The sequence below is a fragment of the Orcinus orca genome, chromosome 1 (assembly GCF_937001465.1).
Source record: "Orcinus orca chromosome 1, mOrcOrc1.1, whole genome shotgun sequence".
Classification (NCBI taxonomy): domain Eukaryota; kingdom Metazoa; phylum Chordata; class Mammalia; order Artiodactyla; family Delphinidae; genus Orcinus; species Orcinus orca.
This window is the reverse complement of record NC_064559.1, coordinates 135,361,547-135,433,635: the sequence shown is the minus strand read 5'-3', so window position 1 is coordinate 135,433,635 and position 72,089 is coordinate 135,361,547. Positions and strand designations below refer to the sequence as shown.

The 72,089-nt window shown below is 39.7% G+C and overlaps 1 long non-coding RNA gene across 1 annotated transcript; it reads right to left on the bottom strand.

The window, feature by feature from the left end:
• Nucleotides 1-32,741: 32,741 nt before the first annotated feature.
• Nucleotides 32,742-48,000, bottom strand: LOC125964280 (uncharacterized). The gene is made up of 3 exons (XR_007477158.1): nt 47,685-48,000; nt 41,180-41,276; nt 32,742-32,858 (listed from the first exon to the last, which is right to left on the bottom strand). It is a non-coding gene; the product is annotated as an uncharacterized LOC125964280 (long non-coding RNA).
• Nucleotides 48,001-72,089: the final 24,089 nt, after the last annotated feature.

Here is a 72,089-nt window from a genome sequence, read left to right as displayed (position 1 = left end):
ATACATATATGCATACACACATACACACATACACATACATATATGTACACATATATATGCATACACACATATGCACACACCCATACGTGCATGCACACATATATGTACATACATGTATGCAAACATACACATACACACATGTGCATACACCTATATGTATACACATGCATACACATACATATATGCACACATATACACGTATGCATGCACACATATGCATACACACATACATATATGCATACACACACGCACACATACATATATGCATACACATATACACATATATGCATGCATACACGCACATGCATACATATATGCATACACACATACCCATACACACATATGCACACACATACATATATGCATACACACATACATATATGCATACATACACGCATATGTAAAGTGAGGGTCATAGGGAGGCAGAAAAGGCAGTCAATAAAGAAACATTGTTTTTTTAGGAGGGGCAAAAGAGAATGTGACCAAGAATGAGAATACAGCTCTCTGTATGGTTGTGATAGTTTCCAAAGTTATTTCTCTATTTACTCATTTATCTAGTCACTAAACAATATAGCTCATATGCCATGTATCAGGCACTGTGCTGGGTAGTGGGCATATAAAGATGAATAAGGCACCACCATCCTTGGGTTACCTGGAGCCTAGAGGAATTATTTTCAGGAAAAAATCACTAAAAAGCAGAAAGAAAAAAAAATATATTTTTTAGTGTGGTGTTATTAAAAGAGAAAAGGAGGTCAGCTCTAATTGAAATAAGAAAAATAAAATCTGCTTGAAAGTGTTAGAAGGTGGGAAGGGACATCAACCAAAATGGAAAATGAGTTTAGGGGTACTAAGGAAGGCCGGCTATCACTTCTATAATGTGGAGAAATTATAAATTTCACAAAATCAAATCAGGCTGCAGAAAAGAGAGTGACTCACCTTTCCTGCTTTGCAGCCTGAATGGAGCGAGCAACAGGCGACACGTGCTGCACATGTGGCTTGATTTTCTACTGCTGAACAGAGTCTGGCCTAGTTCAGATGCTCACTACATGCTTGCACACCTGGAGTGTCCACCTGGAACTTGCTTTGCGGGTCAGAGAGAAAAGAGCCATGGAGGGGAGAGGGGTGTTCAGCAGCATTTTCCTGCCGGTCATGAGATTCTCCAGAGAGCCATCTCCCATCAGACACACACTGTGCCCCTGCCCTTTGTGACCACAGCCTGGCAGGTGTGAAAGGGGCAAAAGAGGCTGGTGGAAAGGGGAGGGAAGAGAATGATCTGATTTATATAATCTAATGCCTTTTTCTGATTTCTTTGCTCTCTTCAGACTATTTTTTAAGAGAAGCTCTTAGTTAAATCACAACTTGTTTACAAGATAGTTTATCAATGCCCCTTTATATTCTCCATGTTTGGTATGTTACTCGCCTTTTCAGCCAAGATTACTTTAGAAAATATTATACTTTAGGTTAGAAGAAAAGCTGCAAGGAAGGACAGAGATAGACCATACACTAGATGATCTCAAAAATAGTTGTTAAATTGAAAAGAAACAAGGAAAAGAAACTTAGAGAAAAAAGGTAATATGAATAACATTAAATTCATAATTTAGTTAAGGCAATATATGTTAACACCTCTGCATAGAAAGAAATGGAATCAACCACAAATCAAATAATTTTGAATATTTTCTTAGTGGAATGGCTATAAATTAGTTTACTTTAAACTGTAAATGTGTCTTTCTTTATTCCGGAGATCTGAATGAACACTTTGACACTGAACATTAATAACCGAAAAAAAGGAAAAACAAAACAGATTTTAGAGACTGATCAATACATTTACTTTCTGCTCTTAAGAAGCTCTCCAGCAATGATTTTTCAGTATTCATTGTTTTGGACCTTAAGAAAAAAATTAAGAAAAGGAAAGAAAATTTGCATTCACTTTTCCAGATTTTGGGAAATGCTTTGTCTCTTGGATCCTTCATGCAACACTTTTTTCACCTGCCGAGGTCTCTCTGTGGTGCCCTGCTTCATTGCAGCGCACCAGTCCATCTTCCTAGTGCCATCTTCCTTCATTCTAACAAGATCATCATTGGTGCCAAATTCCATTGATTTATGTGGAAGCATTTTGAAAAGACAGGTTCTATGGGGGCCTAAGTGCAGATCACCACATTATAAAACAAAGCATTTGACTACAAAACCGATTTACAGCAAACAAACTACGGATTACAAACTCCAATGGTCTTCAATCACATCACCACTTAGTCATGCCAAGCTTGGCCAGACACCATTAACCCATTACTGTGAGCTATGGCAGTACTGATTCCCAAACTGTAATGAATGTTCTAGGAATAATTATCTTTATGCCTGTAAGACTCACATTGGATATCAGATTCTAGAAATGTCTAAGGGTCATCATCCATGCTGTGTACTGGAGGATACAGTCAAATTAGAATGAGCTGGAGGGAGTGTGGTGAGAGGGGAGATCACCGCAACCATCCCACAGGGTCTTCTCTGAAAAACAGACAATATTGCCAATGTCTGGATGTCTATTTAGCTATTCCACTCAAGTTCATTCTTAGGGGGATCTTGTCAATAAAGTCAAACCAAGGCTTTTGGTGTGTAACAGGGTTTCTGAGGGTCTTTTTTTGAGAGCTTCATTAAAAGCAGACAGTTTCTATAACCTTTTAGCAGAACCTGTTATCTGATGACATGAATTAAAGTCTCTCAAATGACTAATAATCATATCAGGGCTGCCATGTCAGCTTGTAGATTTGAATAAGAGGGTCTGAAAACATTTGCATGCCTCGATGTGCCAGTGCTAAGAAGCTAATGTGATAGTGCTGTCATAAAGCACTGCAAAGACATGACTTAATGTAATCTGTCATGTCATATGCTAATCTTCAACCATTACTTGAGTGCTGTAAGTAAGTAGAAAGCATTTGGGAGAAATCCTTTCCAATTTCTCTGAGTACCACTTCTACTGCTGGTCAGCTCAAATGGGTTTTGTGCATTTAATGCAGAGCTCAAGTCAAGTTGGTTTAGGTCACACTTAATTAACCAGCACACTGATGGGCTGGGCCGCTACAGCTCTACGGAAAACGGTTATTTCAGAGGCGACCTAACAAGTAAATATTTCATATGCTGAAGGAAAAGGGAAAAGGACACTTTCTCAGCCCTTGATAAAGAATATGTTCTTTTCAGAGAAAACACTATGAATCTTAACAAGACATCATTTTGGTTTCTGCTTGCTGCCTGCTATATTTGAGTTGAGTTTACAGAAAGTAGATAATAAATAATTAAAGACATTCCTCTCACCCTGATAGCAAGAACTCCCCTGTTCACCAGATATGGACTTATCACTCAAACAATAGAGGCTGCTGCAACTCTAAGTCCACAGGAACAGAGGACAAGTGATCAAAGGAAGACATCCACTTGGCACACTCTTTAACGAGATGACAGCATCTTAATATACAGTCATTAAGGAAGGAGACTGGTTCTCTCAGCTAAGTACAGTTTGCGAGACAGACAATGAGGGAGACTAGAGAGACTGAAATTTTTGCCCAATTTTTTTAGGAACGTATGCATGGAATTGTGATTCAAAATATGAAGGTTATTTTTATCAGCCACACTGAGTGAAGTCAAAAACACGCCTAAAAACTCGAAGAACTGCCTTCTGGAATAGGATTTTTGAGGATGCTGAGCAGATGGTATGAGATTGGCCCCAACGATTCTGCCTGAGTTTCCCGACATTCCAACGAGGCCCGCTATTGGTAACCCAAGGGAACTTTCGTTCACGTGGGAACTGGCTTTTTATAGGGTCTAATTAGAAAGCACAGCCAATTCCTACCTACAGCATTTAAAAAAATGCTTCTATAAAATATTTTTTCCTTGACAAATGTGTGTCAAATTCATACAGAAAAATGAATATGAGTCAAAACTGATAGAGAAGTGAGGTTGTATTTTCCTTCTAGCCAAGAACTCTGCTAAAATTTGGGACTATCTCTCAAAAGAAGATAAAAACCTTATCACAGGAATGGTGAGTATCTGTGCTACTTACACGGCTTCCAAAATATCTTGACCATTGATCATGAATCGATGGTTGCCTAGCATAGCTACATCCTCCTTTATGTCCACTTACAAAATTCCAACTGACATTTCAAAGAGGTGAAGAAGCAGTGTGATTCTTGGTGCTGGTGAAATGTGGCTCCTTATCTAGTTTTTTGCTCCTGACACAACCTAAACATCAGGGGACGCTTTGATCTTTTCAGCTCTTATTCAGCTGTGAAAACTCATCAGATGACTTCTTTGGGCTGGATGGAAGCTGGTCTCACTGGCACAGATTCCCAAGGCCAATCATCGTTTGGACCGTCCATTTTGCAGAGCACTTTCAACTCCATCCAGGCATCTTGCATTTGTGTATTGCTAGCACGGGGAAAATTCATTATTATTATTAAGAGAACAAAGTAACACGTTCCTCGGATTTGAGGTCAATGGCTTCACCTTCCAAATGAGGGCAGTAAAATGCTTCTAAGTCCTCCAGGGACTTATCAGCTTGATTTTAACATCACAGAAGCCTGTAGGACTAGGTCCCAGAAAATGATACTCCCTAATAGCATTAAGCCCAAGCAAGCCCTTTTTCCCCTTATATCTTCCTGTTCCTGATAGACTATCCAAATAATCTGTTTGGATTAATCCCTCTTAATTGCCGTAACTTCCTGATAGGCTCTCAAAATTCTGACTCCATCAACTTAAATTATTCTCTACCCCCAGCTCTTTTTATACTCACTTCTCGAATGCTCACAACTTTCTAGGGCTCATAATCACCCTTTCCACACCATCCCTTAACCCTCTCTCTTAAAAAGAAAAAGTGAAAAGTGTTCTACAACCTTCTCTTCCCTATGATTTCTTAGGCCATTAACTTTTGCTTAAGTAATCTCATTCCTTGTGAAGCCTCAAATTATGTCCCCTCCCATCATTAAATTAATATTTTCCCCAATGTATCTGGGAAATATTTTCTGGCTAATCCAGTCAAATATTAATATTACCATTGACTGATTATTTTCAACTATTCCTTCATTCAACACATATGACTGAGTTCCTCTGTTGTGTCAGGTGCTATGCTAACCAGTAGTAATGGTGATCAAGTAAGGAAATGGCTCTCACTCTTGTATTCATTTTGTCTTAAGTCTTATGTAAACAAGTGTAAATTATGTTATCAGAATACTCCTCCATTTGACTTTTTATATTATATTCTCCTTAAGAGTCTTACACAGAGAAGGTTTTTTGACCAGGCCCACTATTTTATATATCAGTGTACTCTCTTGTTCCTTCTCTACCTACTACCTTCTCAAACAGCCTAGGCAGTTTTCAGTTATGCAGAGGTGCTCATTCAGTTCTAAAAAGACTTATAACTCTTTAGGTTTTATTGTGTAAATTACACTGAATAAGGCAGCACAGAAGATAAACATGAATCATGAGGCATTCCCCTGCTGTCAAGTGATTTGAAGTCTTTATTAGAAGGTAATGCTTTATACATTAGACAACTGAATGGCTCAAAGACAACATGAAATAAAGTGCCAAACTTAGCATGATCGGATTGGGTCAATAGTGATGGTGGAGATGAAACATTAATGTAAGGACTAGAGATGGTAGGAGAAAGAAGAAATGAAGATTGGCTGGAGTAACCCATAGGTTTCTGCAAATTTATCATGAATTAAATTTTATCAGAGAATATTAGAGAATCATGGATGTCTAGTATGGATCCTGTTGGGCTAGAGAGAAACAAGAAAAATCAGTAGGAAGATGGGGTCTTTCATGTGAGGGGATCAGAGGCAGGGAGAAAATATGAACTGAAAAGCATGAGACCTGGGAACTCTGAGATAATATCACTCTAAGTACTAGATTTATTAGTGTATCTCCAAAATCAAACTTCTTGCCATCAAAAATGGAAACAGAACTGAGAAGCAAATGGCTGAAAGCACTAAGGTATCTTATGTTTATGGATTTTTAAGTCAGGTCAAGACCACTTTCTTATGTAGTTTTTAAAAATATAGTTTCAGAAATTATTAACTTACCCATTATCTTTCTTATTAAGAATGCTGATTTATGGCAAGGCATAATATAAACTCTTAACCAATATCTGCTCTTCATTCTTAATTAGGGGATTTGGGTTTTGCTGAAGGTTCACTGGTAAAGGCAGCTCATTCATTTCTAAATCAAGTTTTTACTTTTCAGAGGCCATTGTGTCTCTGTAGCCCCTTGTCAGCTTCCTGCTGGGTTTCTGTCCAAGAACTTAATTGTTAATGGCTCCCAGCTGTGCCACAACCATGTTTCTTTAACTCCTTCCTTCCCGGCTGCCAAATGGTATTCTATGCTTGAGAAGTCAAGTCCCCAGTGTGGGCTTTTCATAGAGATGAGGAATAATTGCAAGTAGGAAGGTTCCATTGGAGAGAGCACACATGAATCTTCCCAGATCCAAAGCTTGTCATGTACACCTCTGTTCCCGTCTCTTATGTTGAGGTGAATAAGTAGACTTTTACCTTGAATTTTGGACAACAGGATCAAAGACCTCTTTTCTTTTCTTTTTTTTAATTTTTATTTTTATTTATTTATTTTTTTTTTTTTTAACATCTTTATTGAGGTATAATTGCTTTACAATGGTGTGTTAGTTTAGACCTCTTTTCTTGATCTCATGTATTCTTGATGGATTTTTTAAAAAATTATTTATTTATTTAAGCATCAACTTTCTCCTTAAACTGTTATCTGTAGTCAATCCCTACTGGCAATTCTTCGGCTTCACCTTCCTCATGTTGCTTTGATGAGTTATGATCTTTCATGATCTTCACCTCAAACTCCCAGTGAATCCTGCTGTCAAACCCTATCCACATCAGCACACCAGGCAAGCTCAGTGCATTGCAACACCTGTGAAAGTCATCCAATTTTCTTTTAATTTCTGCACACACTCACTCCTAGTTCATTTTGCAAAGGAACATCTCCAGTAGCCCAGGAGGCACTGGTTTAACCCTTAATTCTGTGCTTTTTTGTCACAAGAAGCTTCTTTCTATCCTTTGGTCTGGTTAGAGATTAAGACTTTCCACTACCTCTATTTTTCTTCTTCAAACTCCCTTAGGAACTTGTTTGTTCTCTTCCTACTTCCAGTTTTCTAAGTTCTGCAGAGCCCCAGCTCTTCCTACTACTTTTGTTCCAAGGCCTCAGTCATCAAGTATCAGCCATCAAGCTCCAGTGCTCCTGGATGCTTCCACACAGCGTATGCCACTTTCACTTGCTCTCCATACCATGTATGTTGTCCCAAACCCTCAGCTCCCCACAGGCTCCCTTCACTTCCCAACCCATTGCCAGAATTGACACTCAGTGATAAGAGTCCATAGGATTGTCTCCTTCAGAAATGGCCATGAACAGCTTATGAGCTGGCTATTGGATAATAATAAATTCCCATATTTTTTCATTCTAACTTTGTCTACTTAACATTTCTTGAACTCTTTTGATGACAGCTTCCCTTGAGGGATTCTCTCAATAATGAAGGAAGGATGGCACTAACATTTTGTGTTTACTATTATTCCAGGCTTTGTATGTGGTTCTTTACAAACTTTATCTCATTCAGTTAACTAATCTTTTCACTCAACCAGTATTTATCACCTATAATAGCTAGCATCTATTATTCTGTGTTGAGCATTGGACTATAACTCTTTACCATAAGATTTCTCATTTTATCTTCACATAACTTTATGAGGGTGAACACCATTAAGATACTCCACTTCATGGAGAATAAGTGAGGCACAGAGAGGAGAAGTAACTTTTCCAAAATTACCCAGGTAGAGGGATTCAAGTGAAGAGAGTGTAACTCCAGAGACCACGCTTTGAGGTAACAGCCATGAAGAAGATAGTCATGATTACTTCCATCTTGGAATTTAAATTCCAGTGGGAGGAGCCCACATTACACAACAGTTATACAAACAATCATTTAATTATATCTCTGGCCTCTAAAGACCAGGAATAGGCTCTTGTGTGGTGACACTTACACTGAGACCTACAGGATGAGAGTGAGTGGGATTGGGGTCGTGATGGTGTGATCATTTCAGGCAGCAGGAACAGCAGTGGGCACAGGCTCTAAAGAACACTATTTGAAGTGCAATGGGAAACTATGGAAGATTTTTAGTAGGAAAGTGATTTAGATTTACAGAATTTGTTCCAGGATCCCCCACGGACACCAAAATCCTTAGATGCTCAACTCCCTTACATAAAATGGCCAGTACAGTTGGCCCTCTGTATCTGTGGGTTCCATGTGGTTGAATTTGATCCATGCTTGGTTGAATGTCCCAATGAAGAACTGTGGATACAGAGGGCAGACTTCACTTTTTAAAACTGGCACTGAAATAGAATAAATTAGAGGCAGTTGGATGCAGGTATGATATATCAATTAGAATGTTTTCTTTGGCCAATGATATTTCATTGTAGTGTCTATTTTACAGATGAAGAAACTAAGGTTCAGAGAGGCTATACCACTTGCCTACGTTGACAGAACTTGTGCCAAAGTCAGGATTTGAATCCAGTTCTCTGTGACAGTCAAGTTCATGTTACTTTCCAGTACATCAGTCTTCCACTTGTGAGCACAACTTATGCCTCTTTATTTGCTAAATGTAACTTGAGGCTAGGGCTTAGGAGACCTCCCCCAGAGCACACACCTGGTAATTAGCACTCTGTGAATTTTAGCTCATGTCTTTGAGGCCACATCTAGTGTTCTTTCCATATTGCGTTGTCTCTTGCTATTAGCCAACAACATGTTTCAAAATGATCCCTCTTTATGATGAAAATGGAAACCATTAAGTCTTAAATGACAGTACAGTCATAAATGCAATGTATGAAAATACCTGCCCAGTATACCTCACAGGATTGTTATGAGGTTGAGATAATATGCATTAAAACACTTCATAAATTGCCAAGTACTTTGCAAAAGTAGGGCATTGGTGATGTTTGTTATACAGGAAACTAGAGTGCCATGGCAACTTGTCCAGGAGGAATGAGACCTCAACCTCGAATTATTTTGATATCAGTTGCCAAAAGAGCTCACAGATTTTAAAGTGTCAGTGCATTTCAAAGATTTTTGCAATTCAGGAACAGGGCCCAAGAGAAACATTTGACATCCGTGTTTCCACCACACTCCATTACGTGGTTATGCCCAGTCAGAGTTCAATTGGATAATCCTCAGTATAATTACTTGTCCTAGAGAAATCTGTGTGTCCCAGAATGCCGCCTGGTGTGCCATTACTTCTATTTTATGAGGCAAAGGCACTTTTTTTTTTAAACACACCTGAAGGTGAGAATTTATCTTTGCAATTTAAATTCTCAAGGAGAATGAAACATGGGTACACAGACCCAAATCAATAGTCATCTTTCTTCCATTAAAGAACTTTTAGAGTCTTTTATAGGATTCCATTTCTGATCATTAGCCCATTCCTACAGATGCTTTTGGTCTGACTTGGTGTTTGTTAAAGGGTAGATCATGACCTACTGGTGGATTGTGAAATCAACTGAATAGTCATAAACAATACTTTAAAAAATGAAATATAAGAAAGAGGAAATATCCCAGTGTGTTGTATATAGTAAGGATATTGTTTTAGGATGATTTTTTTTCCCAGCCATAAATCTATGTACCTGTGTACTGGTTCACAGTAGAAAATGTTTCTCTTACTGTAGGTCACTATCAACAATTGTTTGCAACACACTGGTCTATTGGCTTCAGGAAGAAAGCTGGTATCTTTACATTTGTATAGGCTGGACTTATTCAAGCCTTAGTCCAACTTCGTGATGGAGAGGTACTACCCAGATTCGATGAAGATTATACTTGCTTCAATTTCAGTGTTCCCTACAAGGTTTCTAAAACCTGCACCATGTGGAGAGGGTGATAAATGGGGAACCAGCACTACCCAGCAGCAGTTCCCGAAAGGAATCCTGAACTGAGGGCTCCTCTAAGGGGGTGGGGGGCTGAGGAATTTTTTAAACAACAGCTAAGAATGGATCTTCTTGAATAATACATATAGAGATGGGCTATGTGCTGGGCTCTGCATTTACATGTTTGCTTTATCTATCTACCTTCACTTACGGTACTCACAACGTGCCCAGCCCTGTTCTCAGTGCTCTGCAGACACTAATTCATGTAACCTTTGAGGCAGGCACTATGGTTACCCCCCTTCTAAAGAAGACATTAAGACATGGAGTGGATAAGAAGCAACACAGAAAATAGTCTTCAATGATGTACTCTGCTGGCTTTGGTGCTTCTCCTTGGCTCCCATCATCACGCTCACTAATAAGGGTGTTTTACCATTGATTCTAGTTCAACTCACATCCCTAAGTCAAGGCTGTGTGCCTGTGTATGTGTGCATGTGTATGTGCATGTGCGTGGTGTGTGTGTGTGTGTGTGTGTCCAACATGGATGCATTCACGAGTAGGAGTGTTGGGAAAGATAATGTGAAAGAATCCTACAGACGCAAACCTAGAAGAAAGTCAATTTGTACTAAACTGCCAAAATGCAGCGGCTTCCTATCCTTACTCTGGCACCGTATTCCCTTGACCTACATCCTGGTTAAAGTAATAACAATAAAACGATAACAATTGATGGAGATGATGTTTATAATGTGCGTATAATCAATTTATCCTCTGCATATGAAAGTATTGCACAACGTCCATTAGAAGACGCCTCGGCGTCATTTACAATTACAGGTTAAGGGAAACGGAAAGGCCTCACGTGAGAGAAGACTGAGACTTTTCCTCAGGTAAGAGTGGAGAATAGAAATGTTTGGGTCCTACAGGCAAAGAAAAGGTAGCAGAGTTCCCCAAGTCCCCTCAATGCCATTAAGTAAGTTAGTAAAAGCTGGTTATTGTTTCCACATGTTCGTTAGTGTCTATCTGGGGAATTTTCAATATGACAGCAGCTGAGATCTCAGTCCGGAGTGCAGCAAGTGGGGAGTGTGGGGAGAGCAGGAGGGGATGAGGACCTCTGGTCACCCGTCACTCCAGCAGGACCTAGCAACTGGCTGGGCTTCCAGAAAGCCTTCCACATCATCCTGGCTGGCAGTGCATTCCTCTTTTTCTGACTCCTTTTATGTTTGTTTGTCTCACTGATGTAGTCTTTTTTCACTCAGTATGTGAGTTTATTGGGGAAATTTCTTATCACCCACATTAGAGGGGCAGCTCCTCAAAGCAGGGGCTGTGTTACTCACTTCACAGTATCCACAGCACAGACGTCATGTCCTGCATATACTAAACCCACAATAAATGTTTATTGATCCAATGAGATGCAAGACCTCAGAAAGTTCCAGGCTAGAGGACTTTGCATACCCCTGGAGCTGTCATTTCTGTTGCTATTTCATTTTTATATTGCTTTGAAAGGTCTTCCAAACACTCCTTTTGATCATGTCTCAGTCTTTGGGGATATTGGTAGGAAAGCACCTCTCCACGACCCCAACTCTTGTCCCAAGTTGACTGTGGCCACGGAGCCACAATGGACAATTTAAACACATACAGAAGATGTTTGTCCCAAACCCATACACAGCTACTTGTTGTGTCCATTGAGTCACTTTAATAGGGATTCCTCCCTTGAGCTCAGAAGCCAGCTCCAGATCATTGATCTCTCAAAGGCAGTTGGCCTGTTTCTTTGGAAGTGCAATGCATAGCTTTCCTGATGCTGAGGTCAAACTCTCAGAAGTGTGGTTTCCACAGGCTCCCATGCCCACAGGTTGCCAAGTGTGGAAAGAAACAAGGGTAGCCTAATCAGCTGTCATAATTACGTCATGAATAAAGGCCTTAGACCCTGAAGGTCTCAAGCGATGTGGTATTTCCACACAGGCCACCGTTGTGTGGTTAAGCCAGTGCTGGCTGAAGGCTAACACCAGTACATAACAACTACTTTGTTACTTAGAGGTAACAAGGTGCATGAGAAGAGAGTGCAGGGAAATGTCCTCAGTTCCCCACTTAGTCCTTCTTCATACATACTGTGCTAGTGGGAAGTGTCAGCTTTAGCTTCTACAGGTTATGTGTGTGGATAATTTATGAAGTTATCTGCCTCATAAAGGACAAGTAGGTTCTGCAGCCTCCACTGGTTTGGTGCTACAAACATTAGGATAATGGCGTTAACAGGAAGGAGTGATGGAGAGGCGAAGAAGAGGAAAAGAGAGACAGGAGCCCACATTCCTCCTCCATGCGGCTTTTAAGGATCCTCAGGAATCTCCTCAATCCACTCCTTCTCAGGCAGCTTCTAGATCTGCCAGTTTTCCCCATTTGGATTTTGTAACTGAGAACAACCTGGGACCCAGTGGGTTGGATGTCAGATGCCGTACTTTCCTTACGGAGTGCAGGATGAACATGTTCTCTATGACTTCATGCTTCCTGCCCACCTCACCCCAGTTTTCTTATTGTGTGGCTACCTGCCTATTAGTCTTTTGCATAGTCCTTAATACAAGGTTAGTTTGCTTGTTCTTTCTTCTATCTTTTTTTTTTTTTTTTTTTTTTTTTGCGGTACGCGGGCCTCTCACTGTTGTGGCCTCTTCTGTTGCGGAGCACAGGCCCCGGACGCGCAGGCTCAGCGGCCATGGCTCACGGACCCAGCCGCTCCGCGGCATGTGGGATCTTCCCGGACTGGAGCACGAACCCGTGTCCCCTGCATTGGCAGGCGGACTCCCAACCACTGCGCCACCAGGGAAGCCCTCTTCTATGTTTTTTGATATCTCTTCGAGATAGTGATTTCATTGCCTTTGTATATATACCCAGAAGTGGGATTGTTGGGTCATGCGGTAATTCTATTTTTAATTTTTTGAGGAATCACATATCATTTTCTATAGTGGTTGTGCCAGTTTACATTCCCACCAACAGTTTGCTTGTTTTTTCATTCATTCAACCAACAGTTTGCTTGTTTTTTAACCATTCAACAATTACTTTTTACTGAGTTTCTGTTTTGTAAGCATCTCTGTGTTTTTAGGCACTGATGATGCAAAGATGAACAAAATACATTCTCTGCTCTCAAGATGCCCCCAGGAAGACAGACATATAAGCAAATAATTTCAGTGTTATCTCAGTGTATTTTAGGCCAGGTTGCCATGGGAACACATTGGAGAGGCCCTTACCCCAGTCTGAGGAGGAGGTGGTCATGGGAGGATTCCAGAACAAGTGGTGCTTGGGCGCTGGAAGATGATTAGGAGTTAGCTTGGAAATTGGTGGGAAGAAAGGAAAGGAAGACCAGGAAGGAGGAAACTCCCAGCAGAGGTCAGTTTCTGCAAAGGCTCAGAAGGGAGGGGGAGGAAAAACCAGTCTGAGAAACTGCGAGTAGTTCGAGTAGTTCGATATAGCTGGAGCATCCAGTGTAAGACTGGAGAACTAGACAGAAACCAGATAATGAAGGGCATTTGAAGTCAGAGTAAGGAGTTTGGACTTATCCTGAGGGCTATGGGGAATCAGTGGAGGGTTGACAGATCTGATTTGCATTTTATAAGGATCCCTCCAACAGCAGCATAGGGAACAGACTGCAACCAGACAAAAGACTGGCTAGATGGCCGTCACAGTAATCCAGAGGAGAAAGTCAAGGGCCTGGCTAAAGGTGTAGCAGGGAGATGGTGAGAAATAGTTATACACAATAGGATGTGGTGCTGATTGGACGTGGATGTGAGGGAGGGGAGGGGCCATGGATGACCCTGGGATCTGATGATAGCATCCTGCCAGCTTCCCTGCTGGGTGGGTGAGACATGCAATTATCAGATACAATTTTATCTTTCCTTTTTCTCACATTTTATTATTTTTTTTATTTTATTTATCCTCCTTTTGTAAGAGGAAATAACATTAATTCAACTCTTGGCTGTGATATTCATTCTAAATTTGAAAACCAATAATAGCACATAAAGGTGAGGTGGGCTAGTAGAAAAGTTTGAAAAAAATACTATTAATTTTTTCAGGGGAAAAAAAAAACCTATGCCATATGCAGAAAGTTTCCAATTAGGTTAATGTACCTTAAACTGTATTAGTAATTAAGTGCTTTGGGTATTAACATACTTAATCTAGCTTCAGGCTGTTTTTGATAAATCCTTTGACATTTTCCCAGCTGAGGGGGAGAGACAGAGCAGAGGAGACCTCGACTGGGATTACAGAGTTCTTGGCTTTATTCCCCAGCTTTTAGTGGCTTACTGTGTGACCTTGGTAAGGCTGCTTTAGATCCTCAGCCTTTAGTTACCCTATCTGTAAAATGGCAAAAATAAGAATATGGCAACAGGACTGATCATGTAAATAACTTCTCCTAAAACAAGGTTTGGAACTCAGTGGGACAGAGATTTTGTTGGTGGTAGGGTGGGGTACGGGTGTTAATTTGGGTTTGGTTGCTCTGTTATTTATTCTATTTAGGAATATACTCCTTTGTAAGTAACAGGATATCTGCTATTTCTGATTTCAATTTTGGTTTTTTGTAACATAACAAGAAACTGGCAGATAGGCAATCCAGGACATCCATACAAGATGCAGCTATGGTAACTCAGCCATGGCATCAACGGCCCAAGTTCCTTCTGTCTTTCCACTCCGATGTCCTTAGCATTTCTTATTGCTGGATAGCATAGCAGCTGTACCTACAAGCATCATGTCTACATCCAGCAGGAAAAAAGAAGGGTTGGTGATAGGTTTATTTCTCCCATTTTTCGGGAAGAAAATCACTTTCCCAGAAGCAGTACCATGACTGCCTTGGACTCCCATCAATAGAACTGCACCCATTCCCATCCCTGTCCAGATTCCAGGGAAGCTGGGAATGTGAGTAGGGAAGCACCTTAGAGCTTCGCCTGCTTCCACAGTGAAAGGGGCAAGAAAGGAGGGGGTTGGGAATAGGCGTTGAGTGAGCAAATCAACAGCATCTGTCACACCTGCTAAACAGAGAATCCTCAAAAGCAGGCAAGTGAATCATTTCTCTAGAAGAAAAGCATCGAAGTTTAGGCTGGAGCTGAAACTTTGCGAAGGCAGCCGCCACTTGGGAGTTTGCTTCAAGTATGGTGGAAGCTTTTGAGTAATTTCTTCGGTCCAAATTTGTGAAAATCTGGCCCACCCCAGAAGGTGAGTTATAGAGAAATCTGATTTCTTTAGCTAGCAGGTAGACCTAGTGATGAATAAAAAGCACAAGTAAAGAAGGAGAAAAAGAGAAAGATGCATCCATGAAAGTGGGGTGGGAGCTCATTCCTGAAGAAATATAGTTTAACTCCGGCCCTTCAGACTTTTTTATTGTTGGGTATGATAAGGAGGGACTAAGCCCAGGAAAGAAAAATCAAATTGCTTATTTTTGTGGTGCCTTTGAAAAAATTCTGATCCAGCATTTGGGGACACAGAGTAAAAGGTCAGTACAGTTGAACGTGTTCCTGATTCCTGAATTGGTTGGCCCCTCTGATGTGCACTAATCCTCTACTGCTTCCCTGGAGAGATTCTTCCTCCACTCACAAGAGGGCAGGAAGGGTGCAAGTGTGTTTTCACCAACAAATTTGAATAAGGTCTCAATTTTCCTTTTCAGCTTATCATCTAACAAGGTTTATCATTTATGCTTATATGTCTCAGGCAGCCTATTAGGACATTCGGGCAAAACTGCCCACTGCTTTTTTGTTTTCTTTTAACCTAGAAACAAAAACATGCAGAATTGCAGTTTCTATTCCTAGAGAGGAGGGACAGCTCCCAAGTCTGACCACCCACCTGCACGCCCTTTCCTCCTTGACCTCTGATCCCCGTGTGAATTGTGAGCTTGAACTGTGCTTCGGCTGGAAAGTCTCTCCAACTACAGGCCACCTTCCCTTTGAGACTTCACCATTATGGAAGCCTCCATAGTCCATGAGACTCAAAAAGAGAAAAACTCCTTTTTTAAAAGGTCAGCTTTTTAAGCAAGACTGTCACTTCCCTTTTCTCCTGTAAAACATTTTCTCAGGTAGGGATTGTGTTTGTTTTCAGATGTCCCTGTCTGGCTCAGGATCCCGGGTAGATTCAGCCAGGCAGGGGTGGAGCATGTAATTCTCGCAGCTAGAGTAACGTGGAGCCTCTCCGACGGAGCTCGGTGAGGAGAAGCAGACTCCTTAGCTGGTACTGTATAAGTGAACTGGCAACTCAATTTACGGACACGGGAGGATGACCAGGGAGGCTCTGACTACAGAGCAAAGCCTTGTCTGTGTATTTTTGCATGCATTTGTGCCACTACTAATCTGTCTGCCTGCAATGTAATTGCCCAGTTCCTTTGCTAGAATTGAGTGCATCCACGAGAAAAGACGCAAGCTCACACACCATTAGGACACATTTGTGAACAATACACTAAGTGAAATTAAGGCTGATGAGCCCCGACTATATTTTCACATCACTCGGCTAGCACTTGCTCCAGTGGCCCAAAGCCATGTAGATCATCCTCTGAAAATCCACTTCAGAGACGCTATGATGCCCTTCATGAAGTTTACATATCGATTTTCCAAGTGTTTCATTAACTCATGGCAACACGTTAAAGGCCCCTAGCATCACAACTGCCAAAATCTCTTTAATGGGAAAGGTTCTGTTTCCATCAACCTTCACTTCTAACCAGAGAAGATACTTAAGTACTCCAGAATCAGGGGTAGGACAGGAATTCTGAAGAGATTCTCCTTGTGAATGGAAAATGACACTGGATACTCATCACCCCTCTCCCTGTGATTTCCTAGGTCGGGGTTGAGAAAGGAGGGTGAAGTAGGAGCACAACTGCAGGGTAGTGGGGAGAGCGGGAGTTTCTTATGTAATGAGTTGGTATATTTAGCTTCCCGTCCCACTGAGCCATCCTAATTTGGTCAGAGTAACATGCCTTGATCTCCTCTGAGCACATCACCATCTAAGGGTCTGGGCCACAGCCATTTTGAAAAGGCTCTCAGGCTTGGGAAGCAGCCCCTCTGAATTTATGGTTCAGGGTAAATTGGTACCTTGCTCTGTAGTGAACTGAGGGAGAATTCTCTCTCTCTGGGATTTTTCAAATTTCCCTCAAACTGTTTTGACCTAATAGTGTTGTCTTGGGGATTCCTATACCTCACCCAACACTCTGTCCTCTGACACAGATACAGCCTGAATTAAATGGACATATATTGACCTGAAATATACCCATTTAAAGTTGGGAAAACTGAGGACCGATACAAAAATTTCTATTCCAATCACTGATCAGAGTTAAAAAAGAAAGCTCATGTTATATTTCATACATTTTATTATAGTTGCTCAGTCCATTCTGGTTGAGGAACATCATTCAGAAAGATGCAGTTGACTATAGCACCTTTCCAGATTGATCAGCCACCTTGATTACACTCACTGTTGTACCCGTGCGGCCCCTCCTCAGTTGTCTCTGGGCCCCATGAGAGCCTCTCTGAATTTTTCCATCATCATGCCCAAATGGGCTGTTGACCTGGCCTGTGGAATTTGGGACAGTTGGCGTTAGTTTTAGGGAGAAGAGCTGCTAGGAAGATTTTCTTTCAGGAAAGAATATAAAAATCCTATCTATTTAGGGGCAGTTTTACAGGATGTTTTTTCTGATAGCCATAGCTCCCCCTGCTGTTCAGTTAGGGGCAAGAGAGGCCAAAGGAATCTCTGAAAGGAGACAAAGCAGCGCCTACCTGGAAGTCAAGGTGGCCCCAGGAGCCAGGAACTGAAGGCTGTTAACCTTAGCTCAAAAGTCTAGGGCCTCAAGCATACCCAGAGTGAGGAAAGGCAATGAATGATTCAGAAAGGTAGACTTGGGCCTTTGAGGGTGGGAGGGCAGCAAAGAGGGGGAAAGGCTTTTAAACATGGTACCACTAACTGTTGGTTAAAAATCTGAAATGCAAGGAAAAGAACACTTGGGCTCACGTGCACATGTAATTCCCTGGCGAGTTCTCCAGGCTCCATCACTTGCTCATGCACACATGAAGTTTCTCTTGTTTTCTAACAACAGCTCTCTCAGCTCTTTAGCTGAGAGCAAGCTACATAACCTCTGCCTCAGTTTTCTGGCCTGTAAAAGGGATTTATTTGATGATTCAATGAAAAAAAAAATTGTATGTATTGATCACCATGCCCCATATTTGTGTAGAAGCAGCCAACACATGTTGGCTGTTGTTATTATTTTAGTTAATATTATTATTTTTTAATTGGGTCTCAAACTTGACCGCACATTGGAATCACCTAGAGGATTTTTTAAAATGCCGATGCCTGGGTATCTTTTCTAGAGTTTCTGATTTAATTGCGGGGTGTGGCCTGAGCATTGGGATTTTTTTTAAAGCTTCCAGGGGATTATAATACGCAGGAAAGTCTGAGAACCTTTGCTCTAGAGCTCCTCAGCATCCCTCCTCAAAGACTAATACCTCTCAAGGAGACGGTCCCTTGTGCTGGGTAGAGTGAGGGGCCTTCTGCAGTTTCAGACGAGCTATGGGTCTTGGGGAAACATTCTCTTTGCTCAAGTGTGGCCCCTGGATCGTCAGCATCTGAGTCACTTGGGAGCAGGTTAAGTTCTCATTTTCCACCTCAGCCTTAGGGTTCAGAGTCCCCATTTTAACGAGGTCGCCATGCGATCTGTACACACGTTCAAGTTTGAGAAACCATGCTCTAGCTCACACTTTCTCTCTCTCTCTTTCTTCTCCCTCTTGCTTTGGTTTCTTTTATTCACCATGGAGAATAGTGTTCTGAAATATCCTTTCAAAAAAAGCTCCAGGTCTTTATTTCAATAATCTCCTCAGATTCAAATCTCCTCTGAGTTAATTTTTTTTCAGCTGCCAGATGTAGTTTGAGTTTTTAATACCTGTCTCAACTCACAAGCACCCACTTCATGTCTGCTGATAGATGTGTACTGGGCCTCTTGTGTAGCTTCTAAAAATATTCCTTCTGGGGCTCATGCAAATGCCCTGATCTGTCCAGTTTGGGTCTGTTGTTGAGAAGGGGTTGACATTTGATAGAGGATCTTCAGTACATCACAGCTGTGAGACCAAATTTAGAGGATGATTATTGTTTACTAGAGGTTCAGAAAGGAAATAAAATCCTCCATTAGAACCTAGTCATTAAGGTTAACAGTAAACCATAAAATGAATGGAATGTTGGCCCTATGAACAGGTTCCCAAAAAAGACAATGCTAATGTTTTTAACTAAAACTGGGGAGACAGGACAGGGATTTGGAAGGAAAGGAGGGGAGGAGAGTGAATGATTTAGAAAAGAGAATAAATCTCAACAGGAATTCAGCTGCTATGACATTAGCGCTTCTTTCTCCCTCCTTCCCTCCCTCCTTCCCACCCTCACCCACCCTGTTTCAAAAAAAAAAATATTTAAGCATGAGTTTTAAAAGACTCATACTGAGATAGAAATAACACAAGAATTACTATTGCTGTCTTCACTTTTTTCCCTCTCTTATTCTCCTTCGAGAGACACAATGCCCTCTTTATGATGCTTTTATGTCTATAAACAATTTAGGGAAAGACACTGAAACCAAATCTGTAAACGTGTAAGCCTCCTGGATTGGTGGGGAGGCGGGTAGGGTGAGGGGGAGACACAAATTACAAAGAACAGAATAATCAGATACAGAGGGACTTTGATCTTCTGGAGACCTAAGCTAATAGATGTTAAGTGCAGTTCAGTGGAAGTAATAACCCATGAAGAAAACAAAATCTGCAAAATGATAAAATGCTGCAGTCGACTGATCAAGGAAGACATTGGAAAATTACTATGAAAGCATCCTTAACCCAGCAGATCCAAGGTGAAGAAAGGGCTATGTCTGCCAACCAGCAGCCAGACATTCCAGGCAGACTTAGCCGTCTCCCATTCTGTGGCCAGATTAACACTGTGGAACCTGAGTGCTTTCTCACTGAAAAGGCATGAACTGGCACCATCGCAACCCTGGGCTTCATAATCTCTCCCAGTGACACCATAGTGAATCACCCCAAGGCTGGCCATGTGTTCTGTGGCGGTGTTTCGGGGCCGCTGTTACCGGTAATCAATTAGTTCAAGTAAAGAATTTCTGAATAGTCTCCAAATGAAGTGCTGGTCATTTTCTTTTTTTGACATCAGGACACGGTTAAGACATATTAGACATCCTGCAAGAAATTAAAATCTTACCAAGGAAACTATTTAAGCAGAAATTGGGAAATTATGGACATTTAAATATGATTTAAAAATTCCAGAAACTTTATAAAAGAGAACTCCTTAACACAGTTTATTTAAGTAATATTTTATTATGTGTGTCCATGAATTGAGCGATGATTCATTATACACATTGGGTAAAGTAGGACAGAATTAATTTAATCTGTCTATAGACAGCACTGAAGTTTTATTATCCAAAGAAAATCTAAAACTTGAAGCAGTTAGATAAATTTGGTCTGAACAGATTCTTTATAATGAAAAGATTTTTTTAAAAAAACAACAAAAAATAACAACAAAAATCCACCAGAAAATGTAAGCTAAAATTTAGGAAACTGGGAGAAAATGGAGAATGCATTTTAAAAGCCACACCTTCCTATATTTCATGTAATGGCTAATTAAACATATGGAATACATTATCTGAACCACATATTAATGTATTTGGATAGGGTGGGAGCAAACAAATGAAAATACAGGAAAGCTACACCGTTGTAATCCAAACATGATGTGGACAAGCTCTGCTGGGCAAAAGCATTGGTTCATCTTTGAAAAAATTACATTAGAACATTTAAAAGCAACAGTCTTGCTTAGAGGATTCTTCTTATCAAGAGAAAAATTAAAGCTGGCAAACCTCAGGTAACATTACAGGGAATGGTTCCAGGACCCCCTTCAAATACCAAAATCCTCAGATGCTCAATTCTCTCATATAAAATGGCATAGTATTTACATATAACCCCCACACATCCTCCCGTATACTTTAACTCATCTCTAGATTACTTATAATACCTAATACAATGTAAATGCTATGTAAATAGTTGTAAATACAATGTAAATGCTATGTAAATAGCTAAATAGTTGCCGGTGTACAGCAAATTCAAGTTTTGCTTTATGGAACTCTCTGAAATATTTTTTCAAATATTTTCTATCCACAGTTGGTTGACTCCATGGATATGAAACCCTAAGATATGGAGGACCAACTGTATAGACTAGTGTTGATGCTCAAAAAGAAAAGAAAGGAAAATTCCATCACCAATTTGTTCCAGTACATTGAAGCTCTCCAGACTGTTTCCTCATGCTGAAAAGGACGTTGGTTAGCATTGACATGTGCCCTTAGTAACCACTGTGTTGCCCTCAAGAGAGTTATTTACAGAGACTGGCCTTTTAAAATATATTTTCTCTATGGCGAAAACTGAGACTGGGCCCACAGGATGACAAAGGGACCTAATGGAAAATTAAAACTCCAAGAATACCAAAAATTGTTGGAAAAAAAATTTAATGTAATATATATATTTAGTTCTTAAACAAGTTGAATCCTTGTTTTGAAGTCCTGTGGGATGGGCTCAGCTCCCACTGCAGACTAACCGGGTGGTTAAGATGAAGACTTCCAGCCTCTGAGTTTCCAGTTCATTCCTCAGCCGGCTGTGTCATGCTGCCTCTCTCCAACAACAATCCTTATCTATTATACGCATATAACACAATTTAGACTAAGCATGCTGAGTGGATTAACTAATGATTGCAAACCACTTTGGAAATAGAAAATAGCCCATACGTGCACAGAATTACTAATGATCGGACAATAGACTGTCCGAAATTTCACTTTTCATTCAAATAAACGTTTTCTTGATGATGAAAGTTATGCTGTTTAACAAAAGGCTTTTTTTTGCTAGAGGTTTTCATGGTATTTTCATTTAGGTTGAATTTCTGTTCTGCAGACCCATATTTCTGCCAGTTTCTATCTCGTGTGCTTTCTCTGGCACAACTGAAAGAACAAAGTTAATAACAGAGAAAGGACAAGCTTTAAAAAGTGCTGCATTTCTCGTCTGTTGTAATTCTGCTATTAAATGGTCTTGGCATTTGGGAAATTCTCAATCTTACTTTTCTTCTTAGAGAAAAAACTGAAAACATGGAATTTATACTAAAAATAATCCTCCATCTTTCACTTTCTCAGTCTTTTCCCTCTTGCGTTCAGCATTAGCACTCCTACTTCTGTAGGATAGTACAAGATAAATGCTGAGCCTTCGTTTCCCCTTCACTTTTCTGCAAATAACACACACTCATGCTCTTTCACACACACACACACACACACACACACACACACACACACATACATACACCCTACACATGTGATTTGTGTAGAATTATTTTTCACTCTGATTTCTGCCTGTGGAACAGATTGAAGATTTTACCATCCAAAACCCACAAAGAGAAAACTCCTACTGTGGTCTTCAGAATTTCCATTCAGTTGATTTGCCTGCCAAGTCCAGTGACCAGTACCACCACTCCTGATGGTGGGGAGCATATGGTACTGCTGTGAATAGTTTTGCTCTCACTGCTGTGAAATCCCACGCCCTCCCACAGAATGTGTTTGGAGGAGCCGATGGTAAGTGTCTCTCTTCAGCACAGCTCTGTCTCTGCCTGTGGAACCCATTCCTTTAAACAACAAAATGAAGAGATAGCTGCAGGTCTTCACAGGCCCTGGTTTAGTAAGCAGCTTCAGGATTAATGGTTACCTGTGACTATTCACTGTTCCTTCTCCCGGGGAAGGGGAGATTATCCTTAACACATCCTGGATTTACCAGGATCCATAACGGTAAATCAACCACCCATCATTTTTTGTTTCTTGTTTTTATCTTCCTCTTCCTCCTTCTTCTCCTAAAAAAAAAAAACTCAAAGTGGGATGCGATCTCTAAGTTAAATTGGGGCTCCAAAAAGAGCACTGGACTTGGCATTAGAAAGCCTAGAGTATCAAACATTAAGTAGCCTTGTAACTTGGGGCAAATGTATTCTGTGCCTCTTCTGTGAAACAGGTGTTGTGGGCCCTTCACGCCCCTTCCAGTTCTAAGATTATACGTATTTGTCGAGTTGAACCCCTCCCCACTTCCAACCTCATCTTTAGGAAAGTCTCTTTCTAAGCCACTCAGAATAAATGATTAGCTTTCATTTTATAACACAGCTTTCAGGAACTTACTTGGTTGCTTGTTTCTGGGATTATTCACCTCCAAAGTCAAGTGCTTCAACTGTATGTTTAGCAAAACTCTCTCCTGCTACAATATAAGGCTGCTTTTCTTCACCTTCTGTTTCCTGTGAAAACAGAGAACAGCTCTTTGGAATCTTGCTTATAATAACTTTTCTTATGTGTGCTGACCGTGAGCAAGTCGTTCTTGCATGCCGTGACCCTTAAGATGTGTATTCGAATGTTCTTATTGGCTCTTCTGCTCCTCCTGTGTTCTGATCATCCCTCTCCTGCATTGTCAACAGAGGTGTATGCTGGGTGAGTGGCTGACTTGGGCTGTTTGGAGGCCTAGGAGTGATTCCGTGGGTGCCACATCTGCTGATGTGCAAGGGGAGGGGAGAGGAGAGAGCAGACATTCCTCGGCTGCTGAAGAGGGCTGTGGAAACTTAAGTCATAGACATGCTTCAGCGGAGGATGAGGATTTGCCCAGATGGGAAGCCTCAAGTACAGAGGCACTTATACATCTACTTATCTTGAGTCTCAATGATGCTGTTTATGAGTGAGCTATTCAAATGGAGGGAGAAACCCTCAGAGAAGGAAAAATAACAGGTTGGAGTGATTATTTACAGGAGGAGAGGCCCTTGTAGAAATCCAGTGGGAAAGGAAGAAGGGAATAAAATTAAGAATGATTAATGGCAGATCTCTAATAGTTTCATTGGATCCAAAGGACTGGGGCAATACAGAGTAAGAAACACTTGATATAGGAAAGGGACATAAGTGTGAAGGAAAATACATCATTCTACAGATGTTGACAGGCTCTGAGGCTGGGGGAGAATCCTCCAAAAGCAGAGAGAAGCTGTCCCTGCTTCCCCCCATCTCCAGAGGCACCCTAGCTGGCATGGCATCTTCTCCTGGTATTTCTGGGAAAGTCTCTCCAGCTGCATTCCAGCAGGGCCAAGTAGAATAACTGTGGCAATGAGGGTGAATCCGGAAAAAAGTGGATTTCAGCTTTTAGGAACATTTAATTTAGGGACACAGGCACCTCTCCTGTTGATTGTGTCCTTAAACGTGCCGTAAGGGGTGTGTGTGTGTGTGTATGTGTGTATGTTGCTCAAAGTATCTGCCTGAGAATTAGAACACAGATTAGAGCTTTAGTTGCAGTTGACCCAGCTATACTCTCCCACCAACACAGTTCTTACTACTTCCCACCTCCCTTACATCAAGTTTAGAATTGCAATAAAGCTCCTTATAATGGGAAATAATAATAGCTACCATTTATGAAGTTCTTAATACATGCCAGCATCAGACTCAGCTATTTACATGCATTTTCACATTTAATCCTCACAGCAATATATGAGGTAATCACAGACATTTACATAGTGCTTTTTAAAAGTCAGACAATATTCCAAGTGCTTTACATATATATTCATTTAATTAGGTTCTATGATTATACTTTTTTTGACATATGAGGACACTGAGACACAAAGATATAAATAACCTGTCAACAAAGAGCTAGTGTCAGAGTCAAAATTCAAAACTCGTGTCTGACTTATCTCGTTAGACTGTAAGCTTCATGAAAGTAGTAATTACATGTGGTTTGCTAACTGTCAAATCCTTGATGCCTGGAACACAATAAACCCTCATACCTATGAGCTGAGTGACGGAATACAGAGTCCAAACCATTAACTTCTATGCAATACCAGGGCACTGGGCAAAAAGATTTCACCCAGATCAAGTGAACCAAAACTAGACAAGCAATAACACTAGAAAGAGAGTCATTTATTCATTCAACACATATTTATCAAGCACCTACTATGCGCCAGGCCCTAGCCTAGGTGCAAGTGGTACTTTCTTTTTTGGAAGGGAAATGCCATGACTTGTTTCGATACCTCTCGTACTCAGGAAGATTTGCCTCCAGCTTTTCCTCCCTACCCTTCCTGTCCTCCAGCAGCTAATACAGTGGGCCCAGTAAAATGGGGAGGGCAGTTGTGATCTCACACAAGCAGCTCTAAGTCATATTCTGCTTGCTTCCCATCAGCCTTAGGCTTGAAGGACCCTCTGGGGATAATGGCTCAGTGCTGGAGAGAGCAGGGGGGCTGCACATAGCAAATCTCAGAGGGAGGGATTGCAAATTGGAGGCATTTTATTGTTTTCTCCTTTTTTACTTTGAAAACTTTCCAAACAGAGAGATCTATCTGAGTGGTTTGCAAAATCCATCTTAAGGTCAGCTCTAATTAAGTTGAGACCTGGCAGCTGTATGGTTTCAGTGTTGTTACACAGCTGCCGAAGTCGAGGAAGGTGCCCACCTTCAATGGCAGCGGTGAGTCTTGGACTGCCTGCCTGGCTCCTGTGTCCTCCCAGACCAACTTGGCCTCTATGACATGTAGAATGGGTCAGTGCCAAAGAGAAAATCTGTCTTATACTTGGGTTGAAATAGACTGATGCAGGAGTTTAGAATTTCAGTTTTTGGTAAATTTTAGGAAACTATGGACACCCATTGTATCACATAGTAGGTACTCAAACAATCTTTTATTTCTCTTCATTTCTGTAATCGGAATATGATCTTAGCAACAGAGAACTGGGTCAACACAGTGTCAGGCACATAGCAGGTATCCAATAAATTTGCATACAGTGAAAAAGCTTGTATAAAAAATGAAGAAAATGAGAACTCAAGAGACTCAGATTCTCGTCCCTGGATTTTCTATTAATTAGTAAGATAAAAATATAGAATCGTCTCTCTGGACTGTGGTTGTTTCCCTCTACAAAATAAAGAAATTAGATGAGTTCAAAAATTCCTTCCTGTTCTGAAAATTTACAATTGAAATTTTATATCGAGGCAGCTTCCTATAGCAGAAAGAATAGAAGACAAGGCCCACAGACAGGATTTAATTCCAGACTCGACCTCTGACCATCCATGCAAGGTTAAGCATTTTATTCAAACATCCCCCGGCCTCAATTTCTTCACCTTCATGATAGGGATGTTGAAATGCTTTTTATAGGATTGCAGGAAGGCAAGGAGAAGATAAGTCAGTGCCTGGAATATAGAAAGCTTTAAGTAATAATTAAAAATAAAAATCTATTGAATGTAACATCATTCTTTTTTGTAGAAAAGTGCTATGACCCTTGGGGATAGATTGTGTGAATGGCCCCAGTTCTTCACCACTCCCTGTATCTTTGCTGTTTGACATGTAACTCTGCAGTGCTCTTCCAAGCCTTGATTCAGCTTAGCTAAGTGACTTACCAGTAGGATGTGAGCAGATGTGATGTAAGCAGAAATTTAAAAAGCATTTGAACTCAGTCTTTCATGACTCTGCCATTGCCATGAGAAGGACATGCCTCCACCTATCCACAGGTGCTAAAAAAAGGATAAGCAACACATGCAACAGGGCCACCACTAGCCATGACCAGTCTAGACAAGCCAAATCCCAGTTAATTTGATACTCAGAAGCTAAATAAATGCTTGTTTTAAGCCACTGAAACGTGGAGTGGATTGTTATGTGGTAGTTCTTGACAGCAGCTAGCTGATACACCATTGGTTTAAAACAGAAGACAGGAGTTATAGATTGCTTTATTTTAAAATTGGAGCTAATTAGTGAAATTTGAAAATATATTTACTTTTCCATATTTGGTGGACCTTCAGATACACTTTTGGGTAAAATTTTGAGAGGAAAAGGAAGAAACTTTTGCTAAAATTACCTTTCTAACTCCAGTGACAACTTTAATGGTATCTGAGGCATTTTAAATTGCTGGATTATGAAAGTTTGAAAACTTGCCATTAGGTCTGAGTATTCTAGCTTTAATTTTAGATTTGGGAATTTTAAGCAGGGAGAGACTTAATATGTGTAGGTATAAATCTGATTATAAAGTATGTCTGCATATTGCTTAATATCATTCTATTTTTGTAAAACACAGATATTTTAGTAACAGTTTTATTCAGATTAATGAGCCTTTCAAAATACAGTGTCAAAAGATGGTCCTTGATGGGTCAACAGGACCCTCTGTTTACAAGGTCAGACACATCTCTTAGAAGGAAGGACTCTGGTAGAAACCAAGCACTCCCAAACCAACACAATCACTTCTTAAATAAATCAGTGTGCAAGTCTATAAAACAGAAGCCACATTCTTCTGGGCATTAGGACTGATACTAGTTGGTAAGCTTCTTCAGGGCAGGGACGAGAGTGAATATGCACCACACTGACCATATGATTGCTTGGATAGCGGAAGATGAACGCTATTGTCGAAGAAAAGCAAGTGGAAACCTGCTTCTCATTACTTAGGATCCAGACCAAATGTTGTTCCACCAGGAAGAATGAATTCTTTTCTCATCTGTGTTCTTCTGGGACCTGTCAGCCCATTTCCACATCTGACTCTTCCACTAGGCTGTCAGCCCCTCAAAGACATGAGACACATCATATTGACCTTATGTCCCCTATGCCTAGCAAGATACCTTATACAACCTGTGAGCCTAATAAGCTCTTGTTAAATGAATGAATGCTAGTACTGCCCCAATTTATAAGTGAGGAAGCCAAAACTCAGAGAGATTATAAGTGATTTTCTGGAAATCACACAGCCGGACAGAGTTGGGAAATAAATATGAACTCAGCTCCAGGTGAATCCAGTCTATTTCTACTATACCATGCTTGAATCAGTGTTCTGATGACAATGAACAAAATAGTACAGGTAAAGTACCTAGTACTGTAACAGTTGCTGAATAAATGTTACTTACCTTTTTCATGCCTTATGCTGGTACCAGGGACCCCACCACTGAAGATTTCTTTCTCTTCTCCTGAATTCTTTTTTCTTAGAAGTCATCAACTTATCGTTGATTGACGAAGTTAGAAAACAAACCAAATAACCTAATAGAGTAATGGCTAGTTTATGACATTAACTATCAATTGGACTATTATTCAGTCATTAACAATAACATATATAGGAAGGGCTTAAAATAACATGGAAATGAATTTAACAATGATGTTGGCTTTTTTGGAATGCAGCATCTAATTTCTTTTGTAATATGTATTTGCAGTATTATCACAATGCTTTCAAAACTATATATATATATATATATATATATATATATATATATCAAGAAAAGAATGGAGGGAAATGGTAGAAGCTAGCTGGCAATATTTGTCTTTAGATAATAATAACAAGGATGATTTTTGCCATCTTTCTAATTTCCTGAAATTTGCAAGTTTCAGAAAAATGAGCATATCTTACTTTTATATCTGAAAGGCTTTCACAATGTCCTCTATAATGCATTTTCTGTTTCCTAAACTGTCTTTGGTAGATGGACCACTGACACATTTCGCCCCTACTTTGTCAATGCTTCCACACTTTTCTCATTGTATCTATACCCCTATGTTGAACTTGGTTTTCATATTGACCTCCTCTGTTACCTGACTGTGAGTTTATTAATAGCAGGGATTTTTTGACTCCTCTGCATTTCTCCAATTTTCTCCAGTACGCTGCTAGTACATAGTCCATAGTAAGTTCATAAGTTTTTGTTAAATGAATGCTATTTCTCATGACTACATTCGTAATTGGTGGCATGACCTCCATGAAAAGGCAGAATAGGAAAATGTGTATATTTATATGTGTGTATTTCAGCGGAGTCAGAGCTTGCAAACACTGTACTACATGTTTTCACATGTCTTCCTTCAATTTTGCACATTCACAAATTAGAAAATAAAACTAAAAACGCAGTTGAGTTTTTTTTCTCCCACATTGCCTTTTCTGAATAATGATGACTAGTGCTCAATATGCGTGCTTGTCTAACATGAAGTCTGTAAATTCTCTGAATACAGGCAAAATGTATGGAAATTATATCAAATCTAATTTAAGTGTGTTTTCTTAAAATTAGAATGTATAATATTTAGTTTCATGAGCAGAGCAAATAATACAATTAGTGTTTATTCTTTGACTGCTCTTTTCCTAAACAACTCAGTTAAAACATGCAGGCATCACAAGAACACAGTGCTTCCCAGTCACTGTTCCAAGTTTCATATGTTAAACAAAGACAGACCAACCTTAAACCTTTTGATAAATACGATGCTTGTGGTAACTGCAGCATTCACTTCGTATCCCATTTCTCCAAGTTCCTGTCAGCCAGATGTCACTTGCAATGCAAACACTAGAAAAATATGAAATAATAATTTCATACATCATCTACGTGTGCATGAGCCAGTCAAACATTCAATACAAATTCAAACGGCTACTACACACAGAGCAAATATCATCCAAATAATATTTAAAATGATTGAAAGTCTTTTGATTTGGAAGTGTATTCTCTTAAGCTAAGTGGTCCCCAAGACCATCTAGAAAATTCAATTGTTTCATTTTTAAAATGTTTTCTGCCCAAAATTATATCAAACCCTAATGTCTCAATAGAAACACATGGGATTGGATTGCTGACTGGGCGCCTGATGTCAAAGAAAAATTTAATTTCACAATGGCATTTCCTCATACTGTCTCACCAAAATACAAAATGGATAAAATTTTAATGGATAATTTTCAGAAGCAGAATGTTAACCATTGGGAAAATATGAAGGAAAAGTTAGCATTGTAGCATAAGAGAGGCAAAGTGAAGGAAGGAATTGACTAAGAATACAGATATACAATGCTATATAAAAAGCATTCTTAAAAGCTTTTTCTTATCAAAAACAGAACTTCAACTTTAAAAAGGCCCTTACTATCAAAATATAAGCTTTTTTGTGTCCATTTCTAAGTTTCTCTTCCCAAATCTTTTCTACTTTGTAAAATGATATAGGGAAAGGGAGTCATACCGTAAGCTACACATTAGGCATACATTTGTGCCATGTTGATGTCTATTTTTGATGTTGGCTACAAAAACGGAAACGGGTACCCCAGGCTTCAATTAAGAGATAAGAGAGAATGGTATTTGATTCAGTACTGTTTCTTTTCACCAAGGCCCTAAACATCATCTCTTTCTGCTTGCTGTTTAGTGGTGAATTTCCCTGTCTGTCCGCAGGGGAAAAGGTTCCATTCCCTTTGCTTTTTTTTTTTTTTTTTTTTTTTTTTGCGGTACGCGGGCTTCTCACTGTTGTGGCCTCTCCCGTTGCGGAGCACAGGCTCCAGACGTGCAGGCTCAGCGGCCGTGGCTCACGGGCCCAGCCACTCTGCGGCATGTGGGATCTTCCCGGACCGGGGCAAGAACCCATGTCTCCTGCATTGGCAGGCGGACTCTCAACCACTGTGCCACCAGGGAAGCCCCATTCCCTTTGTTTTAACAAGGGAACTCGATGCTCTACGAAAAGCATGGTTCAGAGCAGGTAGCGCTTCATACTGGCTACGTGACCTTCTGCATGTCCCTTACCTTCTTTGAGCCTCAGTGTTCTGATCTGTAAGGTAGAGATAGCAATTCCTACCTTACTGTTTTCTTGTGATGTTTAGGAATAAAACTTATAAAACATCTGACACAGTGCTTGAGGAAGAACTCCAATATTATTTTGTGATGAGTCTAATTTCTTTGAGTTTCTAATGCTTGCTTTCTTGAAGTCTGCCTTTTTTTTTTAATATCTTTTGGTTATCTTCTTCACATAAGCTGGCAGTATGGGCAGGTTTTAAAGTGCTGATGGAGGGAAGGGGCAGCCTCCACTGGACGGCTTTGCCAGGGTGACCCTGGTATCGGTGAGGTAAGCAATGTGACAGCCAAACCACCGTCAGTCCCTGAAAGTCCCTGTGTAATCTGAAGCCATGGACTCAAGCCACTGGGGACACCATGAGAAGGCAGATGCTGATCTCTTATAAGGAGGAATATTGCTTCTTGGTGACACTGAGGACCCCACCTCCCTACCACCAAGGCTCTCTACAGCGGACCTCAAGGTTTTAAAGCAGAATCAACTATAATGCCAATGTTCCCATTTAAAAACTTGAAACTTACTGGAAACATATTTAGCATTTTCCCCTCTCCCCCGCCTCCCTCTCCTTCTCTCTCTTTCATCTTCTCCACTACGTTATATTTTCCCGTGAGGGCAGGCCCTGGTTCTTAAATTATCCTCATATGCAACTTTTCTTCTCTCCAGCCCTAACATGGGGCTTTGGACTAGGTAGATGATTAATAAATATCTAGTATTTAAGATTGAAGTTAGCTCTTTCCCTTGAGGCAGCTTATTTGGCTGAATAAAAACTGACTCTATTTATTAGCCTGGATGAGGAGACTGTATGATACAGTTGCTGATAGTATAGGATTTTAAATCAAACACAAGTAGATGGTTATCCCAACTCCTCTGCCTTTACCTACCATCTTGGACAAATTTCTTAATGTTGCTGAGTCTTAGTTTCCTCAATTACAGGATGGGAATAATAATTCCTACTTCTTAGGATTCTTCCAAATAGGGTTGCCAATAAAATACAAGACCCCCTCTTAAATATGAATTTCAGCTAGAAAACTGCATCTTAAGTATAAGTATATCCCCAATATTGTATGGGACATACTTATACTGAAAAGTATTTGTTACTTATCTGAAATTCAAATGTAACTGGATGTTAACTAGATTTTAATTTGCTAACTATGGCAACCCTAATTATAAAGACTAAGTGAAACGATACATTTAAAAATGAAGCGACTAGCTTCTGCCCATTGGCCAGTGGGTGCTCATTAAGTGTTATCTCATTATCGTCTTCCCTCCTGGGGCTATTGTGCAATTAAATGCCTGGTACATAATACTAGCTCAATAAAACTGAGTGTGCTTTTCTTCTCAAGGCTCAGCCTACAAAGAATATGCTTTATGCCTTCAACAGAGTCTCGAGGTCTCGTCGGCCTGTAGCCTTTGTCTCCAGGTGACTTGCCTGCTCCTTCCTCCTTCCCAGGGCCTGTTAGCCTCATGGAGTCCAGATGGTGAGACGTGGCCCTGGTACAAGGACAAAACTGAAGGGACAAAGCTGTTGATACAGGTCCCCCTCAACTTAAGGCAACTTGATCTTTGAAAATCTGAGTTTACTGTGGAAGTAGACGTTAGAAATTCTTTAAATTGTGAGCCCTCTGAAGAGTTCCAAAACAAAACTGTAAAGAAGTATTTGATTTCCAGAAACGTAGAAGTAAGATAACCTGTTCAGCGAAAAATCTGCTCCCTAAAGTATGCCATAAAGGTGTCGCTAACAGCTCTATAAAACTCTGCCTTGCTTCCACAGGTACCCCCTCACCCTGCAAGACAGCCCTTCCGGACACTGTTATTCAACAGGACAGAAAAGCTTTCTTCTGTGACTATTGCCAAATGCCCTCCTGGGGCGGCTAGGCATGAACTCGGCTATCCGCAAAAGATATGGGCCAGGGTTTTAAGGACACTTTTTGTTTTCTTTACAAGTTCAGTGTGGTTCCTCTCTGAGAAGCCAGAGATAGTGCATAGGATATGATTCAATGGAAAGTCTTTGTATGAGAAAATGGCTCTTTCAACGTGGTCTATCTGAGGATCAGCACATTTGGAGTCTGTCTGACCCACGTTCCCAGACCTACAGCTGGTTCTGCTGGGCCAGGGGCAGCTGCCAGCATCCTGGGAGAAACTCCTTTCGGCCCCCAGTTTTTTCCCGTGTCTGGAAAATAGCTGGGGCCTAAAACCTTTGAATATTTCTAGTTTACACATCAGATCTTTCCACGGAATCGAGTCCTTGGCTGACAGCAGAAAGCAGGTACTGTCCACTTCCTCCGGCTCACATTCTCATGTAAACAGGCGGCCACCATCCTCAGCACCAGCTGCAGCTTCTGGGTGGTCCCGTAGGAAGTTCCAAGAGGATTGCAGTGCAGTCTCCTAGGCTGGTGGTCACACGGCTCGGCTCAAGCAAGCATCTGTGGGAGAGAGCAAAGGCATGTACGTTCTCCAAGTTCCAGTCTCGGGTGGAAATGTCAAAGTAAAATCTGACTTCCCAGAGAAGGTCTGTTCTTCAAAATTAAAAAAAACAAAGCTGAACTGGACAAAAACAGAGAGGCAAAGAGTGAGTGGATTTTTCTGGCAGGTAATTGTCAATATGAAAATTGGGGGGTTCTGCTTCCCCCTTCCTCTTGGGCATAGGGCAGCAGCGTCTTCATCAGTGCATGTTAATTGATCAGTATGAGTGCATACTAGTGTATGGAATCGTGCGACTTTCCACACCTTTCGTTAGGATGGTAAAATGGGGGATTGCTGGGGTGGAATCCCACGTCCACCACGTATTAGCTGTTTAACAAGTTACTTAACCTCTCTGTGTTGGTGTGAGACATACATACAAAGGTTTCAAACACTGCCTGGCTATAGTAAGCCCTAAAGAAGTAGTAGCTGTTATCAACATAATTAAAATTACTTTAATAACCATGCTGTATGTGTGTATAGTGTTATATAGTTGTAAATTACTTCCCCCTCTCTTTTGGTGGATCTGTAGTGAAGATGAGGTGGAGTGAGATGAGAAATCCCCATCTTTTTGTAATGAGAGAAGGGAGAAGTAGGAGTAATCAGATGGTTCAATGAGGTTGTGCCCGGTAGAAAGGGTGGTATACTTAAGAGGTAGAAGAGGAGAGTTCCACAAAGGAGCCATTGAGATGCTTGCTGGGTTGGAACTGAGAATCCTCAGCAACCCAGGGTGTGGACAGGGAGAGAATAGAAATGGATGGAAATTAACAGAAGTGTTTATAAGGAACTTACAAAGAAAAATCAGGAGTCTAAATATGATTTGGGAGACAACTAATGTTATAAGTAACTCTTTAGCATTTTGAGAAAAACTTTATTCGCCTGGCCCTACACCTTACTGCAAGTCAATTACACATGAAAATGTGGATACCCTTGTTCAAAAAACAGGAAATAAATACCACTTAAATATATGAAATTATAAAACTTTTTTTCTTTCTTTTGTGGTCTCTCCCTCCAATTGTCATGATGTTTTTTATTTTCTATTTAATGTCATTCTAAGTAAATAAAAATTAAGATTCTAAATTATTAGCGTGAATTTTACTGTACATCTTTATATTGTGCAACACCAGTTTTAAATGTAAATACAAAAGCATTTAAATTGTACACAGAATTACTGAAATTGCACAATTTTTATTGTGTAGTTTGTACACACCTATGTATTTCGCTACCAAAAGAGTGGAAGTGGTGCACAAAACTAACTCATCTGTTTTTAGCACACTTCTTTATACATACGCATTCACCAACATGCTGCTTTCAGTTTACTGATGAATAGGGAAGTACTGGAAAAAAAAAGGAACTATGGATTGCCCTATCACTTCCTTTCCTTCTGTGTCATCACTTTCAGCTTAAGTGATTGGCTAACACATGGACATAACACAGGTAAGAAAGGATATCATATGATTCCTTGAGTGTTTGCATTTCTTAGAACTCCATGCCTTCTTTCTGTGTTCTATGTTTGAAGCAAATTCTGAAGGAATGAAAATCCTGGCCTCTAGGGCATATCAGCGTCCCCTCTCCTTTGCTTACAGTCATGGATGCAACACATTGGCCTTGTACTTGCTTTGAGTCTCCCCTAACACCCCCCACCCCCATATTGTAGGTCCACCAGAATTGTATGCTCACAGGGCATTATGAATTCCACGTGTGAATGGGGTGGCGAGGACAGACAGACGTGCATGTTGCACATATAGTCCCTGTTCATGTACCTGTTCCATTCTCCCTTAGGGCTTCACTTACAGAACATATTCAAAGATTAAATTACTAAGAGTTTCAAGGTAGTGACAGCAGAGAATTAAACCAAGTGAGAGGTCCCATGAGATTGCACAGGTCACACATGCGTGAAGCCAGCCACGTCTTTAAGTAAAGTTCTACTGCGTCTCAGTTTCAATTATTGTACTGTCTTTGGAACACCCACAGTGCTACTGTCCAAACAAGTCATATATGGTAGTTTCTATCTTTTAAACCTGTAGTGGTCTCTTTTAGACTCATCATAAGCTCTTGGAAAGAAAGAACTGTGTTTTATAAGACTTTGCAACTTCAGCAGAGTGCTGTGTATAGAGCAGGTGCTTGCTGTGGGTATTGATGGTGGTAAGCACCCCACACAATGTGACTCACTGGATCCTTGAAACTGCGAGTTAGTAATACTTGTTGTTCTATTCCTACTTGCTAAATCTTTTATGACGAACTAACGAAAAAGTTTGGTGCCCTGGCTGTTACTTCTGATGTCCCCTTTTAACCTGTAGCAACTTGAAGAGTCGCCAGAAGTTTACCTTTCTGGTATGGGTAAACATTCTGGTTCTCTCCTAGTCTGTGGATACTAGCAGAAGAAATGGAAGAACTAGAAGCGTGCAGGTCCCCATACTATCTCAGTCCGAAAATTGTAGAGTGTTTCTACCACCTCCAAGTCTAATCCCTGTGAAGACGTAGGATCTTGGACAATGAAATCTTTGTGTGTATAAGATACAAATCCTACACATAAAAATACTTAACTCTCACTAGAAAAATAGAGAAATGATGCAATGACTTTAGAATCCACAGACAAGAGCCAGCTCACAATGGTGGAAAAATAACAGACATTCCAAATTGAGGCAAAAATGTTTGACATATTACTCACCTTTAATCCCCTAAACCTGGGGACTGTAGCAAGCCCTTAACTAACCAGGTAAGATGGTGCTGGAAAAATATTCTGGGGGTATAGGTTAACTATATCTCTAGTATTTTCCCAGAGTGACCCCAAAAGGGGAGAGTCCAAAGGGTTTGCAGTTTGCATTCAAGGACCTAGAATCTATCTAGTAATAAAGGTAAAAGCCGGAGAAGCCAAAATGTCTACCTAGACCAAGAGGGATGAGCACAGAGCCAGACAAAGGAAACCGAACCGAGAAGATTTTGATCAAGATATGTTCTAGACCAGCGGTCCCCAGCCTTTCTGGCACCAGGAACCGGTTTTATGGGAGACAAATTTTCCACGGACGGCATTGGGGCATGGTTCAGACGGTAATGCGAGCGATGGGAAGCGGCAGCTGAAGCTTTGCTCACTCATCCGCTGCTCCCCTCTTGCTGTGCGGCCCGGTTCCTGACAGGCCGTGGACCGGCACCGGTCCGTGGTCTGGGGGTTGGGGACCCCTGTTCTAGACTGCAGCAGACAGTAAAAGAAATGACATAGAGGAGATGGTCTAGAACAGCTGTTTACATTCAGGGAATTTAAAGGCACTGATGCTGGTCACCTAGGGTGGATACACGGCCACGGATATGTCAATATGATCACTGTCTTTTTGCTGAGATAGCACACCTCATGGGATAAGCAGGGTTTATAGAACGGGGGAAAACAAATCAGGAAATGCTATCCCTGTACTTGCTCGCCGTGAGTATCCGAGGAGGAAATCCAGGGCGACTACGCAAAATAATGAGAGTAAATTTGGAAAAAGAAAAAAAGGACTGAGGGAAGAAAGGAACGAAGGGAGGAGGAGAAAGAAAGAAAATGATTACAGTTGACTGGCCCTTTATATCCATGGGTTCCTCGTCTGCAGATTCAACCAACTGTGGACTGAAAATATATGGGAGAAAAATTCCAGGAAGTTTCCAAAAGCAAACTTGAATTTGCTGGGCTGGCAGCTACTTATTACACATGGCATTTACATGGTATTAGGTGTTATAAGTAAACTAGAGATGATTTAAAGTATACAGGAGGATGTGTGTGGGTTATATGGAAATACTCAGCCGTTTTATATAAGGGACTCGAACAACTGCAGGTTTGGTATCTGCGGGGGTACTGGAACCAGTCCCCTGTGGGTACCAAAGGATGACTATACATTTGTGAAAATCCCTGGCCTTGCACGAGGCCTGACACATAGTAGTAATGTTATTTCAAGTCAGTGAAAGATTAGAGAAATTAGAAAGGAAGAAAATAAACTGTGATTTAGTTTAGACTAGTGCAACTTTTCTCTTCAACCCCTGGCTGCTAAAAATGTCACAGTTTACCCCATGATGAGAAACTCAAAAGACAAACACATAATTGAAATCGGTTGATACATTTCCTAAGGGTGCTCATCTTGGGACTGGGAAGAAGGGAAAGAAGGAAAGATGGAGAATGAAGGAGAAGAGAATGCATGGCTCACTAACCTATTTCCAATCAAAAACAGCTTGAGTTGCTCGGAGGGCAGTTTCTGAGGTGTGGTTGCCAAACAAAACAAGAAGTGGACTTGCTATGATCCACAGAGACTCAGCCACGCTGAAAGGCCACCTCACAAAGGTACGAAAGATCTTCTCAGGAAAGCATCTCCGAGGTTTCTGTGTTCATCCAAAATCCCCGAAAATCCAGGAAGTAGGAGGTAGTCAGAATTGATTTAATCCTTTTTACTATAAATCTCATTTATGCAAATGATTAACAGAGGCAGAGACATAAATGGTAAAGTCTCGATCAGGGAAAATGCTGTCAGCGTATCATCTAGATAGATTAGAAAATGAGCGCTCAGGTTTCTGTGAAGGAAGACTAATGACATTAAGTCAAGATGAAATACAAAGGAGCGTCGCACAGGCTCCAAAATCATAAACCATGAGCTTACTCTGACAGAAGACCCTCAGCAACTTTCTGAACTGGAAAATTATCAGGAGTTTGGGCTCAGAGTATGTTCTTAGCCCTCATTTAGCTTCCCTGGCTCATTTGGGTTTGTTCTGAAGTTCTGGGAGTTGCTTCGCCAAGGTTCTGACATTTGTGTTAAAGTAAGATCCTTCTGCCTACAACTTTTGGTGCAATCAATTGCACACTCAGAAACAAGAAAAGGAGGGTTTGGCTCACTACAACAATAAATAAACATTTAAGATACTTCCATACTATGCAACCATCTGATTTTCGAAGTGTCACAATCCTGCTGCCTTTCAGAAAGAAGGCAGAGCTGTTACCCTGAAATCAGTGGTGGCTGAGACCAACATCCTTTGTTTAGGTTAAGATCAAATAGTGAAGCAAGTATATAAATTCCTGCCAAATAAAGCTAAGGCAGGCCTTCTGCTCTGTTTGGTAGTGGGAACAAGCCTGTGCATCTGCTTTACATGTGGTATATCACTTGATTACTTCAAGTGTGTCTCCCCTGAAACACATACACACACACACACACATAAATGCACTCTCACCTCCACTTCTTAGAATAAGCCAGTAGAATAATTCCAAGCCTAAATAGTTTGCTACAATTTCTCTGTGATTTGATAGAATAAATCTTCTGTGTTCTAAGGCAGTCTCTTTAAGTTGACCCATCCTTTTTCAGTGACACACAACGATTAACTGGAAATTGCTCCCATCATCTTAAAAACTGAGAGTCCTTGCAAACTAACTGCAAGTCTTTCTTCGACAGGGAACGTTGGCATCTCTGACATTTGCTGTCCTGTGGCTAGGCCAGGAATGGTCTCCAAGCGTCATAACACACCACTGATTTTTATGAAAAATAGTCCTATTAATCTAAAATTCAAGGTAAAATCTTTATCCAACTTCAGAGTTGGAATGGTTATGTGAAAAGTATTTCCCCATCCTCTACACAAAAACCCCCTTAATATGGCTACACCATTAGAAGATAAAAATATCCTGCTCTTCACCTCAAATTTTCAAAATATGCAATAGATAGATGGGTAGTTAGGTGAGTAGATAGATACTTACTGTTCTATTCTAATGTTTCTGACTTAAAATTTTAAGGTCATTGTCTCCCTTCTGACACCTTTTACTACATCAACATCCCATTATATCATTATAGACTCATGAAGCAATGTACTTTTACATTTTGCAGGATAATGACTCTTTTGTATTTCAGTTTTTATCATAATATAAATCTGGAATTGTAATTTGCATATCTTTTGTTTAGAAAAAGAGACCCCTATTTAAGACTTTGTCATTTTAATACATAGGCTTTAAAGTGGCTTTTTTCTTTTTTTTAAGAAATGCACCAAAATATTCCAATTTATTCTTCAACTGAATAACTGAATCTGATTCAGCCTCTGCTGCTGCATCAATAAATTAGCAAATGTCCTGAACAATACATTTCCAACAATGATGGCTCAACTACTTAGTCCTCTGTGCCGGTAGGTTTTCTGCCAGTTACAAATCCAATCATAAATTTGTAACGGCAATTTGGACTGGACATCAAGCTAATTACACACACACATACACACACACACATGCATCTATATGTATGTGTGTATATATATATGTTTGCTAATTTATTTCATTTGAAGATATGAAGAGTACATAGGCATGTATACATATAACTGTATATGTGTGTATATATATATATATATATATGTATTTGTTTGTTTATTTCATATAAAGAGTATGCTATCTGCTCATCAGCTCTTTTACTTTCTGTCTTTTGCTTTGTTTCTTCCCTGTGGTAGGACCATCCCATTGAAGTGGTCTGGGAAATTTGTCACTGTGACAGAACTTGGGTAGATATGAAAGAGCCTTTAAGAGACAGGGCGTGGGCAGCATCTGGTCCACCTCTGCACAGCGGGAAGGTAGCAGGTAGAGTGCTGAGGTATCTAGCATCCCCAGTGCCTACTGCAGTGCCTAGCACATAGTGAGTGCTTACCAAATATTTGTGGAATAAATGAATGAGTGAAAAGGGCTAGAGGACTTGTTCTTTTCCAACTCTTATCAAATTACTGAATTGCCTCAGTAGCTGCCACTCTCAGGGACTGACAGATACCTGTCCCTTTGTCCTGCCCAGCCCATGGCACTGCTCAATTGGCTTTACTCTGCTCTTACCCATTCATTCCATTCTAGAAGGGTTTGGTGGGGTCAAGGGATAAGACCATTGTGGAAAAGCTACCTTTTTGCAACAAAAGAAGCCTGCCATCTTAAAAGAAAGTTTAACCTAGTACTTTCAAATATCCTGATGACACACCCGAACCAATTGCTTAGGTTAAATGAGCAGCAACTGAGGGCTAAAATAGGAGTCAATGAGGTGTGGACCTCCCAATCGGGACTGGGAAGCCACAGCAAAATGGAGTTGAAATCCTGATTTTTCCATTCACTAACTGTCTTCATTTCAGCAAGTGATTTCATTTCTCTAAGCCTCAACTTCCTCATTTGTAAAGTGGGAATAATAGTACCTGCCTTACAGGACTGCTGTAAAGATTAAATGTGACAGTATACATGAAACGGTTTACGTGGCCCCTATTACGTCTGTAACATGTGTTTACCTCCACTCCTGCCAGCCCCTCTTTCCCTCTTCCCTCCCCGTCACACAATTATTTCAAATTATTTCTCTTTCTTCCTGGAGAGAATGGAACACTCAAATGTGTCTTCAAACATGGCCAGAATGAGGTAGCTGAGCCAGAGGGAAGTGGATCAAAACCGCCAGAGCAGAAAACAAATCTCATGCGCTGAGGGCTTTGTCTCCTTTGAGCCCTTCGGCTCTCCCAGACCTTCCCCTTGGACTAGGACACGTACCCTGGGCACTCCAAGAAATCCACATTTGGCCAACCTGGCTGACAGTGACTCTGTGGGGAGCTCTGCCACCCCCGTAAACATAGGTGATGAAACCCCTAAAAGCTCTTAGGCTTATTGCTCTGTAAATTCACAGTGAATAGTAACCTTAATAAATGTCATAAATCTCACCTCAGAGCCAACAGGAAATTCAAAGTTTTGCATGAGTGGAAGGCAAAATGCTGCTGAAACAAAAGGGAGGTGTGTGGACACGGAGAACACTGTGCTCAGCTCTCCTTTCCCCTGGCAGGGCCAGAGCGCCCCGGGCCTGGGGAAGGCCCTTCATTGTATTTTGTCAGGCAGTTCTCTGGCCTCTGTTTCCCTCCCCTCCTTCACCTGCCTTAACTCTTTCTTGTCCCAGTGGCCCAAGAAGTTATATCCTGTGGACTGAAACAAATGATGGAAATAATGGACGGGGCCAAATTATGGGCAAGTTGCCTTTTTATGTCAATGTTTTAGTCAGAAACAATTTTAGAAACTTAATTAAACCCTAAAACTGAAACTCAGTGCTATATAAAAAAAAAGAATATCAAAGAAGAGAAACCACTGGATATTTTGATCCACACTCTCATTCACAAAAGGGTGTTAGTTTTAATAAACGGTCACAATTTGGGGCTGTTATGAACCATAAGGCACGCTCCTGGCCGTGTTTCCAATTTCCTCTCTTGCATTTACTGCTGTTATATTAAGGTCTGTGGTGAGGCAAATGTTTATTAAAAAAAGGTGAGGAGAGCAATATTCCAGATTAGATTATTTTACCTGTTCTAACTGTGCACCAGCCAATCAGAGATCTTCACTGTGGCTCTAAGCGTGGCAGCGCTCTCGCCTCTGAGGTTGACATAGGGGGAGTTTCAGCCTGTGGTTACAAAATGAATGCAGATTAGGCCATTTTAATTACTGACTTTAACTGAATATGGAATACATCTTCCAGCCGCTGAGAGGAGCAAATAAATGCATCTGGAGCCTCCTCCATCATGGAGATAATTACACTGGGATTGAAAAACATCTTGGGAGTGATGCGCAACGTGGTAGAACAGTCTTCTGAGAAGGCGTCTTTCCTTTCAGGAGGAGTTAAGGTGGAGGGGTCTTTGAGTGACTTCATACAGAGATGAAAATTTTTCTCTTTGAAGACCCAATTCATACAGAACTCTTCTGGAGCCAAATGGGGGAAAAACACTCAGCATGTTGGAAATTACCTAGAACACAGCCCTCAAATAGGAAAATCCCATTAAAACACACGTTTCTTTGATCCTCCTGGGGGTTTCTTCGATTCTCCTGGGGGTTTCTTCAAGACAACAGGCTTTCTTAGAGTGAATCCTTGGGGACTTCCAAATCCTTTAATGTTTCTGAAATTTCTCTAATTGTGGGAGTTGCTGAAAAGTGCTTTTATATATTGAATGAATGCCTTCTATTCCCCAATGTTAACAGTTTCTTTATATCCATTCCTTCCCTTTTTTCATGTTGGTAGATACACGATACTTCTATTCCAAGCCAATAAGTACATGGGATTTTGTTGAATAGTGTTATTAAGGTTTAGGATGAAGCTACTTGACCCATGGCATAGCCAATTCTGCATCATAAGGAGCTGTGTTTTATCACCATTCTATAGAATTTACTTTAGAAATATGGGTTTTGTTTCTGTTTTTGTTTTTGTTTTTTGCGGTATGCGGGCCTCTCACTGTTGTGGCCTCTCCTGTTGTGGAGCAACAGGCTCTGAACACGCAGGCTCAGCAGCCGTGGCTCACGGGCCCAGCCTCTCCACGGCATGTGGGATCCTCCTGGACTGGGGCATGAACCCGTGTCCCCTGCATCGGCAGGCGGACTCTCAACCACTGCGCCACCAGGGAAGCCCAGAAATATGGGTTTTAAAATCCTTAACACAAGTATGCCTCTTATATTGCCCCACATTCAAATACATAGGGCTTTGCTCTTGCAAGCAGTCTCTAGTCCAGTGCTGCCCAATAGAAATATAATGTACATCATAAATGCAAGCCACATAAGTAATTTAAAAATTTATGGTAACCACATTAAAAAAACATAAAAGAAACAGGTGAAATTAATTTAGCATGTTATTTAGCCCAACATATCCACAATATTATTATTTTCACATATAAGCGGTATGAAACATTTATTAACAAGATATTTTACATTCCTTTTCACACTAAGTCTTCAAAATCCATTTTCTTGAAGATGTTTTGTATTTTACATTTACAGCACATCTCAGTTCAGACCAGGCATGTTTCAAATGCTCAAGAGTCACTGAGGCTACTATATTAGTCCGTTCAACTAGACTCAAAAATCTCTAATTTCTTTAAGGAATTTATATGATTCCATCCTTCCATCTATTCCTTTTGGTGTATATCACTACCGTTTTCTTACCACTGCATCTGCTTGAAAACTTCACGTGTCCTGTAAGTTCTGAGTAAACCCAGGTACCTATCATGTAACAACAGACCCTGGTAGTTTCCAGGGAGATTAACTTGATACTTCCCAACGTTTATTCTGAGAACTTAAAGTCCTCATCTTTTAAGATGCCTGTTTTCTTCATGTGTGTTCACACGAGTGCCAGTCCACACATGCCAATCACCACAGAGAAGAGGGACTCTTGAGTATGGAGTCAGAAAGAAAGCTATCCACATTCTCCAGGTGGGGTTTTTACTGAGGCGGGACACCAGATCCCATCCCCACCCACCTTATCTGCTCCTTCAGGGAAACCTCAAACCCCATGGCTCACCCTGCATTGAATCCCTTTTGGGGTTTGTCTTGTCCTTCTGCTATATGTTCAATCTGACAGGCTGTCACCACGAGTAAGTAATTTAACACTGTCTTCACCTTGAGATAATCAAGAACTCAGGGAGCAGCTTTTAAGTACAAACTTATCTTTCCAAAAGCATATGTTTCTTCCTTTCTCTCACCCCCAATCACAAAGAAGACATAAAAAGTACCTTCGTAATTGTTTCCCTAAAAAAGACTTTTTTATAGTCCACTAACATGATCTTTAAAACTCCCCTCAGTGTAAATGAATATGTCCTACCACTTCTTTTTGCGGTACGCGGGCCCCTCACTGCTGTGGCCTCTCCCGTTGCGGAGCACAGGTTCTGTACACGCAGGCTCAGCGGCCATGGCTCACGGTCCCAGCCACTCCGCGGCATGTGGGATCTTCCCAAACCGGGGCACGAACCCTCGTCCCCTGCATCGGCAGGCGGACTCTCAACCACTGCGCTACCAGGGAAGCCCCATGTCCTACCACTTTTATAGAGATAAAGAGCCTGAACGTTTCAGAAGACAAATGATGAAGTAGAAGACCTGTCAGCCAGGGAGCAAGAGGACTTTTGGGCATCTTATTTCCAAATTGCTACCCTCGTTAAAAAAATTTTAAAACTTAAAAAAAAAAATCCTAGATTCAAAACTATTCTGTCATGCCACCGACATGTTATGCTCTCAGTCTCGCTGCTTCAGAAGCCCATTCATCTAAATAGGACCTTTTGATATCACACATCTTGAAGTACTTGATCTGGTCAGCAAAGACCTCAGAATATTAGCTGTTTGTGAAAGTAAGCTCATGTGAAGAAAAGAACCAAAAATAACTAAAGCAGAGGTTGAAAATTTAGGTTTAGTGGAAAAAGTATTCAAAGGTTTTTTTTGTTTGTTTGTTTGTTTTCCATAGAATTTTATAACAGAAGGAGCCAAAGGGATATAGATAAGGGCTATATATATATATATATATATATATATATATATATATATATATATATATATAAAATTTTATCCAACATTTTATTTTCCTTTCAGTTGTTATATAATAATTGATCATTTTTGCTTAATTAAATAATTAGGCTATTTTTGGTTATAGAGAAAACATCAAATATGAGGCTTAATTTTTAATGCATTTTTCCTGGGTCTCAGTCGCTCGTTTCTGGGTACAGGCCATTATAACCAATACAGCTATTGTACAAGATGCCCACACTCACCTGGTTGCAACCACTTAAATTTTCAGGCACTGTGTCAATTAGAAAAGAAAAAGGAAAGCAAAAAGAGGAAAAGAAAGGCCTAGCACTACAAATGTAAACCCGTAAAGCAGCAGCAGATGCCACAAAAAGCAGTCTCCAACCTCCTCTCCTGCCAAGACTGCCGCTGCGTTCTGAGCTGGGTAAACATTGCCAGGTCCGGATAGTGTTTCTTTGTTCAGGACCAGACTCCAGGGGCTCTCCAGGTGAGTAGAAAACTCTTGATGCTGAGACTGCTTGGGCAGCATAGACCCTGTATGTTCCCATCCTGCCTGCTCAACCATAATGCAAATGTCCTGAGGCACTTTGAAGACAGTGAACTAAAAAAGATTTAAGCTTGTCTGAAAGTATATTTTTCAGGTTTTAAAAATAATCTTCTAAACATCAACTAAAGGAATCTTACATGTGAGAAAATCAAGGTTTAGGGAAGCTAAGTGACTTGTGTAAGAGCATACGTTTAGCTAGTTACAGAATTAGGGCTAGAAATTGTAGGGAAATGGGAGTTTGAAAAGAAATTGAAGTATACCGTGTGAGAACCAGCTTGTGGCTCCTGTTTTCTTCCATGATTTAGATCATCCGGTGCCTTCATTTACGTAATGAAAGCCAACTGCTTATTGCTGACTATTAAATGGCTGTGTGGCTGAGAGTGGTTAGATTTTTCTGTCTTTCAATATATGGGAGAAATCTGGATCACAAATATAGGTGCGAACCCTGCTTTTTCTTATCATGCTGAACAGAGAACGTACCTCCTCTAGCGCCATACTCTAGTTCCCAGCGCAGTGTCTGGTCCATTACAGAGTCTCAGTAAACAGGTTTCGAATGAAAGAATGGATAAATAAATGAATGAATAATCGAATGAGCTCTTGGAAGAAAGCTCTTTACAGCAGAGATGTGCCTTGTTTTACATATTTATTACATTCCTGTAAATGTATGTGTGGGCCTGATTTTGGTAACTCACGTGATAGACTCTTTTTGAGATGCGTCCTTTTTGCATCTAGATTATCAGTAGCCATCCTGTTAAGTCATTAATGATTTGAAACCAAACACGTACAACCAGAGGTGGAGCTCTATTTAGAGGAACTTTCCAAAAGTAAACTATTCTTTGTGTGTTTGGAAAGACTGATATCCCCTTACATATATATCTGTTTTGTAAGATTGGATAGGTGCATGTAGCTCTGTTGTTGTTGCTTTAATAGCTGGAGTCATCTGTTCAAAGGAAAAGGAGAACAACCGACAACAAAGAACAAAAAGCGACACCTCTGCATGCTCCGAGGCCCTCCAGGGGTTGCGACTGCGACAAGTGATTAAGAGCAGAACGGGGCTACGCCTCAAGAGCTCTTGCTCTCCACTGCTCCCCTTGAACCCTGGGAGACTCGGTTTGCCATCAATTCTGCACAAAGTGAGGCTGTATTTTTCAGCTGAGAGGCAGTTGTGGGGACAGAGACAAACATCTTGGTATGTCAACCTTGAAGTACCACCTGGAGGGCCAGGGCCTTTCACAATTTAATAGTGGACAGAATGTTATGGTGATGATCTGGGTCAGGTGGTGACTGAAGCAGTCACGGATCCTGAAACAACAGATGTCACAGTGACAGTTGTAATATCTAAGACTTATTTTTCTCCTTCAACAGCACAACCAAATAATGGGGAACAGATCTGATGCTACAGAGGAAGCACCGCCTTGCCTTTATTAGTTTGCTCACTTTGGCTGTACGATATTAACTCCTTACACCATGTGTGCTAAATCTCAAGTAGTCAAATGTGTCCTTAAGACACAAAATAGAGCACATGATGCTAAAGGTAGGCGTTTAAAACCTAATTTTTTATAAAGAATTTTATCTTGGAATTCCTGTCACCAAATTCTCCTTGGGTCCCACTGAGAAAAATGATCTGGCATTTAAAGCCTCCTGGCAAATTGGCATACAATTACTGACAAAGTAGGTCTCTATTGACTGTGAAGTTCAGAATATCATGATTATAAATATACCATAGAATTTCTAAATGGCTCAATATACTGGATAGTCTATATCTATGAGACTATAGATTTCATTGATTTATAAAGTATATGGAGTAGTTTTATAATATTAAACAATGAACAGATAAAACTGTGTTGGTATAATACCTGGTGTAGTAAATACTCAATAAATATTAGACAAATAAATAGTGATCTAGAACTGTTTCTGGAGCTGTAGGTAACTGTATCACGGCTCTTAAGTATTTACGACTTGCCCCCCTCTTTTTCTGCCTTTCTCTATATACACTTGGCTAATTAATACTGTTCTAAATCATACGATACACTTTTTAAAAATTTGTTTATGTTTTAAAATATATGGGGTGCAATAAAAGTCAATTAAATACCACAAGTTAAAAGAACTCTCAAGGAGGAACAAAAGAAAACAACATCCTTTAAACTAGACTTCCAAATGCCTTTCCCATCAGAAAAATGGCTCTGTGTTTTTCAACTGATGTGGAACAGAGTCACCACCCACTGCTGAGTATATCTGTGGTTCCCAGCGTGAGGCTTTTTGACATCTCCTTGGGGCTGATCCACAAGCTCTTCTGGAGTTTGCTGTCACTTTGTCACCTCATTCTCAAATTGCGTGAGGAGGTATACCACAGCGTCTCTCTTCCTGTCACAACCTTGTCTGGAGTAGTAGAGCTCTTTCTGCAACTACTTTCCCTACTGGCCCCAGACAGATTGGCCTAAGGATTTGGAATTATGACTGAGGGTTCCTGTCATCTTAGTTTCCCTGTGGTGGCAGTGAGGAGAAAATTGACAGAGACATGGTTTTATGTCCAGGAGCATCATCCTCATTCATTGAGGACTCCTCTTTGCTGTATCCTGGAGACATAGAAAAGTAGAAAACACCCAATTCCTTCAGAAACTTAGAGATATACTTAGGAAGATAACTGGCAACATAAGATAGTTCAAGAAAACATCCCAAATGGACGATGTGGGCAATAATTGTTGGAGGAAGCCATGTGTGCACTAGGATGGAGTAGTTGAACATATCTGGAAGATATCAGGGAAAAATAAGGAAATCAAGACCAGGATTCTGAACAAACTAAAACGTGAAAGACCAAAAAGGGTTAATTCCATTTCAAACCAAAGTCAAAACCCTGAAAGCAAGAGAAAAGATTTTTATATTCATATCTGGCCTATTCTAAACCAAGAAGTGTGAGGAACTTCACAAGAACAAGTTTGATCGCTTATGATTGACAGAGTAGAAACTTTAAAATAATATTGAAAAAAATACCTGAACTTCTGGGAGTCTCTGACAGCAGCCCCTCCTGCCTATCTGTGGGTGGCCCCGATCTAATCATATGAGCGATTAGAACTGGATGTGGCAGGTCACAGCCTAGGTGAGTCCTAGAAATATAACCAAACATGCAGCGTTAAGAAGACAGAAGGAGAAGGAAAAAAAAAAATCCTCAGTGGGCTGAAACCCAATTTTAAGCCTCTAGAGCATAGAAAAGCCCCACTATTCATTAAGGGAGGTCCCACCAGCTATTTTCTCAGGCAGCTTGTATTCACATTAATGAATGAAAGAGAGAATTTTAACGTGCACCTCTGAGAGAAATAAGACCCCCCAAAAGTTCATTCCCCAGATCCCTCCGGGTTTTTTTTTTCTTTTTCCCTTTTCTAGTGCATAATAATGAGGTTTCATGGCTCTGTCAAGGTGGGGCAGGATACAGGTGGAGCAGGCTAGGCAGGCTCTGCCCTCACAGAGGCTCAGTGCCAGAGAGCGTTCCTCTAACTGTAATCTGACACTTCCTCCAGTGCCTCTCACTCAGACCCAGTCTCAGGCTGCATCCAGAGGGGCAGAGGGAGCTGAAACACAGAGGTCCCTCCATGGGCCAGAGGCAGCCCAGGCTACTCACGAGAACATCCTTATCACTCCTTTGGAATAAATCTCCAAACACGTCCAACCTTGACTCTGGTCTCCCAGTATTTGATCCTGGATTCTTAACCTCCTTTCTTCCCCCCAAATCAAAGAATAAACTTCTGCCAGACACTATAAGAAAGGCTTAATACAAAGAGCCAGAGGTCAAGATGTCGATCTTATTTCCCTGAAATATCCCTGAACTTGTAGAAATTCCTATTTGTTTGCATTATAAACGGACTAAATGAGCTAATTACAGTGATCATAACTCACCATTAAAAACAAACACAGTTAGAAATTTCAAAGGCTTTCGATATCTTTTCTTTAATCATTCACCCAGGCTCAAAATATGCATTTTTTAGATTAAAGCATTTAAGTTGCTAATTATATTCTCAGAACTAACAATTATTTCTTTACCCTTTTACTACCTTCTTCTGGCAACAAAAAATGTCAGCACTGATTTAATTTTTTTGTTATTATAGGATTAAAAGAAGTTTCTAAAAATGCAATTAAATTTGCCCTATAGCTAGAGTAACTTGCCTACCAGCATCCAAAACCTCTTCTCTAAGACAACAGCGTAAAAAAAAATGATTCAGAATTTCATGACTTTTGCAATACATTCCTTCGGTGATTATCTCCAATAACAACTCAACCATTTTAATGAAACTCCCTGCACATCATGTCCTGGTGAAAGGTAGAACATATTAGATTAATAAAGAAAATGAAAGTTAAATTGGCTGTCGGAGTGTGAAGCCCTGCCCGTGTCATGCATGGGTTCTTCACCTTTGGGAGCCTAGTTCAACTTCAGCCCCAGGCCCTAAGTGAAAAGTTCAGTAGTCTTGAGTACATCCCCACTTAATATATCACAAAATCAATTATTTTATGGTGGTACACTTGGTAACCTATGCTCAGACAGAATCAAGTTTTGTTCCCACTGGGGATTCACCAATTATCTATTCAGTGAATTATTTTCAGATAAAGCAGAAACACCTGCTGTCAGCAGAGGGAGTATCTAAGATGGGTATCATTCTGAGCCTGACCTGTTATTGCATTTGTCACGTGCAGGATGGCACTGTGAGACTTTGGATGAATTTATCACATTACCGAGATGCTTGATGGGACATCAGAGCATGATTCAGTGCCCAAAGTTAGAGCTAAAACGCAGTAGCAAAGAGATCCAAAATGAAGCCACAGAAAAATTGGGGAAGGGGTAATCAAGTGTGCAGATACTGCAACTCATCTGTCTTGCCTTATTTCCAATAAGTCAGCACAAATAAAATTTGTGATAATTCAGCACAATTTCCTTTTACTGGCTATTGACCTGGCCCAGACTCAAAGTAGGAACCAAAGAAAGGCTCCACGGACTTTGATTCTGAGACTGGGACAAAGGTCAAGCTTGAGACAGGCATAGTTTATGAGGGCTGCTCTCCCTAACCATCTACTCCGATAGGATTTTCATTCTTTCAGGGTCTATCTTTCAGAAGTCGGTCAACCTCAAAACACCAGTGGCATTTATTTTTTCTCTTTTGCAAAATTAATAATAATAGCTGAAACTGAAACAAAGAACAAACACAACAAACAAACGAGGTATCTCTGCATTTCAAAATCTCAAAGAATTAACGCATGAACTCCAGGACCCACGATGAAGTCCAAAAGCAGGTATGGAACATCAGCTACTGCATGGAAAGTACTTTGCACTGATGAAAGGAATAGGACAGCATTAGGGAGGCCTCAATTGTGTGATACTGAGAGATTACTGGGTACATTTTTATTATTGTTAAGTTCTTCACTGGAATAATTGCCTACCAAAAGTACTATGCAATGAATTATAGGGAAAAGTATCATTTTCTGATTATGAGCACAGTTTCTAGAACCAGACAGATTTGGATTCAAATCCTAGATCTACCCAATTATCACCTATGTTACCTTGGACATTGATTAAATCATGTATTTAAGCCTTAGCTCCCTTAACCTCAGTATGAGAGTAACGGCTCATAACATTATCCTGAGGAGGATTGTTAATAATATATGCAAGGTTTTGCATGATACTTGTCACAGTGCAAATACTCTGGAACTTTTACCTGTTGTTGTGGTGAGATGATTACTCTTACTTTTATTGCGTTGTTGTTATACTATTAATAGAGAAGAATATTAAATGATTCCCAGGACCAATCCATAAAATTCGTAGTTGAAAAAAGCAGTGGAAGAAACTTATAATGAGTTTCTATAAGCTTTAAGCTGAAAGGAAAAGAGGCAGTGAGTTTCGAACAGGAATCAATCTTGCTACACAGGCTCTAAGTCAGCTCTCAATTATCTTTGCTAATAGAGAGGAGAAAAATATTCCAAAACAACAGCTGACTCCACAAGCTAGCATTTTTTTAAATTGAAATCTCATCAGAGATACAACCTGTCAGCTGATGCTTTATGTCCTGGCTCTATTCTTGGTCCCCGTTGCTGGCAGGTGCCTGATACTCAACTGCATCTCTGAGAGAGGACTTTACCTTGTTGGTGACCTGGTACCTGCCACCCTCACAGGGCCCCAAGGGCCCTGACTGTGGAAGAGCTTCACTGGGACTCCACCCTACATGCATCATCAACCACTCCCTACACCAAACCTCCTCTCCATTCCAGCTCCCTGAACTTATTTTCTTAATGCCAGAAGGTCTACTTATCCAAGAATAAGCCCTACTTTGAAATACCTCATCATATCCTAATGGCATAGCCTACATGAAGACAGATGAATTTGCTTCGGAATCTCTGATTTCCAAGCTCTAGCTTTTTCCCGTCTTTCTCCCCACGCCCACCCCACTGCTGTTATTCCGATGTTGTTCTCAGCCCTGGCTAACACCATAAACACAAAGGCACTGTCTCTTGAAGAAGGGGCCAATTTCCCTCTATGACATGGGCAGCTAGAAAAGAGGCAAGTGTTAGGTGAGGATCACGATGGCAAACAATAGGGCACGTTCAAGCTGTTTATTCCTTAGCCTGGAGTCAAGCAGGGTGAAAGTTCAAGAGAAGCATTAGGTAAATTTCAGTCCTGCCAAGCATTCTTTTCAGCTGACCACCAACAATGTTTGCCTCTTCTTTTATTGCAGGACTTAATAGAACAGATAGCTGAACTATAATCGTTTGACAGAAATCCATTCATTATACAAATAGTTATTTGTATAATGAATAATAATCCCTTCATTATAAAAATTATTCAAAAATAACCTATTGATTTATTCTCCTACAAATATTTATGTTAGCAGGTACTGAACTAAGTCTTGTGGGGAAGAGAAGCTAAGATATGTACACAAATACCTAGACCTGTGGTTCTTACACTGGTGCAATTTTGCCCTGAGGGGAGACTTGGCAAAGTCTGGAGACAATTTTGATGGTTACAACTAGAGGGCTCGTGGTACTGGCATCTGGGGAGTAGAGGCCAGAGATGTTGCTAAACATCCTACCATGCAGAGGATAGTCCCTGTAATGAAGGATTTTCCAGCCTCAAACACCATAGTGCTCAGGTTTAGAAACCTGAACTCTACTGGAAGACATTACAACCTAACTCAACATGAAAGATCAAAGGAGGAGACTGTGAAAGAGGGAGAGTAACTTCTGCCCAGAAGTCTAATCCCAGAAAGTCTGAAGAAGAGAGTAGCATTTGTCTGTGCCATGACATTCGGATGAGATTTGAAAGATGGCGATTATGGACTTACAGGAGATGAAGAATAGATTTCCAGCAAAGAGAAGAAAAAGTATGTTTTAAAAATGCGTTAAGATCTAAAGGGAGCTCTAATTGTATAGAACAGCTAGAATCATTTGAAAAGTAGCATGGAAAGGCCAGAAGGAAAAGGTAGCAACAACTCAAGTCCTCAAACATCAGGCCGTTTGAAGCATCCGACCTGGCAAATGTTATATTTTATATTAGACCCTGTTGTGCATGTTGTTCTGTTATTTGAGTCAAATAAATTTAGAGTTGAAAGTGGATTGTAGACATGTTTTGGTCAGATGTCCACATTTGATGGGTAAGGAAGCTGAAGCGCAGGGAGGCCGTGTGAGGAGAGCACACAGCTGTGCCAGAGCTGGGTTACCATTTGCTCTCAGCCTAATTCTCTTTCCCTTACTCTGTGCTGACTCCAGGAGGTGCCACCATACGCATTTTTTGTTGTTGTTTTCTTTTATCTTTTTAAATAAATTTTTAAATTTTATTTTTGGCTGCGTCGGGTCTTCGTTGCTGCACGCAGGCTTTCTCTAGTTGCAGCGAGAGGGGGCTACTCTTCTTGCTGTGCGCGGGCTTCTCATTGCGGTAGCTTCTCTTGTTGCGGAGCACGGGCTCTAGGAGCGCAGGCTTCAGTAGTTGTGGCTCGTGGGCTCTAGAGCGCAGGCTCAGTAGTTGTGGCGCACGGGCTTAGTTGCTCCGCGGCATGTGGGATCTTCCCGGACCAGGGCTCGAACCCGTATCCCCTGCATTGGCAGGTGGGTTCTTAACCACTGCACCACCAGGGAAGCCCACCATATGCATTTTTTTAAGGCTGTAATTTGAGTTGGGCTGCCTGGTTGCAATCAGTGCTCACATACAGGATCCCATGTGATCTGGATGGAGACGGAGGATAGCTGACAACGGTCTGGTGAAGGGCGTACAGTGATTCTCCACTGGGCTCTGAATACTGTGGAGGAGAAGGTAGGGAGCAACCTCCTCCCCGTGCCTAGGGGTAGGTATTTCAGAGTCACTAGAAGGTTTTTTTCAAATTCAATTTATTCCCTTAGAGAGTCTAACATACCAACCGGGGGGATTCTAAATTGTCTACCTTGGAACTTCCGAGAATCATTGCTTTAGAAAATCATTGTCGAGTGGGAGGAAAGGTTGAGAGACTGTATTATAGGTTTTAATAGGGAGCCTAGTCTAATATATCCAACTCTAAAGTGACCTTATAGTTTGACTTACCTGGATTCCTGAATTTCGGGACAGTTTTAATTCTGTATTATTGTTAATGTAATTTCCTGACATGTTCTTCCAGAGTCTTTCAAAATTCTACTTGATATATATATATATATTTTTTAAAAATTTGAATGAAATTAATTTTATTTTGAGCCCTCCCCCCCTTTCCTTTAGTGAGACAGAAGTCAATATCTTTCAAAGCACAGGAATCCGTGGAAGCAAAAGAAGACACAAAGGGGTTCTCAGTGCTGAAAAAGTTGGGAATGGCTGAGTTAAGTGTGTGTCCCATGTTTTTTTCTATTAGGTCATGTTTATCTAACAATCTTTCGTGTGCAAACAATCGCTAGGTTAAGAGCAGACTATATCACTTCCAATCCTGGTTCTAGCACTAATTAGCTGTGTGATCTTGTATCCACCACGCAACTTCTCTGTGCCTTACAGGAATGACAAGATGATGAAGTTAATGAATATATCTAAACTGCCTCCAGGAGTAGCTGGCTCACAGTAAGTGCTATTTAAATGTTAACTATTTTTATTTCACTTAGCAGAATTTTGTGGCACTCCTTGAGACACATTGGTTTTTCTTTATGTGCTACTAGTCTCTGGCTCAAGGGTTTTTCCTTGAAGCCCCCAGCTTTCCCCTTCCTATCCACACCTGCAGTCTTCTCCTTGGCGTCCCTCTAGGAGTCCTGAACAGCTGTAATTGTCACTACAGTTCCAGTACATATGTTCCTAGCCAGGGACTCTGTAGTTCTCAAGATACAGGAGTTTCTTTATTATTTCTCAAATCCTCATGTAGATCATCAACTTACTCATAACAAAGCTACATGTACAGTGCCTGGAACATAGTAGACCGTTGTTAATGAAATGAATAGACTATAACTTCTGGTCTTGTTTGTTTGCTTTTAGATGGTAATTATAACAGGTATGGTTATCCTCCTCTGAAAAGAAGATCAGTTTGTGTAAATGCATATCTCTTGTGAATAAAAATGAGGAAGTAAATTAATCATGTCTTTAAAAATACATATTGTTGAGGAGACTAAATCTTTTTAAATAAGGAGTCCATGTTGGGGGGAGGGGCTTATCAAAGGAATCTTCCCTGGCCAGAAATTGCTGGAGTCTAATGTAGTCCCTGAAATTTCCTCTCTCTCTTTTTTTTTTTTTTTTTTGGCGTTTGATTAAGTATCTCTATGAAATAACAAAAGCATGAATGTCTCCAAAAAGCAGGTCCAGTCGTGGAAAGGGAAGCGCAGTGCCTGGCTGATGCAGGATGCATGGTTGAGATGTAATTTTCTATATGCAAACTTAATGTGTCAGTTTTATTTAGGGAGAGAAAGGCAGGGGGATGCATTAGAGAGAAAGTCCACAGCATAATTAGGAAACAATCAACACGTTTTTCTTGCTGTCCTAATTTTTTCTTCACTTTAAAATGCTCCATTGAGTTTAATTAAACTTGCCCTAGGCTTATAAGCCTAGCAAACTGGGGAACGTTCTTTTCTTTTGAAACTTGCTTTCCTGTCAGAAAGGTTTTCTTCAAACTGGCCCAGTACTGCTGAACTTCAAGGTTTCAGGGGATGTTAAAACAACTGCAACCAAACTAACGTAGATTATCTGTATTTCTTCCTATTGATTTGAGCAGAGGGGAAGGGAAGCTGGGCACTGCCAAATAAATGACTTCTACAAGGTTATTAAGGATGCTTGGTTTGGAAAGCGGAGAGTGGCAAGCTGATTTCAAGTGGTTGTGAAGGAGAGAGAAAGAGAGGGATAAAGGGGCTGTGCCGATGATGAATAATTACTGTTATTTCAGTGCACTGCTATTAGGAATGCCATTTCTTCCCTTCTTTTTGGATGTCAGCATCCTATTCACTTTGGGGAATTACCATTTCCCCAGTCTATGTAGTCCCAGTGAGACTGCCAGCTACTTTGGTCTGCCTGCTACCAGCCCCCACTCTCCCTGGCAAAGGGGCAGATGGGCATGTGACCATTCTGGATCAGTAAGAATCTTGCTCTCTTTCCCTTAGGAATTAGGATCTTAATCAGAGAGACACATACTAAGAAGGAGTTTGATAACAATCATTCTAATTTCAAGGCCATGTAGAGTTTGTCCATGGGCCTGAATGAAATTCTTTATAGTCACTTAGATTCCAGTTTGTTCTGAAGCTTGGTTGCTCAGTTTGGGGTTGGATTTTGTGAGTTCTTCAGTATCTGTATAGCTATATTTCACTAGTTTACGCTAAGATAATGAACAACCCCCAAATCTCAAGTGTTTACAACAACACAAATTTATATCTTACTCATGTTAAATGTTGCCTGCAGTTTGCCTGAAGCTGTGCTCTGAATACCCTTCACTCCAGGTTGAAGGTATATAGCTTCTGTTTGGGAAATTGCCGCTCTGGTAGCAGACGGAAAAGCACAGTGAGGAAACCACAGGATGCCTGCTAAACCTTCTGCTAGGAGTGGCGTGTGTTATTTCCACTCATCCTCACTTGGTCCAGGGAAGCTTAACATCAGAAGGGCTGGAAATAAAATCCTCCTCCAGGGTGGAGCCTAATAGGGGTGGCAGATACTTTTGAAAAATAGTACAATTTGAACTCCGGTTCCACCAAATATTAATTGTGCAAATGTCGGGAAATTACTTGACATCCCTGAGCTTCAGTTTCTACATTTTTAAGTAGTGCTCACCAATATCTAGTCCCCTTTTCCTGGACACGTGGAAAACTCTGCATCCCGACACTCTTTTAGTTGAATGGGACCATGTGACCAGTCCTGGCCAATGCAATGAGCAGAAATGATAAGTGTTACTTCCAGGATAAAACAGGGATAAGCCATGTGAAATTCTCCAGACTGCCTCTTCTCTGTTGTAGCAATTGAGAAGGCCAGAAGTTCCAATGGCACAGATGTAAGAGTCTCTGTCAGCTTGAATCTCTAAGTGACTATGTAAAGCATAGTAAATTCCCTGCTCTTGACCCAAGCTAGACATTGTAGTGAGGGGAAAATGACAATACTTTGGCTATACTCAGCTGTGTGTTTGAGGTTAATTTGTTTCTTCAACGTAACATAACGTTGGTCTTCCTGACTAGGACTGAAATTTGTAGTGATATTATAATCATCATAGTTCTGGTATTAAATTCCTCTTGAAATTCCTAGGGTGGCTTTGGTTTCCTGCACTAATCTGCCTAATACAGGTACTTAATCCAACCAGGAGATGATGGGAGAAACTTCTTGCACAAAGTCCTGCCTAAAGTGTGTCTGAAAGAATGAAGAGAATAAGTGACGGTAAGGAAAAGGGCATTCCAGACAGAATTTATAGCATGAACAAAGGCACAAGGAACAACATGATGGAGATCTATATTCAATTTCCTCTGCTGATATTATAGAAAATGAAGTTGGGAGATAAATAAAACAGTTTGTACTCTGTTAAGGTGATTAGAGAGGGAGGATATTGTGTCTAATATTAAGACCCATGAAGTTACATTACATGATGGCAATGGAGAAAACCATGAAGGTTATTAAAAGGGAAAGAGTAGAGGTGGTCACACATGAATTTTATATAAACCCCTCCATCTGCTACATGGAAGTTAAATTTGGGGGATGAGTTAATGGATAAAATAAAGACTAGGAAGCCATTTAGAAGGCTATTTTGGTAGTCCTGGAGAAAGGCAAGAAGGCCTAAACTAGAGAAGTAGAAGACATCAGATTAGGGGAAAATGTCTGGATTCTGGAAATATTCTGGATACTCAATCAATAGCACTTGCTGAACAATTGATTATGGTAGTGGAAAAAGGGGAGAATTTAAGAACAATTCTCAGGTTTCTAACTTGGATGATTGAGTGGGTAAGATCCCTGAAGCTGAGGATGATATTATTGGAGGAGAAGGTTTAGATAATTAATAATTCAATTTTGTATTTATTGATGGTAAGGCATTAAGGGTGTATCCAAATATATCTGTGAAAAAAAATGAATAGCTAGGATTAAAACTCAGGACAAAGTCTAGACTGAAAATATAGATTTGTAGATTTCAGAATCATCAGCCTATAAGTGGCAGTTGAAAGCATGGAAGTGGGTGAGAACACTCAGGAAGTTTTGGAAGAGTCATAGCCTAGGAGGAAACCAAAAATCAGAAACGAATGCACAGATTAGCTATAAAAGGAACAGGGATGATCAAGGAAAACAAAAAAGAGTATGGGGAACAAAGTGATAATAATAAAAGTGTCAAATGCAGAGGTTTATTAAGTTATGATCTGGAACATTTTCACTGGATTTGACAATAAGGAAGATTACAGTAGGATTTAGGAGGGAATTACGAATCAAGAATAGAAAATCATATATTTATTTCTTAGAAGTATGATGACAAGAGAGGCATGTAATGGGAGAAAATTTTAAACATGTTTATAAGCTACAAGGAAGGAACCCTGAATAAGAAAAGGTAGAAGATACTTTAGGTAAAGGTGAGGAGAGATGGACTAAAGCCTCAAAGGGGAAGTGAGGAGTCAGAGTGTCAAGGAGAAAGGTGAAATCAGAGGAGAAAGGCTTAGAACAGAAGCCAACTATGCAACTGGAAAAAAGGAGAAGGATCAAGTTGTGGAAAGAAAAATACGTTGCTAAGGCTCATGATACAACCTTCTTGCATTTAAAACCTTAGAAATGGCATAGTCCATTCTGAGTGGTCACAAGTTTAGAGAGTGGCCATCTTAAAAGGAGGGTGAAACAAAAGGTGGACAAATGTCTTTAGAGCTGAATGAGACAGGAAGCCAGGGGTTTAGAATTTTTTGCATGGATACTACACGTGAGCTCTTTATGTTACTGAACTTAGTATGGAAAGGACTGCAGGGACTGTTTCAGAGTCTCCAGTGACCCAAAGCTAAGGAAAAGTGAGTTGGTAAAAAGCAGTGAGTCAGTAAAAATGGTCTAACATCATGAATCTCAAAAGACTAGGGAATTTTACTGGAGAATAAAGGAAGTCACAGGACAAATGTGGAGAATGCTGAGGCCATTCTCAGTTTAAGCCAGAAGTATACCCGTCCAATGACACAGTCACTCTAGCTAATGGGGAAATGTATCTTTAAGGAACACCCAGATTTCCTAACAAAGGAAGTAGGGAAAATATTTTGTGCCTAGGTACAGGATGTTGGGGAGAAGATTAATGAGGATATGTTTGCACAAGTAGTTTGAGTCCCTCCATAACTGACCATAAAATGCTGCTCTTCTTTTTTTTGCTCTAGAAATTCTCCTCAGTAGCTTGTTAAGGTATTACCTTTTCACTCTCCTCACCTCAAAAGCCTTGACTAATCTCTTTACCTACATTTCAATCTTTAAAGGCCCAGTTTGAACCTGACTTCTCTTCTGAAATCTTCTCAGATTACAGTAGCTTTTCTAGACTATTCTATGAAAGACTATGCACTTTTTGGATATGTCAATGTGAAGTATATCATTACAGTTGTCCTTCTATATACGTAGGGGATTGACTCAAGGACCCTCACAGATACCAAAATCTGAGGATTCTCAAGTCCCTTATATAAAATGGCCTAATACAGATGATGCTCTGTATCCACAGTTTCTGCATCAGTGGATTCAAACAACAGTAGCCTAGTTGGTTGAATCTGCAAATTCCAAACTCATGGGTACTGAAGGAGGACAGCACATGCTGCTTATGGATCACTGTGTTGGCTAGGTTCCTCAAGTAACTTACAAGTTCTTTGAGTGCATGATTTGCACAGTGTCTGGTTATTGGGTTGTCTTCACTCTAGCACCCTAGCCTTATATTTTTTGAGAAACTGCCTCTTGCCAATTTTAACTGTGTGCTTCCATTGGGGATCAAAATTGCTAGCTAAAATACTCTACCCCATCTCTCCAGTCACAGAAATAGCCAGGTGAGCAAGGTTGGACCATTTATAATACTACATCCTAGTAGTTATAGTGGTTCATCTATAGGGTAACTAATAAGAATTCTTCTTTAGGATTTTCCCAATGGCAGCTAGAAGGAAAAAAAAAGATTTTCTGTCTCTTTGGTATTCAAGCCATTGGAAAGGAATTCCTAGAGGATGGCAGGTATGTTCTGTTATGGTTAATTTTACATGTCAACTTGACTGGGCCACAAGACACCCAGATATTTAGTCAAACATTATTCTGAGTCTTCTGTGAGTGCATTTTTGGATGAGATTAATACTTAAATTTATAGAATGAACAAAGCAGATTGCCCTTCCTAATGTGGGTGGGTCTTATCCAATTAGTTGAAGGCCTGGATATAACAAAAAGGCTGACCCTTCTCTGAGTAAGCGAGAATTCTTCCTGCCTGACTGCCTTCAAACCTGGGCATTGACTTTTTTTCCTGCCTTCAGACTTGAACTGAAGCCTTAGTTCTTCCCGATTTTGAAACTATTGGCTTTTGGACTGGAACTACACCATTTGTCCTCCTGATTCTCAGGAATTTTGAGGCATTTAGAGTGGAACTAAATCATTGGCTCTCCTGGGCCTCCATTTTGCTGACTAACCCAGCAGATCTTGGGACTTGCCAGCCTCCATAATCATGTAAGCCAAGTCCTTATAATAAACCTCCATATGTATACACACACACACACACACACACACATACACATACACACACATATATTTCCATCCTATTGTTTCTGTTTCTGTTTCTCTGGAGAACCCTGTCTACTACATATTTCCTACTATGTGGAGACAGAGAATGAAACTGACATCCAGAGACAAGAGGCAGAGAAAGAGAGACGTGACTTCAAGCCATCAAGTGCTGGGTTTTTATGTCATTTCTGATGTTTCTGGTTCATGGCTATAGCACTGTTTCCTTCAATTCTATGAGTTAACCAGAATCTTCCAATAAATTCCCTTTAGTGCTTTAACTAGCTTGAGTTGTGTTTCTGTGACTTGCAACCCAAAGAACCCTGACCAAAACAGTCTATGTTTTATATGTCTATAGTCTCTATAGCACTCAGGACTGTGCACATGGTTGATTTGATAAAAACTTGTTGAATGGTTGATTCGTCGATTGATATTGGAATTAGATTACTCTTTGCTCAGTTGGTTCCTGCTAAACTCCTGGCCTTCTCAATATTTCCTTCTGAGCCCTATAATGAAGAAAATGATAAGACTCCTAAGAGATAATCCAACTCTGAGAGAACAGGGCCACTAGCAATAAATAGCCTAGATTCACACAGAATAAAACAGATTAGACTAACTAGAAACTTTTAGGCTGAAATCACAAAGATTATATTATTTAGCTAAAGGGAATGTGGTAGATGATTATTTGATCTTGTATCTTGATAGTGCACATAGTAAAGTGCTGGATACAGCATCTCGTGAAATCTTGATAGCCAAATTAATTTAAATTGGATGAATACGTAGATCTTAAATATCTGAATACAGCAAACATGGGATGAATATAATATAGGAAGGTATCAGGTTAGAATGTGCAGACTGGCTGATCAGATAATGGGGGATCCGTTTAACTCTGCTTTATTGGACCATCATCACTAATAGCATCTGAAGGGGTAAACAGCATGTTAATGAAATCTTCAAAGCATTGGTAAGAGCATTAATAAATTAAACAAAGAACTTAAAGAGATATGAGAGATATACCGACAGAATAAACGTTAGAATATCAGAGAGGAAAATATTCCTTAGATCACTTAGATCCCAAATGCTTTAATTAGAAATAAAAAGAAAGAGACTAAGTAAGATAAAATTGTCTGATTTTAAAAAGATGCTAGAGATCAGTGCTTACACTGAAATACAAGGTGACATGAGAGCCCAGAAAGCAAGTATTGTATCTAATGTGCCTGTAGCTTCACAATTTTTTTTTAATAGGGAAAATGTAGATCTAATCTTAGAGTTAGGAATGACTTCTAAAACATGAAATCAAAAGAAGAATCCATAAAGAAGATATTGGTTACCTTAATGACTATATACCATTAAGTATTTATTGTCAAAAACAACAAAATATAACAAAAGGATAATAATAATTATATGTAAAAAGTTTTCCAGATCCCCAAAGAATAAGATAAATAACCCAATAGAAAATTAACAAATTGTATGACAAAGAATACTTATAAGATAAAAAATAAATCATCAATAATAATATGGGCATTTTAATCCTTATTACTAAAAATAACTAAGAAAAAGATATAACATTTTTGACCTTGAGAATCAACAGGTCTAGAAATAAAACACTTTCACTGCTAGTAGAAATAGTATTAAAAGCTAACACTCACAGAGTGCTTAATTCACAAAGTAACTTTTAGGCATGAGAATTTGGAGGGTAGGATAAGAGGAGCATATTTGAATAGTAGAGTAAGCTAGTCTGCAATAACAAAGAGATCTAAGCTTTTAGTGGCTTACGAAAAGGAAGTTTCCTTTTATCATGTAAGAGTCCTGGGCAGGTGTTCAGGTTGGTGAAGCAGCTTTGATCTGGTCATCCAAAACGTTGGCTCCCTGCCATCTCCTTGCTCCACCGTTTCCATGTTCACTGTCATCTTCTGAATCCAGTGGAAAGGAAACTACAGCTGAAGAATGAATGAAAGGTCTTTATAGGCACTCCAGAAAGAGGCACGCAGCATTTCTGTTCACATTCCATTGGAGAAATTGCAGTCATTTGACCACAGTGAGCATAAGGGTGCTTAGGAAATGTAGCCTAGCTGTGTGTTCCAAGAAAAGCACGGTTGGGCAGTCAATTAACAGTCTCTGAGGAATCAAGGTACTGACTGAGCCAAGTGGAATCCATTCACTGTAGCTCGAGGAATGATCAGCTGCAGAAATAAATCAACAAACTCACATCTATTAACTCCTCAGGGGATCTCTCCCAACATTCCCATTTGATCATCATAACATCTCTGCAAGATAAGTATTAATGTTTCCAAAAGGAACACACAGGTCTGAAAGTCTTTAAAAGTATCTTTAAGTCAGATAGCCAGCAAATGGGGGAGTTAAACTCAGGTCTATCTAATTTCACAGAAGACTGCTTTTTTTATTTTATTTTATACCACAATGGGTAGAGTCAGCCGTCAAAGACTAGCTGCTCCATCTTGCTCTGCAATAACCATATATAATTCATCACCAACTGTATTCTCATTCACTTTCAAGTCAACATTTAGTAAGAAGTTACTATTTGTTGGACTCTGAATTAGTCCAATTAGTATGTATGATCACTCAATCCCTTCAAACCACCGCTCTCGAGGAAGACATTTTTATTTTCCACTGTGAGTAAACTTGGCAATAGTCACACAGTGAGTGGGCAGCTGATCCAGATTGCAAAACTTAGACTCCTCACATTAACACCATGCAGATCCACGTGTACCTATACATACTTCCCCAGTAAGACTTCATGGAGACCAACTCAGTATATAGCACTGTGAAATTCTTTGAGAGATGGCTCGGTAAACACCTACTCTCTGCTCTCAACAACTTTACAGATTAGCTGGAGGAGATAATGTACTTATATATTCACATACATACTCACATGCACACACTCACTACACACACATAAAAGGAGCGTTTAAGCTGAAGTGACGGAAAAGGTGCCAACAGTTTGTATTTCACAGAAGGCCAAAATGAATGTATGTTAGAGATGGAAGGAGAAGCTTCTTGGAGTCAGGAGGACTAGAATGAGTGGGTTGAGAGAGACATGGAGACAGGGAGAGGAGACAAGACAGAGACCTTCCAAAGTGGGAGAACAGAAGAGCTTAGCCAGGGAAGCTGATAATAGTTAGAGTTGTCCCATACATACAAGTCCCATGGATCACTGTCTGGTCAATAATGTTGGTTAAAACAAACAAGCAAATATGCCAAAAGCTTTTCAAATACAGATTAATGAGGACTTGGCTCCATTATTTTTTATTCTAGGGTGAATGATCTGAATCCTAATTTAAAGTCTCCTCTGAAGGGCTCCAGTTCTTGGTTTAAAATACCTTCCCCTCCCCACTTTTTATGAATGTGCAAATGTTATAATGCAAAGGTGAACTGAAAAGCTCTTTGTCTTCAGAGGCTGAAATATATTGCCCTAATATTAGTTGGTGATATTGCTCTTGCAACAGCTCAACAGCTGTTTTCCTATTAATATATGTACAGTTTACTTTGTTTAGCTGGGCTGATACCAAGAGATCTTATTGGAAGAGAGAGTAGACACCTCAGGGAGAAGGGAAGAAGAGAGTTCCATGGCTCCAAAAATCTTATTTTAATGTGTGGTCAAATTGCCTTTTGTCCCAGAAATGACATAAATGCATTTTTCAGAAAAACTTTACCAGGCTTTTGGGGGAAGTGTATGGGGGTACCTTTTCTTTACACAAAAATGATCCTAAAAACTCCCCTTGACTGAGAAGAGCATAGCTTTAGGAAGAAATGTCTCATGAGGTAGGTACTGATATTTTTAAGCCATAAGGTAGCCCATTTAAAATGGATACTTACTAGGCACAGGTACTATCCTAAGTACTTACTGCCCAACTCAGCTTTGGTTCCAAAGATCCCAGCTAAGAATTGGAAGAAACCCTTTGCCACTGGTAAGATAAAACTGTCCTCTTCTATTCTATTCCAGGGATTTACTCATTTAATAAATATTTATTTCTCTCCAACCACGAGCCAGACACTTTTCTAGGTATCAGTAACACAGCAGTGATCCAAAAAAGGCAAGGTATTGGGTTGGCCAAAATGTTTTTTCAGGTTTTTCGGTAACATCTTATGAAACACCCAAACAAACTTTTTGGCCAGCCTAATAATAAACAATCTAGAATATGTTACATTCTGAGATGCAAAATAACTCAAAATAAGGGGGTAAAGGCATGGGAGAGGTGCTACTTAGAATGGGCTGGACAGGGAAGTGCTCTATGACAGTGTGAAATTTGAGCAAAAGTGACCTGAATGAAGTAAACAGGCAAGTCCTCTGGATATTTGGGGGAATGACATCTTAGGCAGAGCTACAATATATTCAGATGGCCTGAGGGAGGAACATACTCGGAGTGTTGGAAGAACAAGGAAGGCAATGTGGCTGGCAAAGAGTAACCAAGGAGAAAAAGGCAATAAGTGAATCATAGAAAATGGGCCATCAGGTCAATGTAGGTCAGTTTTACTCTGGATGATGTTGAAAATCTTTAGTGTTTTGAACAGAGAAGTGATTTTATCGAACTTATTTTTTAAAGATAGTTCTAGTTGCTATTTGAGACTAGATTGTGGAAGGGCAAGGGTTGTAGCAGAGAAACCACTTAGGCTGTGACATAATCCAGGAGAGAAAAGATGATGGCTTGACCCAGGGAAAAGCAAATAAGAGTGGGATACAAGTGGCGAAAGAGGTTATTTAATGGATATATTTGACCTTAGAGCTAACAATTTTTTGGTGGATTGGATTTAGGGTATGAGGGAAAAATACAAATCAGGGTGAGTCCAGGTTTTGGGACCTGAGTAATTGAAAAATAGTTTAATGAGCTGAAGAAGGCAGGGGGATGGGTGGGTAATGTTTGGGGCAGAACTCTGTCTTGTTATGTTAAGTCTGAGATGCTGATTAGATATACAAGTGGAGATGAGAAGTGGATGGCTGGATACAGGAATCTGGAGTTCAGGGGACAAGTCAGGGCTGAGATGTAAATATGAGAGTTGTCAGGGTGTAGTATATATTAGAAGCACCTGGCACCTACAGAGTGCATGCAGAATAAAGAAAGAAAAATTCCAAGAAAGGAACTCTAAGGCATTCCATTACCTAGAAGTTGGGTGTATAAAACATCGTTGTGCAAAGGAGACTGAGAAATTGCAGTCAGCAAGATAGGAGGAAAACCAAGACAGAAAGTGTCCTGGAGGGTAAGTCGATATATTATTTCTAGGAGGAAGGAGGATTCAGAGCAGGCAAATAGCAGCCGTCGTTCCAAGAGCCAGCATGAAGAGGCAACTTCCCAAATTTGCAACCCATGATCCGATGACTTGCTCTGGGGTTTGACTGCCTAACAGGGCTTCGACTGAAAGTTACTTGATGTTGGGGGCACATCCCCAGCTTTCTCTCACAGAATGTAGCAGCTCTTGCTGCTGCCTCAAGGTTGACACCTTCTAGTTTCTAATTATTTCCAACTCAAGAAGAATACCAAGCAACCATATAAAAAGAAGTGATGATTATATATTTTCACTCAATTAAGGCTTCTTCCTACATCATCATCATTATTATACAGTCATTGTTGGCTTCTTCATTATCTAATCATTTCTGTAGGGTCTACACGTGCCCCTGAACTAAGATCTTTGCATTCACTTAGTGTTAACTCTGACAACAATCTGAGAGTTAGATGGTTTTGTTTTTATTTTAACACATGAGAAAACTGAGACAGGTGGGTAAAATGGGTGTTTGTAAATGACAGAGCTAGGACCTCAGGGTGTTTAAATCCAGGGTCCATGCTTTTAATCATTCTTCTGTTTCTGATTTAGTGACTATCATGTGTTTGGTTTACTCTCAGTAAAATAAATTTAGCTCATATAAAGAAAAATAAGTACCAGGAACTTACCAAAATTCTGAGGGAAAGTGTTTGTAAATCTTTCACAAACCCTTGTCCCATCCATCTTTCCAAACAGTATTTTGTCAAATTCCAAAATTTTAAAACTCCCTCTTCAGATGTTAGCATACTTTACATGGCTCCACCTCCATTTCCACCATCACTCCCACTCCCAAGAATTTCTCTCCTTAAGGTAAGTAGGAGGTTGTTGTGTTGTTTTTCTGTTTTTGTTGCTGTTGTTGTTGTTATTTAGGCAGAGGTCGGGGATGTGAGATAAGCATGTGTATGGTTTTCACTACACAAGTTAACATACATCACCTCGTTTATATCACTTCTCTGAAGTCAGGCTTTCAATTACTTTTTCCTATGGACTTGGTTTTAAGCTAAAATATATTCATTTTGCAAATATATGAAAGAGAGAGGTTGATTTCTATCTGTTACATTTGCTAGCTTTCAATCTCTAAAGATGTTAGAGTCTATCATTTCTACCACTGTTAAATCATTGTATTTATGGAATACTTATGCATATTGTGTTCTATCTAGACTTTACTGATCATAGGGCAAATACTCCTACTAGAGTATTTTCATCTCATAGATTTGAGATTCAGATAGTTCACCATTTTTGATGGCAGAAATTGAAAAAGTGAGATTTATGCTTCTTCTCAACCAGTGTAACTGGGCTAAACTCCATTTACCTCTTTGCAAGATATCCATTTCACTTCTCAGCTTAACAAAAACCAGAATAATATTTTAGTAGCCATAGAAATTGTATCCCACTATTATTTTTGGTTAATGCATGTTTTTTGTTCTAGTTGTAGGATTTTTATCTCATAATAAAACTTTCATTAATATTCCAATGACTTTTTCAGAATCTGTCCCTCAAAAACCAGTAGGAGCATGTTAATAACTTGAGCTCCACTGAGCTTCTCATCATTTCCAATAGCTCAACAACAGATTCAGAGCTGCCCTCTTAGAATTTCCTTTTCAACATGGCAAATAATTTTAGAAGCTAAACTTTCATTTTAAATTTCACAGTAACATGACAGAAGATCTCCCGGGCTAGATATGCCTGCTTTAAACATCACATGTTAATACCCATGGGCAGATACAGAAAGACATAAACCAGCAACAGCTCTATGAAAGAAGAAGGGAAAGTCTATGAGCTAAAGGTAAGAGCCCAGGGCAGAGACAAGTTCTATTAACTAATCTATGGGCACCTTTTTGGCCTTCTTTCTCACCTTCTTCTTTAAATATCTCATTTTTATTTTTTGCTATCAAAATGATAATCTGACTTTCCAGCCATATTCACCTTCTTTCAGTTTCTTACTCAGCAAGCTAGCTCCTCCTCAACTTTCAGGTTGACACCCAAGAGTCCCTCTGTCTGCAGTGCCTGCCCTGATGCCCAGAGTAGGCACAGCCCTTGTCAAGAGATTTTCTAGCACTTTTTAATTTCTCTATCAGAACACTTGTTAAACTTTTTAATTGGAGCATACATGATTTACAATATTATATTAGCTTCAGGTGTACAACATGGTGATTCAATATTTTTTTATAGATTATATTAAAATTATTACAAAACAATGGCTATGTTTCCAATTACACTTTCCTTTGATTAAATTTCTTCAACATCAGATATGAGGTAAATGAGGGCAAGGACTCACCATTTTATTCAACAGATTGTCTGTTAAATATTATGTACTTCATAACTATGTGTTTAAAGAATGAAATGCAACATTAGAAGAGGTAGATAGAGAAAACACTCTAGTGGTGGTGTGGTGTGGTTTATGAGAGTTCAGCCTAAGACTCTGCACTTCCATTGCAGGGGGCACAGGTTCAACCCTGGTCGGGAAACTAAGATCCTGCATGCCACGCAGCATGGCCGAAAAAAAGAGTTAAGCCTTCCTTCCACTGAGTATTGCATTCAAATCTCAGCTTGGACACCACGAGATTAATTTACTGACCCTGGATAAATTGCCTAATCTATTTGAATTTCAGATCCTTCTTTAAGAAAATGGAGATAAAAATAGATACCTCCTCAGCGATAGTGAATATACAATACAATTACATAGTTCATATAGCACTGTATCTGATACATAACAGTATTAAATGTATATAAATAATTTTTGTTATTTAACTAAACAATATTATGACTAAATGATAAAATATGTTTACTGATCTGGCTATGGATTGCATTTGTAGCACTGGTTATGAGTTTCAGTGGTAAATCCAAAAACCACTAATGGAAAAGTTTTATGGGATAAAGATAAAAATTGTACAATAATGTGTTGAATCGACAACCCCAGACAATTAATGAAGGTTAGAATGTGGTATGACATTGGCCAAGCTGCTAAATTCTCTGTTAGGCACCAAGGACAACAAATGTTATCCCTTTGTGTTTATCTTTGAGAATTAAAAAAATCCAGATTGAATTATGTATGTCATAAAGTAAAAGGCAACCATTAGTAGAATTAAAAATAGAATGTCTATCTTCCAAATAAGTATATAAGTTAAAAAAAATCAAAATATAGCCTATTCAGTGAAACATAGAAAACTAAGGAAACAGCAGTGCAGAAAAAATGAAACCAAACAAACAAATAAAAAACAAGATTCATAAAACATGGCAAAAGCAAGGCTAAATCCATTAGTTATAAAAATATATAAATATATTGTGCAACCTATTAAAAAAACAAGGCCTCTCAGACTGATATTTTAAAAATTCAAAATAATTCTCTAAGAACAAAATAACTTTATAAGTCTTAAAATGAAATATTTATTAAGGATAATCAGAAATTCAGTCTTTTATAATTTCAAGTTTTCTACAAGTAGTTATTACCTCCTTAATTAGGGGGAAAATGGAGTAGATTAATACATGGTAAGACCTCAGAAGAGTGCCTAGCACAGAGTAAGCTCTAAAGTATTGTTCATAGCATCAGTCATTACTATGGTTATGCCATCTAAGTAATAAACCAAAGCCAGGACATCACAATACAATCATCATAATCATGCAGCCTCCTTAGCTTTAGGGTGCAGTTGGTCTCATTCGTGTAAGGCCCCAATGGTGAAATTCCTTGTGATTTCAGCTATTTGTGGTGTGGCTCATTCATCATCACCATATCCGTTATTTGTAGACTAATGAATGGCACAGAGTGGATATTTACTTTCATTATTTTCACTAAAACAGCTATAATGACATTTAAATTGCTCTGCAGTTTACAAGGTGACTTTGTCTCTATTTTCTAAGATCATAGAAAAATTAAACAAAATTTTATTAAACGTCTTTGCTCTCCCTCAACATGTAAAGTTAGCTATTATATTTCTTTATTTCATTCATTGATTCATCCATCAATTCTTTACCAGGCATTGTGCCTATACAAAGTTGAGTAAAAACATGCATGGTCCCTGCCCGCATAAAGCTTATTGTCTATTAGGAGACAACAATTAATTTAGTATCCCACATACAGAATGAAATACAGTTCCTTGAGAGCACAGAAGCTTGTGACCAAGAAGTCTGACCCTTTTTGATGGGTCAGGTAGGCCAGGGTTTTCACAGAACTGTTACAGCCAAGGGTTATTATTAACATATCTCTCTGCCATGTCTACAGTTCAATTTATCTTTCTAACATCCAGAATTATGATTCACCAGAATAAGTACATTCAAATTCCACAGATCCTTTGTTCCAATCTCCCAAATTAGCTCTGTAATATATCAGTTTATACCTTGTTTTATTAAACCATATATGTCTTCTGAAAAACATGTTTTGCATTCACTAATAAGAGCCACATGTAACTGCATCAGCAGAAAAAAAAAAATAGACACACCCAGATGGGCTGTTATATATCGGGAGTGAAATGCTTTCAAACAGGTTTATATTTGGGGAGGATACCCAGCATTCTTTACCCAACACACTGTGCTCCAGGAACAAGTAGAGGGTTTTGCATAAGGTCAGTTACCTTGTCAAGCCCCTAGAGATTTCACCATATCTGAAGGGCGTTACCTGGGCATGAAGAAGAAAACCCATGTAGTACATTGCTATGCAATTCCCTTTGAGTCTTTTCCAATACCCCTAGCAAGTTAAAAAAAAAAAAAAGTTTAGTTAATTAATACCAGAATGCATTCCCCTCGTAAAAAGGAAGATATTGGAAATAAGATTAAAATCTTTGACAACCAGCCCTGTATCATGTACCATCAATAGAGGTAATCATTGTCATTGATTCGATGTGTTTCTTCCAGGACCGTTTTCTCTGAATTTACACATACATATAGGGTACTAATTTCTCTGGTTTTGGTTTCTTTTTTACACAAATAATATGTATATATATTTTTGAAACTTTTTTCAATAAAGACTATCTGATAGGTTTTACATGAGAATACAAATAGATTTACCTCATTCATTTTTATTGCTGCACAGTATATGAAAGTGAGGGTATATTAGAATTTATTAATTCCCCTATTGATGGACATTTAGGTTGTTCCCATTATTTTCCCTATTACAAACAATGCTGCAGTGAATATTCTTGTAAATATGCTAGTAGATCTTTTTCTAGGCTATCATATGTAGAAGTAAGCTTGTGAAAACTTCTGAAGTGTTGTCTGTCACTTTATAATTGTATATATTACCATAAATGACATTAAAAATGTCAAAAATCAAAATGGCATAGGCATTGACCAATCAGAAAGGATGTACAAAGGAACCAGGGCAAATGCCAGCCAGAAGCATTCAGTATGTCATACTTTTTCCTTCTGCCCAAATGCCTGCACTGGGATTTGGGTTTTCAGCTTTGGCATTCATTAACATTTTTACCCTCTTACATATTTTCTTGTGATCATATTTGGCTATTCATGCTAGCAATCATGCTCATTCATAGCCAGAAAACACAAGCCAAAGACTCTGTGTGTATGTAATATGCATGCGATGGTTCATTATAGCTGATAGAAATATATATTATATTTTAATAAATGTTATAAATCCATTAAAATATTTAAATAAAGAAAATGATAAGCAGTAAAACACATAACTTTTAAAGAAAGATTTTTAAAGAATATGACATACAAAAATGATTTGGTATCTTTCTCAGTAAATCTTAACTATTTTTTATCCATTCCAGTCTTAACGTTACCTACAGAATTTGATCTGGTATTTCTTCCTTAATCATTCAAATTTTCAGTTTAGCCCTTTTCTAGAATTTTATATGCTTCTAGTGCTTCAGGTCAGTTCCCCTCAAAAGCTTCTCTAGCTTTTTAAATTGTAGCTATGCATTCTTAAGGAACTAATCCTGTGACTACTCAGCTTTCATATTTGCTTAAAAAAATGTCATAAGTTTCAGCAGTGTTCTTCTTAAGGAGTTTCTTTCATCCTTTCCATGACATAGAATCAGAAAAAGAAGGAAAAGAAACACATGGGGTATTCCCTTTGCTGAGATTTCAAAAACTCCTTGTGATCAATTCAAAAGAATCCAAAAGAAGTTCTTTTCTGTTTAATTATTGAACTAGAATGAATCATTTCTCTTCCATAGTTTTTCTTTTAGAATAACAGGAAATGGGAATAGCATGGCATGTTGTAGTCAGTAAAGCACATTTCCATCCACCGAATGGAAGCTCCTAGCAAAGTAAAACAACACATCTCAGAACATCATTTCCTTTAGCAACATCCTAGCAATGATCCCTACCCTTACACACAGATCTTCTCATGCCAAAACTTCCATGCTATTAGAAAATAATAATAATAATTAATTAATTCAATGAAGATTTTCAAAACTGGTTATCTGATGGTAGCCCCGAGAGAGGAGTATGGGTCAATCCTATTTTCTATGCCCCTTCTACCAATCACTCAGAAATATAATTGTTTTGTACTTTCGTGATCCAAAAGCAAATCAAAGCCGTATTTCATTCAAAGTGCTCATGGCAGAGGGATCTTGGGAAGTAATTTACAACCCCATGATTTTAGAATCTATTATAAACCTCTTGTTCGTATAATTATGTTCACATTTTCTCCATTACTTTACATAGATAGCAGAATAAAGAAGCTGCAATTTTGATTACAAGATTGTTTTAATCTCATTACTTCTTCATATCCATCCACTTTTTCTCTTTAATTTCTAATTCAAAACATATTAAAATAATAAAAAAAAATTTCAATAATTCTAACACTAATTATTTGACAGGTCTAAGATCCTAATCTCTCAAACATCTTACTGATTTGAATGAAGCACATTTAATTTTAAACATTAAGAAAAAATTAATTCTAATTTATTCTGTAAATGAAGAACATTATATTTAATTTGATAACAAATCAGTCGATTCAAACTGAATTTGAAGGGGAGAAATAGTATACTGTTGGAAACCTAAAAGCAAGGTTGCCTACTCTATGCTGTATGGATGAA